This window comes from Thamnophis elegans, chromosome 9 (genome assembly GCF_009769535.1).
Source record: "Thamnophis elegans isolate rThaEle1 chromosome 9, rThaEle1.pri, whole genome shotgun sequence".
NCBI classification, from domain to species: Eukaryota; Metazoa; Chordata; class Lepidosauria; order Squamata; family Colubridae; genus Thamnophis; species Thamnophis elegans.
Window position 1 is genome coordinate 23702794 of NC_045549.1, and position 72089 is coordinate 23774882.

The 72089-nt window shown below is 38.0% G+C and overlaps 1 protein-coding gene and 1 pseudogene across 1 annotated transcript; one reads left to right on the forward strand and one right to left on the reverse strand.

The window, feature by feature from the left end:
• Positions 1-12461: 12461 nt before the first annotated feature.
• DKK2 (dickkopf WNT signaling pathway inhibitor 2) lies at positions 12462-19055 on the reverse strand. The gene is made up of 4 exons (XM_032224362.1): positions 18969-19055; positions 18725-18875; positions 14723-14872; positions 12462-13019 (listed from the first exon to the last, which is right to left on the reverse strand). Exons 1-4 carry the CDS (start codon positions 19053-19055, stop codon positions 12769-12771), a joined length of 639 nt encoding a protein of 212 aa, XP_032080253.1. The 3' UTR covers positions 12462-12768.
• Positions 19056-45737: 26682 nt separating this feature from the next.
• LOC116513340 lies at positions 45738-46143 on the forward strand (annotated as a pseudogene).
• Positions 46144-72089: the final 25946 nt, after the last annotated feature.

Here is a 72089-nt window from a genome sequence, read left to right on the forward strand (position 1 = left end):
TTGGCTTGAAAAATGAAAACCCACCAGATCTGAAGCTGTTGTAGGTACTAACAAAGTAAATATATCCCTCTGGGAGGAGGAGATACAGTTCAAGAATAAATAAAGAAGTCCGAATGTAGGACCCAATGGCTGTATAGATGCAATTTCTGTAAGACATTTCTGGTATTTTACACATCCATACAATAAGGTTCTGGACCAGAAAAAAATGTACTAAAAGTCCGAGTATGCCTTCCTGATTCTTTGCTTTGTGTTAATCCTTTTTTATAATACATATTTGTGTGTGTGTGTGTGTGTGTGTGTGTGTGTGTATGCTGGTCTTGTTGTATTTGGGTCTTTTCCTGTGTAAAAGACCCGAATACAACAAGACCAGCATACCTACACTCGTGAAAATCTACGAAAATGTATCTATGTATGTATAAAACAACAACTGACTAGCTCAAAGTCACCCAGCTGCCTTTCATGCTAAAGGCAGGGTGGACCAATAGTTTTCTGGTTTTCTAGACTGGTACCTTAATTGTTAAACTGGTATCTAGGCACATTAATATATTATAATATTACAGACACATATAAAGAGATATAGATATGTATAGTTTATATAGGCGTAGACACATAAAGATAAAACACATTTATGCACATAAAAACAGACAAATAATAAGCTAAAAATGAAACAATCATACCTACACATGTGAAAATCTACAAAAATGTATGTATGTATGTATGTATGATGTATGTATGTATGTATGTATGTATGTATGTATGTATGACAGCTGGTAATCTACAATAGCTGCTACTCTACCTCATATACAGTATTAAACATTGTGGTAATGGGTGAATTTTGAAGAAGGAAGGGGGAAGGGCAGGACAAAGGAAGGGAGGACGGCAGGACGAAGGGAGGGAAGGAGGAGGGAGGGAGGGAAGGAAGGAAGGAAGGAAGGAATGAAGGAATGAAGGAAGGAAGGAAGATTTCCAATGTTCACAAGGAAACTCAAAGGGGAAGCCAGCAGGAAGTGACTCCTGCTCCTGCTGCTTTTTGCCCATTCACGGTCATTCCGTTTCTCTGTTTAGATAAGGAAATATCTCTGAAATGATCTCTCGATGGAGCACAAGTGCTGTATATTTTAGAATGTATTTATTTTAACTATTAAAATTCCTGTGAAATCTGTATGAAGGATGTAAGCACTCTATTTCTGTTTTGGGGCACTGTGGGTGCACTCATGAAACTGCTGTCAGGGACACATCATTCATTTGCCAGAAAAGCTCCCTTTCAATTCTCTCTCACTGAGACTCCAGGGCTGGTAATCCCATTTTATCTTTGACTTTCCTTTTAGACAGGCAAGTGCTTTTCCAAACCTGGTCTTGGTGGTTATGGTCAGTCATAAGAGGAAAATTGATAAAGTTGCTTCCCACAATCCTCTTCAGTCCTTCAAGACACTCCAGGATGTTTGATCATCTCAGCTTGCTTTTGTGGGTAAGGCTTCTGGTCATATGGACACCAGAGGTGGGTTCCTACCGGTTCAGCCCGGTTTGGCTGGACTGGTAGTGGTTTGGTGGCCTGGGCTGTTGGAACCGGCAGTGACTCAGGCATGCTATGCCCCTGAACCGGTTCTTTTTTTGCTTCTGCACTTGCCCAGAGCAATTTTTATTGCATTGCGCATGCGTGCACAATGTGCATCAAGTGCCCGCGCGCGGCCATGACCAAACCGGCAGTAGTGACTGCTGGAACCCACCCCTGATGGACACATTTTCAAATATAGCATTGGATTGCAGCCCAAATGCATCCATGGTTAAGTACACGGAATATCTATGGAATATATGTGAAATTTACAGCAAGTAGTTACTAAATATGGCACATACTTTGCATCTTGCTACATTAATTAACTAATGACTTTTTAACTTTTCAATTAGACTAATATTTTAATTCAGATGTGTCTGCGGAATGATTTAACAACACTGACTCATGTTTTTCTTATGAAAAACTGTATATTTTCCCTTGGAAATCTAATCCAGACTACTGAAAGTAATATGGGCAGATATTTTTTTGCCATCACGTCCTCAGAAATATCTCTATTTCCCTTGGTTGGCTTCAAACCAGAATCGTTTGAGGTAAAAGCCACCACCTTTTTTTCATAAACCACTCCATTACTTTCATTTTGTTAATGGATGATAATAATAATGTGATTTGCAAGGACATCTTTTCTTCCTTTTGCATCTGGCAACTCAAGATTACACCTGTCTTCACCCTTTCACAACTGACAGTCATTTAATTCACAACTGCTTGGTCTTCATTCAGTTTTCAGTCATCTTGCTTATATTTTCCAGGCCCTGGCTTTAAAAGTGATATTCCAAACCAGCGTTAGCACATAACTGTCATGCATAATTTCTTGTAAAATATGTGAGCTGAAAGTTCCATCTACAGTATCTCAACCTCATCATGTACATCAGCAAAATATAATTTAAACCATGGCAGCACTTTAGGAAGGTTTTGGAATCCCAACGACATTAAATTCATGTGATGTCATATGGAGGGAATGGCAGTTGTTCCTGGATTCAGTATCAGTTTTGTTCCCAAAGTTCTCCAGTGAGTGAAGCCAGTTGATGGCACATGATTAGAAAAGATACTTTGGGGGAATCTACTGGGTGGCTAACCACACATTTTGATTTTTGCCAAAGGCTCAGTAGGCTGATTGCCAGACCACTGAAAGTCACAATAGAAAACTCATGAGATTAAGTGTTCTGGCTATACACTCAAATATGATATGGGATATATAATATTTGCACATTTTTAGTACTGTTTTCCACTATATCCTATGGCTAGAGGTGGGAGGGAGAGAATGACACCTGCCAACATTTTATATTATTATTAGAATGATAGAAAGCACATCAGGGTGTGGTAGAGTAAGATGGGATGGGATGGGATGGGATGGGATGGGAAGACAGCTAGTGAAATAGCCAGGAATACCAGCTAAATTAATGTGTATTTTATGGTTGGCATTTATGGTATCTTTTGGAAACAACCATGGCATATATTCAAAAGGCCAGATGTGTCCACTGGCCTAGAAAGGTGCTTTAGATATTTCTATTTTTCTTGGCAAAGAATGGGCAAGACTTTCACTTTATATAACTATCTGCATCCCTTCTTGAAAAGAATAGAAACATGGATTGAAAATAAGGAAAATAAATAAACCAACCATATGGAAAAGTGCAAAACCGGTAGATTAATTATTCCCATCTTTGTTCTTTCTTTCATACCTCCTCAGACAGTAACTATGGAGCAAAAGGATGAGTTGAAAATTAATATCAACATCCTTGTTCTGAAACCACAATCCACTTATGCTTTGCCCCTGAAGAGAGACAAAAGAAAATTGTCAAAAAGAAAATAATTCTAAAGATGAAGAAAAAGTACAGTGGAAATAAACTTTCAAGCAGGTTGATTAGTGGTGTACCAACACCATGTATTAGAATGATGAAATATTTAAAAAGATGGAGAAAAAAATGATTTTGTTCAGATGAGCCATTTAAATGCTCCCAAGTACTTTCAAAATGATGTATATAATCAAGATGAAAAGATTCATATTTTTTCCCAAAATGAATTGCAATCAAATATTCCGATAGGTTCTCTACATAGAAGCTGGTTTTCAGGCACTGATCTCTTCTCCCTAGATTGTGGCCAATGTAAAAACAATATTAAAAATGTAGGCGAAATAGTATATAGTTAATAAGCTAAAAGAGCATCTGGCCCTTTAATGTTTTGGTACAGCACTATTAGGATTTTGATCAGGCAATATGTTGTTCCTTGCCATTGAGGCAGAGGTGGATTCCTACTGGTTTGGACCAGTGCGGCTGAGTAGATAGTAACTCGGCCCACCACACCCCCAAACCAGTTCCTTCAGCTGTGCAGTAGGCGCTGCCATCTTGTTTTTTGTTTCTATACATGTACAGAAGCAATTTTTTAAATAATTATTTTTACTAATCAAGCACACACGCCTGAAGTGCTTCCCTGAGCAAATTGGCAGTAGAAGAGGATGGAACCCACCCCTGCATTGAGGGGAATGTCTTACAAAGCAAATAACTAGAAATGAATCTGATTTAGGACTTGGAAATGTAATCGATTATATTGAAAACCCATTTTTGAGTTGTTTCTCTGAATAAAATTGTGATAATGGTATTTGAATTGTCCAGTTCAACTCACTTTGAACAAAAATGAAGGAGAATTAAAAGCAGAGGGTGAATGAAAACAGGAAGATAAAACCATATTATTCACTCTTTAATTTGATGCAAAGTGAAATGGATTATGATGATTCAAAGGCAGTTTGAAATTTTATGGAGAAAACAGAGAACATCGTATCATTTCCAGTTTTCTTTTCTGCATATAGAACTTTTGCAGTGAGTTTTCCTTACCACCCTGGCTTTCTCATGGTTTAAGCTCAATGCAAATTCTTGGCTCGTATTCATTTGAAAAATGACAGAAAATGTTATATGTAACAATAGCTTTATGTGAGAACAAAGCCACTTTTGAATTGACTTTGATTCTAGATGTCTACGTAGCAACACTTTGTAAAGAGGTGGTGTTAGCTCTTTGATACAGTCCAGACAAAAAGCATGGCAATGAATACTAAGTCTATTTTTTTTGTAAAATTACATCAATAAAATTTTGTAAGTCTGAAATATCTTTCCCATCCCTCACTTTTACATTTCAAAAACTAGGGAAAATCCCTTCTGAGTTGGTTTTTCCACTCTTTCTTCTTTGGACTTAAATTTTCTTTAGCATGCCATTGTCTAAACCAGGGGTGTCAAACTCACGTCATCATGGCGGCATCACATGACGTATTGGGACTTCCCCCCCCTTTGCTAAACCAGGTGGGGACTGAGCCAACATGTGACGCATCTGGCCTCTAGGCCACGAGTCTGAGACCCCTGGTCTAAACTGTGGGTATTCCTTCTGTCTCCCAAGGTCATTCCCACATACCATTACTCATTCTATTTTCTTTTTCTGAGGCTTAAAAACTATTTCAAAGTCTGGCCTAAGCTATTAGCTATTCTCCATGGTGGTTCTCTGCTTCAGGAACATCACTCCTCCAGAAATTAGACTGGCCCCCACTCTAACACTCTTTCGGAATGCCCTGAAGATGTGGTTCTGCCAGCAGGCTTGGGGAACCCAGAGCAGGATAGAGCCCATTAAATGACTGTTATGAATGTATGTTGTCGCCAGGGTGACAACATGGTTATTATTTTATTATTTATTATTATTTCTTTTATATTGCACTTTTATGTCCTGTAAGCTCCCTTGAGTCGCCATGCGTGATAAGATGAATAAATAAATAAATACTCCATGTGGTCATTCTTCCAAATACTAACCAGACAAGGCTACCATCTTCTGAGACCGAGTGATGATAGGAACTGATAAATTAATGTTGAAATGGGGTTCAAGACCAAAGTTTTATAAGTTGACGTACAGTTACCATTATCCCTTCAGCCTACATAATCTAAAGAAAGTTAGTTGCAAAGCCTCTGTATTTATTTCTGTGGTACTGGAACTTGCTGGCTCTGAAAAAGTTAATCCCATTCTGTTAAACATTAAAAAGAAAACAGGAATGTATCTATAATTTTCCCATACTTGTCGACCAGAGGTATGATTCTCACGTTAGGACCCAAGTTGGTTTTGGTCCAAGTTAAGTTCGTTTATTTTCTGAAAATCCAAATCTGACCCAAGCTAAATCTTTCAGTCAGCTCAGTTTCCATATGCAAAATCATCTTTTAAAAAATACCAATTGATTGATCATGTTGTATGAGAGTTTTCATGCTTTTTTTTTTTTAAAAAAAAACATTGATTAATGTGAAATCTGAATGGAATAGATTTATGAACAAACACAAACTGGAGAAAGATTGATATCTCTGTCTATCCCAGATCGTAGCAACCCTTGGTGATTTTTCCTACGATTCACCTTTACACTGAAAATGGTCTTTCTGTCCAAATGGAAATGCTATGAAGAGACAAGCTTTCCCAGAGCTCTTCTGGCAGTTCTACAGTTCTGGCTTGAATGAAAAACTCCAAAGTGCAGTGAAATAAAAGAACCGTGGATAAAAATAATTCATGGCTCTGGATGTTATGCACACAAAGGCCTCTCATCATTATTTTTTTCTGTGTGTGAAAATAGAAGAATAGAAAACACCATCACCTCTACTGTACTCTGAAAAACAAGCTTGTTTGGAAGAGAAGCGATTCCTTTTCCCTTATGAATGCAAGGTGGTATGAAAAACAAACAAACAAACAATATATCCATGTAAACAGATTTCAGAAAACAGTGTGTTTGAATTCAATCTTTTGGATCCCAACGGCATTCCAAATTCTATTACTGTCAGCTTCTGTTTCTTACAGAATTAATATTACATCTTTATGCAAAATTGAACAGTGAGGAAGGAAAATGCCTAAGTTGCTGTATTGTTCAAATTAATTTCTTTTACCTGGTGGACAGAAAAAGAATTGTATGTGGATGTCAGTCTCTGCTTTGCAGTTTGAGGAAGATAATCATTTCTAGTTCGCGAGTAAACCCTTCACAAGCATTCCTACATTCCATTCTTCAGCTTATTAGTATGGCAGAGGGAAGGGATTTACTGTGGTACAGAGCAGTCATTCTGAGGAACACTTTCCTAATGTTTTGGTCTGTGATACATTTCCAATAAAAAACACTCCCTTTCCACAAAATCCTGCCCAGTTTCTCTAACTCAGGTCACCAGACCAATTTGCACTGTATTTGACTTGCACTTCATAACATGGGACTGAATTACATGATTACGCTGGATCATAGGCTCAAAGTCCATGTGGTTAATCAAATTAGAGTGCAGTCACAGGAACTCTTCCAAAGATTTCTGCCAAATGATCCTTTCAGAGAAGAGAAACTAACTAAATGTAATGCCACATTAATTTCTGTTAATATTATTCAAATTTAATATTTTAAAAAGCATGTCCCTTACAAAAGTCATTGAAATGCTAACTGTGGCCTTTGTGGCACAAAGTGTTGCACCACCAAATGCTAGATCCTATAATGTCTCTTGGCAAAATGTTTCTTTTCTAGAAAAAATCAGGAGGGGGGGGACTAATGTGCTACATTCATATTTCCTGGATAAAGTCCGTATGGTGAAACTGCTGAACTCAGCGTAAGAGAGACCTAGATACGTGTCTACCTTCCGCCACAGAAACTTACTATTTTACAGAAGTCGTCTTCTCTTTCTCTCCAACTTGCCACCTAGGACTGTTGTGCAAAAATTGCAAGACAGAGTAATATGTGTGTCTTTTTGAGTACCTGGTGGAGTATAAATCGTACAAATAAACAGAGGAGAAAGGAATTATCCATATGTAAGATGTAAGTACAGAACTGGGAAGCAGCATTATGATAGGCTATGTTGATGGAAGCTGTAGTTATTACATTGGAAGAGAACTTGAGGGATGAAAGCGGCAAGAGTCAATGAAACTAAAATTGGTTCCTGCTGAAGCAAATCCAGATTTTAGCAGAATATGAGTTTGCTCAAAAGGCTCGTGTTCTTTCCATGAGTGAAAACTACAAAGAGATTATGATGTTTATCTATGTATGCTTTTGTGTTTTATGTTTGGTTTTTTGGTTTTTTAATCCATGCTCCTTTGTTTATGCTTTTTTGCATGTATGCGGATGTCAAAGTAAATTCATTTATATATTTGTTTATTAACAAAACAATTCAGAGTGCTTCTCCTGCATTAGCAAACTTCAAGCAGTTTAGGAAGAAATGAAATCTAGATGAGTACATATAATTCTTTCTAACATTGGGCCTTGTCTTTAACCAAAAGCTTGCACATCCTATCTGTATAACCTGGCTTCATTGTTATTTCCTAGGTTCAATTTTCCAGTTAGACTAGAATATTAAATTCACCAATTTAGAAGTTGAGAAGTGATCATGGTGTCTCCCCTGACAGGTAAGCTTTGCACAGTGGCAATATCATAGCCAATGAGATTTCAAATCATTGTGAAATTATTATAGGAATGCAACATTCAGTTTTCTCTACAATTAGGCTAGAAGTTCAGATGTTTATCTTAACATGAGCTTATTTTAAAAGCAAAACAACTTAACTTATATAGGTCTGTATGCAAATTCTAAAATGCACAGCAAGGCCATAGGAATAAAGAATGTGAACAAGCTTCTGATCTCATCAATCTCAGATAAGATTATATGAAATCAGAGAGCTGAAGGTTTGAAATGGGTAAGGAATCTGGTTGTTTAGAGAAGTGAAGAGAAATTCCGACAATGATCTGTAGGGATAAATAAAGAACTCACAATAACTGAGTTCTCTATTTCTGTATGTGTGTGTGAGAGAGAGAGGGGGGGAGAGAGGGAGGGAGGGAGGGAGGAAGAGATATATGTTCCAGCATAATTCTGGAATGCAATTTCAACCAAACTTGGTACACAGATAACTTACTCTCTGGGAAAAAAATACTTTGGAGGTAAGACACCCCTAACACCCCTCTGGGTGTGTATTCTGTTTGGTTTGGTTTGGTTTATTGGATTTATATGCTGGCCTTCTCCCAAGGACTCAGGGCGGCGTACAACATTAAAAAAAACAACACATATTCTGTTAAGATACAGCCTGTTGTGCCTTAAAATGGATTCTACTGTGCTGCCGTAAAATGGCTTCTACTGTTCTCAGTGGCATTGCCATGGTAACAGCTTCACAGTACTCCACAAAGGGGCTCCCTCTGTTAAGAGTGGAAAATCCACCATTAGAAATTACGTTTGGTAATTTCCCCCTATAAATAAACATTTTCCCCCTATAAATAAATACCGGGGGCAACGCTGCATTATCACCTGGTAGTCCTATAAAAATATGAACTATTTTAGCAATATCAATAGCAGTTAGACTTATATACCGCTTCATAGGGCTTTCAGCCCTCTCTAAGCGGTTTACAGAGTCAGCATATTGCCCCCAACAATCCGGGTCCTCATTTTACCCACCTCAGAAGGATGGAAGGCTGAGTCAACCCTGAGCTGGTGAGATTTGAACAGCCGAACTGCTGAACTGCAGTCAGCTGAAGTAGCCTGTAGTGCTGCATTTAACCACTGCGCCACCTCGGCTCATTTTCCAGCATCTATAAAAGTGGGCCCTTCCCATAAATTCTGTAAAAAAAAAAAAAAAACCTGTTTCATTAAAAAAACTGAAGAATTAGTCATCTTTCAGAGGTTCCAATCATAAACTGCTGAGGGAGTGTAATACTAAGCAAAACGTAATGGTTTTGGGCAGCATACCAAATGCCAAACAAGGGATCCAGGAAGACTTTAAGGCCAGTTAATTGTTGAAAGAAAAGAGAAACTCTTAATCTCTTAATTTCTTAATGTTTTCTCTAACGCTAAGTAGATGATAACTTAGGGTCAGGTATATTTAGTATCATCGTCTCCTTTTAACGACCCCATAATCCCTTGCAGGGTAGAGACTGGGTAACTGAATGGAGCTAGCAGAGTGTTTACTGGCTGATTGCTCTTCCTGTTGCCAGTGTGGAGTTTTGTTTAGCAGATATATTCTAATTATGCCCAGAGACAGAAATATCTGCCTCTACCTAAGATTGAACTCACAGGCTTCTGATTGTGAGGCGAGAGCTCCACCTCTAGGCCACCACAGCACTCAGTCAGGTATATTTAGTCTGAAGAACATAAATCAAAGATAGGCACGATAACTATCTCAATATGTGAAATGGTGCCATGGAAACAGAAAGAGAAACCCAGGTGACTTTGACCAACCCTAGAATATTGCTTACTAATTCTAATGAATTCTGAATGTGATGTGTTACCTTTCTTACAGTGCTTTCTTTTCTGCACTCCCCTTTCGGAGATGGAGAAAGAATACAATGGCAAAGTGTGAAAAAAAACCACTTTAATATATTTAATCTTATTATACATTTCTTTCTAAATTACAAAGTCAACAAATTCCAAGTATAGTTTTGCTACAAGGCTTTCTTTAGGAAATCTCTTCTATAAGAAAATACATCTCATTAAACATTTCCTGTAAATAAATTATTTCAAACACTAGATAAAGTGGGAAAGGGCATGCAGATAACATTTCAACAAATCAGGGATGTAACTTTGATACTGTTAGCTGTGCTGAGAGGGTAAGGATGCTTTCCAGTGGTGGGATTCAAATAATTTAACAACCGGTTCTCTGCCCTCATGATTTCTTCCAACAATCAGTTCACAAAACTGCTCAGAAAGTTAATAACCGGTTCTCCTGAAGTAATATGAACTGGCTGAATCCCACCACTGACTCTTTCCTGTAATTTTGCTAATGCAAAAGGATATCAGTTACCTGCTTCCATTATTTAAGCAAAGGAAGCGATACACTTTGTCCATCTCCATACGTTTTCCATTGTATTGAAGTAAACTGAATAGAGTTTCCTGTATTAAACTCCCAAATAATTTGAACTTCCTAAACTTTAAATAAGCTTCTATATAAGTATCTTATTAATGACAAAAAATTTAAATATTCAATCTGGTGCTTCAGCGCTAATAATCTGTTGGTAGCAGGAACAAATTGGCATAAAAAACATTTTTTAAAAAATTTCTTCCTCAAACTACTTTCCTTAAATGAAGTGAGAAATTTGCCAAAGGAAATACATATCTGAAACATAAATGGATGGGGCAATGTCTTGGGATATTTTAAGCAGAACCATTAAGCCAAAGAAAGCGAAATCTGCATTGTCTCTCTACTATCTGCCAAAGCTATTTTTTATTTTAAGCAATACTGTCTAAAATTCATAAAACAAATTTGCATGTAATATCCATTTTTCCTCCTAGATCATGTACATTAAAATAAACTACATGAATAGTATGGGAGGGAATTAGAACATATAATAGCCTATTAATACTGGATTAAGGCATCTACCAACTGCCCTGCTAGCAGAGTCTCATGGCTTACTCTGAATTCCCATCAAAGGTTTATAGAATTCTGATTCTAAAGCAAAAACTTAGAGAATTATAAACACCTCTGCCAAAATCCACTTTCTTGCTTTTTTGTGTATAAACAATGAAGGGCAGGCTGCAAATTAGTTTACCACTACCATATGCGTTTAGATAATTTAGGTATTTTCTGAAGTTGCAGTTTGGCACTGAAATGGAAAATGGTTTGCAAGTATTTTTTAATAGACATAAAAAACATGTAGCATTTGGCTGATATTTATTCATGGGTTTTGAAATATAAATTAATTACAGATAAACTTTAATTTTTGCAAAACAGTCGTTTCATGGCTTCAGAAAGTCAGGAAAAAAGCTTGCTAGCTACAAAAAACATTGTTGCTATTGTTGTTGGTTACCTTTGATTGCTCCATTTTTAAAGGATATTACAAATGGCATATTGCCTCAGCATATTAAACTCACATGAAGGAGCCCCCCAAATAAAACAAAATGAACAGAATTAGAAACACACACACACACACACACACACACACACACACACACACACACACTTCTTTCCTCCTTTTAAGCAAAGAGAAATCAGTCTCCTAAACTTAACCCAGTTCATACCATGGGGATATCAGCATTCTGAAAGAACATATAAGGTTGCTGAATGGGGAAGCAAAGAACAGAAATTGGTTCCATTTTACTAGGCCATTAATACTGCTGAATGAACTCCACTGGCATCCATTGATATACATATAACAATCCAGTAGTGCCAATGCCAAACACATTCTTAAGGTGCATTCAGAACATATCCACCATATTCTTATGACACATATTAATCTCAGCACTTTCGATGTTATCATCTTTTTTTGTTTTGTCACTGACATATTATGGTTTACGTTCAGATCGAAAACCTTTATGACACATTATTTAGCAAAACAGATTTAATGATCCGTAATGCCCATTTTAAGGGCAAAAATGAAGAATAATTCATAATGCAAACCTCCATTCCCTAGTATTTACAACCAGCATCTTAGTGTATCATTGCATTTTGGACGTAGTAATGAATAGTCTGTTTTCAATGTAAGTCAGGTGGCTATCAATAAACCAGTAAGCCAAGTTAATGGGAGTCATTAGCTACAATAAATGAAGACGTATCAGTTTGAGTTATGAAGTCTAACTGTTTATGTCATTCATTTGAAGCTAGATCAGTGTTTTTTACTGTTGGCAATTTAAGATATCTGGACTTCAAAACCCAGAATTCCCCAGCCAGTATTGCTAAATTGCTAAGCTTAAGAAATATGAATCTAGATTGTTACCCTAGCGTAACTGCCTCTATTCATATATCTTGACAGAGATTACAAATCCCTATGCAAGTGAGGGCCTTGGATTGCAACACAATAAAATCCATAATTACATATGCAGTAACTTCCTCCTTTATTTCTAACACTTTTAGTTTGCTGGGAAATTTTTGTAGTCATGATTCAGTACATAAGTATGTGTTGATAGAAATATATTTTGGCAAAGTCCTGCTCTGTATTGTAAATATATCCTATTTTATCACCAGAGTGGGATAAACTACCTACAACTAATATGGAGAAGTCACAAGGCTATCAGTAGAGCTTTGATGCAAATCTTTGGCTCCACTGTAGTATGGTATCACACTTAAAAAGAACATCCATCTGCTGTCAACTGTACTTCCAAGCAGAATTATAACACATGTGGAGATGATGCTTTTCCTTGCCCCAAAGGATACTTGGGCCAGTCATTTCTTATTTACAATTAATTTTTTTCCACCATAGTCTATGCAGTAGACACTTGTCAAGGCCTGCTGGTGACAATTTTTCAAATCCCGCATCAGATCTTCTGGCACATATGAAGTCTTGCTTTTGAAGAATAAGTAGCATCTTTCCAGATTTTACATGATAAGCCTTTGGCACAGTCACATCGCTGGAAAATCTCCAAGCCATGGGAACCTTTCTTCCGCTGTTTGGTGCATACCTCTCCTTGGTGTAGCACAGGCTTGCAAATTTTGGTCCAAAAATGACGAGCACAACAAAACCCTTCTGTGCAATCAGAGGACCTTAAGCAAGGGTCTCCTTCATGACCTAAAAAAGAAACTTCATTGGTTAGTAATCCAAGGATGGGCAACTAAAGCAATTGGGCTATTTTCCAAATATATTCTGATAAACATACATTTATTTAAATGTATCTGCATGATCTTTCAAACCATTTAAGATAGTGGTGGGATTCAAATAATTTAACAACTGTTTCTCTGCCCTAATGATTTCTTTCAACAACCAGTTGGCTAAACTGCTCAGAAAGTTAACAACCGGTTCTCCCGAAGTGGTGCGAACTGGCTGAATCCCACCACTGATTTAAGGGGAACATTTTATTCATGGTTCGAGAAGTTGGATTGAATGGCAACAATCCTTTTCCTTTAACAGAATATATTCTATTCCCATATAAGATTTTATAAACTAATCATGTCCTTTTCCAACATACAATAATCTGTAAAGTAAGAGCAGAGGACACATGACCTTCCAGATGTTGCTAAACTCAGCAGCCCAAACCAGAGTGGCTGATGGGAAAGATTTCCTGTTAATGAGATCTATTACTACACAAGATTCCAGCTTTTACAAACTATCTCTATGAATTATGCAGGAAGGTCATCACAGATTTCACTGCCACCTAGACCTAAAATCTACTAAACATGTAGAAAAGTCTTTCTTTTTTTTTCATTTTTGGGTTTTATCCAAGTCAGCTATTAGATGGGAAATAGTAAGACAATGTTGACTAACTTCTTTGGACTCATTGATGTAACTATTAGCCCCTAGTTACATATTAAGAGAAGTATCCAATGATGCCATTCTTAATACATCTCTCATACTTTGTATACCCCCTCAGATCTGTTTCAGGGCCTTGGAACTTCCAGAACACATTTTTATAAGCAGGAATTAGTTTATCCTATATATAATGAACTCCTGTATATTCTGTAACAGGAAGAAATGTGAAATCTCTTGTATAGCCCACAAATCTACATTATGGTGAGTAAAAACTATCAAATAAATGAACCAGCAAAGAATTTATTCCATATGTAACTCAATTATAAACATGTATATAAGAACTATTAAATAAGTGTGTTTAAGACTATGAAGCTCCAATCTGAAATAATCATCAGTATAGAACTTTTATCACACAAAGCTCAAATTAATTATTCCTGAGGAATATGGTACTTAAGTTCCTCAATATTTAAAGATATTAAAGATGGAAGGATGCCTTCAAAGATGATCTTATATATATTGGGGCACAGGATCACCTTAGATATAGAAATAGGCATCATCAGCATTCAAAGAGATGCCATTTTTCTAAGGGTCTCCTGCTCCTCACCCCCAAAGAAGCCTGCCATTGAAAAGAATCAAAATGTTAATACATGAATTTACTGCTTTTTCAAAAATAGCAATAGTGAAAGCATTTAGACTTATATAACCACTTCATAGTGTTTTTTACAGCCCTCTCTAAGTGGTTTACAGAGTCAGCATATTGGCCCCAACCATCTGGGTCCTCATTTTATCCACCTCAGAAGGATGGAAAGCTGAGTCAACCTTGAGCCTGCTGAGATTTGAACTGCTGAACTGCAGCTAGCAATCAGCTGAAGTAGCCTGCAGTACTGCACTCTAACCACTACACCACCTCAGCTCTAAATCAATTTATGTACCTTGGTAGAATGCACTCCCCATAAATTGGTGTTAAGGAGTTCTTCCCTTCTCAGGAAACCATTACAGACCATTTATAAATCAAGCCATCCTACCTTTGGCATGTGTCAGCTTAGACTGTCCTTTCCCAAGATTTTGCCAGCCCAAATCCTTGGTGGGATAGTGATTATTTTTTTTATTGCGAGGCACTTCTAGAGCTGGAATATGGGGTGTGAGAATGCTCTCAGTCACTGGTATACAAATACCTAAATCAAGGAATAAAACAAGTCAGAACTGGTAATGTAACACCACAGTTGATAACATAACTGGAATGCCACAAACAAAGAAACTATGTTCATATAGAAAGTGAATACTCAAATTTATGCATGTTGGATGTCTTCCATAGCTGCCTCATACAACATTGGTTAATTTTATTATCAGCAAACTACAGTTGGGGTACTGAGGCTGAGAGGCTGGTCTTTAGCAGGACTTCACTTCCCAAACAATGTAGTGTCTGGATTTAATACGTCCATCAGTCATTAAGTTGAGAAAGTACAATTTGAAAGTAAGATCTGACAACCTGCAGGCAGTGGAGCTCATGTATGCATCCAGTCTCATTCTGAGATCCCCAGAGCACTCATGCAACTGGTATAATTGCAACGTTGAGCCCATTTTTGGTTTGGAACGCAAAAGGACAAAATGAAAGTCCTACCCATAAGGTTTAAGGTTTAAGGTTTATTAACATTTATAGGCCGCCCTTTTCCCTGAGGGGACTCAGGGCGGCTTACATAGGATCAGGGGAGGGAAATACAAACAGTGACGTAGACAAACATAGAGTAAAATAATGAGCAACATTCATTCATCATTCGGGAGGGGCGATTATCTTTGTCCCCAGGCCTGACGGGCTAGCCAGGTCTTAAGGGCTATGCGGAAGGCCTGGATGGTGGTGAGAGTACGAATCTCCACGGGGAGCTCGTTCCAAAGGGTCGGAGCTACTACAGAAAAGGCTCTCCTCCTTGTAGTTGCCAGCCGGCACTGGCTGGCAGATGGAATTCGGAGGAGGCCCAATCTGTGAGATCTAATTGGTCGCAGGGAGGTAATTGGCAGAAGGCGGTCTCTCAAGTACGCAGATCCACTACCATGAAGGGCTTTATGGGTGACTAGTAGCACCTTGAAGCGCACCCAGAGATTGACAGGTAGCCAGCGCAGCTCGCGGAGGATAGGTGTTATGTGGGTGAACCGAGGTGCACCCACGATCACTTGCGCGGCCGCGTTCTGGACTAGCTGAAGTCGCCGGATGCTCTTCAAGGGCAGCCCCATGTAGAGCACATTGCAGTATTCCAGCCTAGAGGTCACAAGGGCCCGAGTGACTGTTGTGAGAGCCTCCCGATTCAGGTAGGGTCGCAACTGGCGCACCAGGCGAACCTGGGCAAATGTCCCCCTGGTCACAGCCGTCAGGTGGTGATCAAAGGATAGCTGTGGGTCCAGGAGGACTCCCAAGTTGCGAACCCTCTCTGAGGGGTGTAGAATTTGACCCCCCAGCCTGAGTGATGGAATACTGGTCGAATTGTTGGGAGGGAAGCACAACAGCCACTCGGTCTTTTCCGGGTTGAGTACAAGCTTGTTAGCCCTCATCCAGTCCATAACGGCTTCAAGGCCTCGGTTCATCACGTCCGCCGCTTCATTGAGTTGGCACGGGGCGGACAGATACAACTGGGTATCGTCCGCATATTGATGGTATCTTATCCCGTGCCTGCGAATGATCTCTCCCAGCGGTTTCATGTAGATGTTGAATAGTAGGGGGGATAAGACCGAACCCTGAGGCACCCCATATGTTAGGGGCCTAGGGGTCGATCTCTGCCCCCCCACTAACACCGACTGCGACCTGTCCGAGAGGTAGGAGGAGAACCACCGCAGCACGGTGCCTCCCACTCCCACCTCCCGCAGTCGTCGCAGAAGGATACCATGGTCGATGGTATCGAAAGCCGCTGAGAGGTCAAGGAGAACCAGGATGGAGGAATGTCCTCCATCTCTGGTTCTCCAAAGATCATCGGTCAATGCGACCAAAGCGGTTTCTGTGCTGTAACCGGGTCTGAAGCCTGACTGGAAGGGGTCGAGATAGTTTGCTTCCTCCAAGGACCGCTGGAGCTGGAAGGCCACCACCTTCTCAACAACCTTCCCAAGAAAGGGAAGGTTGGAGACTGGACGATAGTTATTAAGAATAGCTGGATCCAAGGATGGCTTCTTCAGGAGGGGTCTCACCACCGCCGCTTTTAGCGCGGCGGGGAAGTTCCCCTCCCGAAGAGAGGCGGTAACAACCGCCTGGATCCAGCCTCGTGTCACCTCACTGCTGTTAGTAACCAGCCATGAGGGACACGGGTCCAGTACACAGGTGGAGGCACTTACAGCCCTCATGGCCTTGTCCACATCCCCAGGGGCAACATCCTGAAACTCAACCCAGAGGTGGTCTACTTCATCCTCTTGTGCCTCGGCTGGAACTGCAGAGATGGAGTCCAAGTCCGACCGAAACCGAGCAATTTTGTCCGCTAAAAATTGGGCATAATCCTCAGCTCTGCCCTGCAGGGGTTCCCCCGTTTCCCTCCTATTCAGTAGGGAGCGGGTTATCCTAAACAGGGCGGCTGGGCGGGACTCAGCAGACGCAACCAAGGTGGCTATATAAGATCTTTTCGCTGCCCTAAGAGCCCTGGTGTATTCCTTGGTGCAGGTGGTTACCATTGCTCGGTTCGATTCGGACTTATCGGACCTCCATAGGTGCTCTAGGCGTCTCCTCCGGCGCTTCATCTCCCGGAGTTCCTCGGTAAACCAAGGAGGTCTCTGGGATCCGCCACCTCGGAGGGGCCGTAGTGGCGCAATCCGGTCGAGGGTCTCCGATGCTGCCGAGTGCCAAGCAGCAACCAGAGTCTCTACCGGACTGTGGGCGAAAGTATCAGGAATGACCCCAAGCTCCGTCTGGAACCTTAACGGCTCCATAAGTCACCCCATATCTCAAGACACCAGTTTAAGACCTGCCAGTAGTACTTTTAAAAGCAATTCTGGCTTATCACAATATATGTAATTACATTAAATCCAAATTTCAGTAGAAACCATTCCATAGCAAATTAAATATTGCTAAATATGAATACTGACAATAGTTAATATATTAACTATATATACTTTGCTATTCTTCTCATCTGATTTTATATGTATGCATGTATGTGTGTGTATATGTATGTATGTATGCATATGTGTACATATACATAGTATGTATATGTATACTGTACATACTGTGTATATGCTAATATCAAGATGTTTCAAACTATGAAGCCCAATTCACAAATATGTTTGAGAAGGTAATATGCTATTACAAATTGGATCCCGTCCCTTTCTCCTTTCTCTTTCTAGATAGAGCTGCAAACAGACTCCAACAGCGAGGGGCCTATGAGTCAGCTCTGGAAGATGTGGAGGACCCTGGACAGGGTTCACACTCTGAGCAGGGACCAGAGTGGCTGGTTGGCCATCAGGAGGTGCCTGAGGCATGGAGCAGAGGTGAAAGCCAAAGGGAGTGTGCCCATGACATCAGGCCCTGGAGCAGTGGTGAAGATGTCAGGCCTTTGAGCAGTGATGAGGTTCAGAGGGAATTGGTCCCAGACACCCGGCAGAGATGGGTGGATAAATGCTGGCAGCAATTAAGGAGACAAAGGAGATAATTGGATCCAAGTGGTTGTGATTAGGCCCCTCCCAAGAGAGTATATAAGGAGACACTTTGGGAGGAGGCTGTTTGCAGGATTCAACTAATATACTAACACTGGAGAAGCTCTTGTGTGTACTTCTTATTTTGGAAGTCTGGGTTGCTGCCAAAGTCTTATTGGTATGTTAATTTACTGTGAATAAATTGTGTAGCAGTAATCTTGTGTTGGCGTATGGAGTGGGGGGTCAGAACACCTAAGGCATCTCCTCTCAAAATTTGCAAATGTGGAATTCTCATGCCACTTTTAAATTACTGAATGTTAGTGATAATGATAACATTTTAGGCAAATCTTGAAGAATAAATATGAGAATCAAGCACTAAAATACTTTATTCATGTTTTTTTTTTTAAAAAAAAGAGTTATGCAAATACCATTGTTACAGCGGTTTCCAGGACAGCACATGCCATCTCTGTGGCAACGTTTCTTCTTCCTTCTACAAACCATGCAGGCAGATGTAGTTTGATGGGGACTATGGCAGTACTTCCCAACTTCACATTCTTTATCATTAGTGCAAGGATATGCCTGTGGGTAGGTATAAATTTTAAAAAGTCATAATGAGTCAACAACACTGTAAAAGTCAAAACAAGTCATAATGGAAACATATTTTTCAGATACCAATTTATCATAAATGTTTTTCATACTTTCATTATTCAGTGATACTAAAACACCCAAAATTATGGTTTTCCAAACATTATTTGCCATAACTGATAGCACATAAATTAGATTGTCTTGTGTATTAAGGACTACCACACAGGTAAAATCAAGAAATAAGTTTAGATGGATAGATCATTTTCTATATGAGGCTAATAATAGGCATCATGTGAAAATTTCCTTTTAAGATTTAGATAAGCAGATTATTGAAATTTACAGGAATAATATTGAGATATTGGTAATAGTTTCTGCAACTGAAACTATCAATCAAACAAATAAATCAAAAGTCATTTTTTTCCCATAGCAAAATAGTAGAAATTGACATGATACTATATTCATGTGCACAGTGGTGAAATTCAGCAGGTTCTGACAGGTTCTGGAGAACTGGTAGGGGAAATTTTGAGTAGTTCGGAGAACTGGCAAATACCACCTCTGGCTGGCACCAGAGTGGGGTGGAAATTGAGATTTTGCAATATCTTTCCCCTGCCATGCCCACCAAGCCATGCTCACAGAACCGATAGTAAAAAAAAATATTGAATTTCACCACTGCACGAGAGGTTCCTTTGGTTAAAAGTGAATCTGTATATTCATAATCAATTAAACTAAAGGATTTATCTTCTTTGGTATCTGAAGAGAAAAATGCATATCAATACTCCTCCATAAACTTTTCCTTTTCTAAGAAGGCATAATTTGGCAAAAAAAATCTCTACAGTTAAAAGGAAAATTATTGCACTTCCTTTGATCTTTGATCAAAATTTGGCACAAGAGCCATTGTACTTTCAGAATCCCACTAGGGCCCTTCTTAATGTAAGACAACAGAAAAATTACTAGGGAGTGTAAAAGATAGAAATATTGCAGATAAATAGGCATATTTGTCTGTAGATTAGTTTATTTTTTAGAAAATCTGTTATGAGACAAAAATAAAGCATCTTTTAACTCTAAAAAATTTATGTGCCTTATCTTAGACGGGGTGGATTTTGTCTGTGTTCCAAAAATCTGTTCATTGATGCTGAATTTAATTGAATCAACTGTTATTTGGGGCTGTTTTAAACTTCTTTGAATAAATTAATTTCTGAGACCTTTTTTGTATCTTTAAGTGCAGACCATAAATTATTTGATAAGGAAGCACCTCTCTCCAATGTCCCCTTTCTTAGGAAAATTGTTGAGAGGATGCCCTAATGGCGTCAAGAGTTATATTTTCTGTTATACTTCATTTTCTCAGTATGGTGCCACTCTCATGGTAAATCCACTGCATTTTCATGAAATGTCAAATCACCCAAAAGTATCATGTTAACTCTCTAAATCCTTTACAGTGAACTGAAAGCACCTGAGGGTAGGACAAGAAGCAATGGATGATGTGGCATACAGTTTTCTGCCTAACCGGGGGTTGGACTAGAAGACCTCCAAGATACCTTCCAACTGTATCATTCTATTCTATTCTATTCTGTTCTGTTCTGTTCTATTCTGTTCTATGGGAACAGTGGGGACTCCTTTTCACTATGGGGAAGTGCAAACTACATTTTAAAATGCCAAGAGCCCATTGATCAACCAGGGTCGATGTCAAAAAACAAAGAAAGAAATCTAGTTTGTAAAAAACAAAATCCTGGACATTTTAACTTGATTCTTTTATAAGATACTCTTGGGCTTGAAGGGCCTTTCTGGAGTGACGTAGGATTGGACCCAAGAAAGTCTGCCATGGAAGGTGAATAGAGAAATGTGATAATTTTGCCTTCTGTGAATAATATTTTCACAAAAGCATTTTAAGATTCAAGAATTGTGTTTATACAAACCTAAGAGCTAGTAAAGTCTCATAATTCATAACTCCATGAATGAACCTATCCTAAATATGTGATATGGGGACTGGAGGCTAAAACATATAAAGAATAGTTGCTGGAATTGGGTATGTCTAGTTTAATGAAAAGAAGGACTAGGGGAGACATAATAGCAGTCTTCCAATATCTAAGGGGCTGCCACAAAGAAGAGGGAATCAACCTATTCTCCAAACCAACTGAGGGTAGGACAAGAAGCAATGGATGGAAACTAATCAAGGAGAAAAGCAACCCAGAACTAAGAAGAAATTTCTCAACAGCTAGAATAATTAACCAATGGAACAACTTGCCCCAGAAGTTGTGAATGATCCAACACTGGATATTTTTAAGAAAAGACTGGATAACAATTTGTCTTATATGGTATAAGGTTTCCTGCCTGAGCAGGGGGTTGGACTAGAAGATCTCAAAGGTCCCTTCCAACTCTCTTATTCTATTCTATTCTATTCTATTCTATTCTATTCTATTCTATTCTATTCTATTCTATTCTATTCTATATGTTGAATTAAACAATTGAAAAAATATTGAACAAGGATAACTTCATTTAAAGCAATTCCATTTCTCAGGTCAAACTAGCTTTGAAATTGACAGTATTAGTAAAGGTTTTTTTTCCATTTCATATCTGCCCGACTGATGTTTTCTTCTCCCTCGCCTGTGTATCTTTGACATATTAAAATCAACATTGCAATTTTCAAGCACATCACTGTTGGACATGTTACATCAAAGAAACCTATTAAGTCTAAGAATACAGAATCTATTATATTATTAGAATCTTCTGGAGTGGGCAATTGTCATATATTATGGTTGATCACATAGTCAGCCAGATGTTTAGACTAGATTTGGTATTTTTATCCACCTATTGAGTCGTTCCCAAAGACCTGTTATAGGCAGGTTCATATTGTTATTTGATAGTGCTAAAGATATCATCACAATATATAAGCTATTATAAGTTGCAAAAGCTGCCTTTTGCAATTGACCAATGGTGATTTTATTATTATTGATATACTTTTTGGCAGGAAATTTACCATGCATATATATTACGTGATTCCATAATTCTAAAAAAAAAAAAATGCTTAATATATGGAAGTTAAAAGTAGGTTGACTTGGCAACAGTATTATATAATCAAACAGGAAGCATGCTTGTTAGATTTTTCTCCCGCCCCCCGCCACCTTCTATTTGACAGTACAATTTTGAAAATAATTATAGAAAGACAGAGTTCTAATGGTAAAAATATTTTTCTATACAAGGAGGGCTCGTGAGCCAATTCTTTAACATGTTCTCTTGGTGGGAACACATAAGCTTTTGAGCCCCAGAAAACTCTTTTTCAATGAAGTACATTTTGTTATTACTAGCATTTCAAAGTGATAAACTAAACTAAACAAGCTGTTGTTTGCATCCCAGATTTCTGTTTCTTTCGTTCAACTCTGTCACATTTATTAAACAGTGAACTCATACTAATACCTCCTCTACTACTGCAAGGTAAAAAGACAGAAACATAAACTTCTAACAGAGCTGTGCAAAACATTCAAAAGAGATGCTTTACCAATAAGTAGAAATGAAGCAACTGTTTTTTTTCAAACATGAAAGCAGCCATGCTCTTTTGTTAGCTTCATATGACTGTCCTGGCACTTTCTCAGCATGTTTGTACATTTATTTATTTATTGGAATTTGTCAAACAAAAAGGAGAACAAGAATAAGAGAATAAAAATACAATGACAGGGATGATAGGCACGTTAGTGCACTTACGCATGCCTCCTCTACTGACCACTTAAGTATGAAGTGAGAATACATGTATATACATTTCCACCGGGACTCTCAGGAAATGAAATAGCTTGTAGAGACACTTGGACCTTACTCCCATATCTCCCAGAAAAAATAATCATGGAGGTATAAAAGTGATGTGTGTATTTCTGTGCCTCCTCTGAGCTTAAAATTTTAAAACCATGAACAGGATTTAAAAGTTATACTGAAGAAAGTAAAGTAGGTATGTGAATCCATATTTGATGTTAAGCCTTAAAATGGTACCGGTACCAGTTCCAGCATTAATGTACTACACTCATTATTATATTATTCTGATTAATTTACCAGTTATCCTCGCTAAGAATGCTGCTATTAATTAAATTTGTGGCTTTTTAAAATACTATCTTCAGACCCTCTTCACATAATTGGCATAATGTTTGCAACTTATTGGGTCCATAAGTTGCAACCTACAACATATTTGTATATAACATATATTTCACAACCAAAAAGGAATGTTAATAAATATGTATTAAATAAATAATATGGTAATAAAAATATGCATTATTACTTACAATTATAATATGTAGAAAATAAGGCTATTTTGAGGTGCTACTAAATTAGATAAATATTTGTAAAATATCTATGCAGAGAATGTAAGAATGCAAACAGGGACACTGTTACTTTCCCCATTTAAATGGCAAGTATTAAAATGCAACATATAATGGCATTGTGAAAATGATAGTATACTATTAGGATGCTTTTAAGTATCTCTATTATATGTAGAAGGAATTTGTAGTTCATAGAAGACTGGTTTTCATGGTACTTAATTCTTCTCCACAATGAATGAAAGCAAAATGACATAAGAGTAAACAAATATGTATGTTAGTTCAGTTGGTGTAATTGATTCCAAATTGCTAAATTCTGCTTTAAAGCCTCATAGAAATATTTTAATCTTTATTATAATCCATGAGAAAGAGCTTTGGGAGGTTCTGCTATTTATCTTCAGTAGATAATACTTCAGCCCAGTTCAAAGTAGTCCTTCTGCATATCTTTATTCAAATCTTTACACTATTGTGTTATATACAAGTGAACAGTTAATTCATTTTATAAGATAGGAAATAATCACAAAGAACTAGTACATTGTAAAATGTGAAGGCCGCTAGGGACATAAGTTAATATATTAATTCATTGAAAATGATCCTGATGATCTCAGTTTTGCCCCTAGTGGATATCTATTCCAGTCATAAGATTTCATTGCTCCTCCTGATGATCTGCAGTTATTTCCTGCTTTTATTATATGGAAATAACATTTTTTTTGTGAAACAGTACTGAATGGAAACTATTATGGTTCACTTAACTCTGTTAGCAGTATGTGAAAATTATTTTGCCCTTATGTGTTTTCAAAATGTAATTCCAAAGGACAAACAAAACAAAAACAAGAGAAAAAGCAAATGAGAGATTACTATATTCAACAGGATATCAAAAATTAGCAAACTAAAACTCATATTCTTTGTATTCAGCTCCTGTCCAGCTCTTGTAGCTTCAGATAATTTACAGATTGTCAAAATCTATTGCACCTCTTTTTATAGACTGAAGGCATGGCTGTCTTAAGATTAGTAGTATTTCCTGTAGCATCTTTTCTTCTAAAATATAAATTTGCCATAGATAGTTTTTAAGACAGGGGTGGAGCCAGTGGCAAGTCAATCCCTGTTGGCCTTTTTCAACCCTTAAGAGGATTTTAGTTCTTCAATGAGACAACTTTGTATTGTTTAAGCTAGCACAACCCATTGGGATCTATCCAAGGTCCTGATCATTGCTCAATGCAACCAGATTTAACTAGATCTTTTCACTTGGCCAATGTTTTTGAGAATTACTATTCTCTCAAATATCTTCATTATATTGCCTTCAGTATACAGATATCTACAGACAGTGAGTAAAGCCCACCCCCACAACCATAGGGGTGTTAAAGAGTTACATCTGATTCTTGGGGGGGGTGGTTGCTCATCTCCATTTCTTAGCTGAGGGAAACAGGATCATCCAAAGATCTTTCCATGGTTCTAAGCCAGCATGATTATGTGCCATAGCACACAGAGTTCTGATACCTTTTCACTGAAGTGTTGCGTATTTATCTACTCACATTTGCATGCTTTCAAACTGCTAGGTGGGCAGGAGCTGTAGCAAGTAACAGGAGTTCATCCCATTGCTCAGTGCTTAGGTCTGGAGTGATAGTTACAAAGTATAGAAAATCTTAAAGGAAGTCACTGACTTGAAACAGAGCAGAACAGGGTTAGTCATGGGGGCAGCAAACTTTATGTTGATATAGATTTCTGATGATTCAAATGGAGAGCATTTTAACTCAGCAGTAAGGAAAGATCATATTGAAAGGCTATGAAGTCCTTTTTTCTTAAATGAGCTTCTAGCCCTCCCCCACTCAAAAAAAACTTAATTGGTCAAAGGGTCAACCAATACTTCTTTGTTTCTTTTCATATAGAAGTCACAGACCATCTATGGTTAATTCTGGGAATGAGTCACAATTAAATGGGAACAATCAACTTCTTGTGGGCACAAGTTATTTTCAATCAGGGGCTTGTGCAGAAAATGTGTAGCTTCATAGTATAAGGTCTGGTGGAAGAAAACAATGGTGTTTTCTTTATATGGTAATAGCATTTTAGAAACTGAAAACGTTATTCAGAATGGATATAGCTTGCACTCTACCTCCTTAAGAAGCTGCCTTTCCCCTGCAGGATTCCAGAAAAATCCCCTTTGAAGGAGGCACTGATAGTGTCTCATGCTCACTATCCAAAGCACTCCGTTGCACTTTACTGGTGCCTTCTTAATGCAAGCATGTATTTTTCTTTGCTCACAAAATCTCTTCCCACTCCAGAACATTTGGTATCCATCTAATGGCTTCCTATTATTTCTTAGTGGAAAGAATATCCCTACTTCCCTATTGGGGAAAGAATTGCATTATCTCTATGTAATTAAGACTATCACTCTGAATTTTTGCACCTGCTCATAAGTTACTGATCTTATCTGACTTGGAAGATTGCACAATGTTTGTACTTATTCCCTGTGCAGGAAAAAAAATAACTGTGTGCATTTTCAAACACTTAAACACATTTTTATATAGAAAAAAAGATAAGAAGTAATAAGCCAAAAATTAGAGGCAAGAGAAAGATAAAAGAAAAGAAAGCCCAACTACTGTATATGCAGTTTACATCAATATTACTCGCTATACTGTCGGAGTTCCAACTACAGCATAAAATTACTGCTGAGATGCAGAAAATGTAAATATGCAACTGACTTCTGTGAATGGGTTGAGTGAACATGCAAACAGGAAGCCCAATCTATCTGTACAGAGAAAAAGGCATGCAGAAAAAGTCCCAGTGATGTAAAAATAAATTGAATACAAATTTGACACCATCTTTCTTACTCACTCCGAGCCTATCATTTTATTGTAACGACTTTCTCTCCTTCATTACATTAAAAGCTTAGTTGCAATCCATGTTCTTTCCTACCTAGCTTTGGTTTATCCCAAGAAGGACCTTTATTCAAGCATCACTTTCTCAGTCTTCCCACTATCCTTGACCATTCAATCACTCATTCTTGCAGTTTACTCTGCATTCAGTCATTCTGTATAACCAATTCACTGCAACATAATTCTTTTTGTACTGGTCATTTATGTTTGCATTCTAATGGTGCAGTGGCCTAGAAGTAAAGATGCTCACTTCCCAATCAGAAGGTTGAGATCTTAGGCAATGACAAATGTTTCTCTACCAGAATACAAAGAGAAAATATATGCTGTGAACTCAACAAAGGCATTAGGAAGGGCATCCAGCCGGTAAATGCTCAGCTCATTCAGTTGCCCCAATACTACCTTGATAAAAAGGATTGCAGGGTCATTAAAAGGGGGAAAATCATGTTTATATTCATTCTACATTTACTTAACCTTTTTTTTTTCTTTTCTTGGTTTACCAATTCTTAGATATTCCATTTCCACTGTATTCAGTTCTAATTCTATGTTTCTACAGAGCAGTGTTTGTCAATCTTGACAACTTTAAGATACATGGACCAAGAATTCCTCAGCCAGCATGTTGAAATCCACATATCTTAAAGTTCCCAAGATCAAGAAACAATGCTCTGAACATACCAACCTCTTTTCTATATAATAGTGCGTAGAAGCACAAACTTGCACACAGCAATTTTCTTTGTAGCAGACTATATTCTACATACACTGTTTCTACCTAGCATTTGTACAACATTCTTTCTAATTTTTTATCACACCAAGGTACATAAATTCATCTACTTTCTCAGGAGTTACGTACAATGTGGAAAATTTTGTTCCATTACTCAAATATAACTATAATCAATATATGAACATTTAGATCCATCTATCTTTTGATCAACCTGGACCAAACAGATTGACTGATTCCTAGAAAGAAAAAAAATCACATACTTTGGACCTATGATGATAGCATATGAGAAAAAACAATAGCCCAGTGCAAATTGAAGGGAAAGGGAGTGGATAAGATGAATAGAGGGGATCAAAAGGCTATTTAAAAATCCCCAGAAGATCTACAAGTTACAGTACCCTATATTCATATATTTATCAGAAATAAAACCAAATTTGATGGCATTTAACTGACCCTAATGACTGAATATTGCAAACCAGATCTAAGTTCAGACTCCTGGGCTTTAGGCTTAACAATTTCTTGTTTATAATGTCAATTTCTTGTTCCATTTAATTGTGCCCCAGAGTTACAAGCAGTAGCCTTCTACTGTCCAAACATCTACCGTGTTTCCCAGAAAATAAGACAGGGTCTTATTTTCTTTTGACCCCCCCCCCAAAAATAAGCACTCGGTCTTATTTTGGGGGAGCTCTTGTTATTTCTGAGGTGCGGGAGGCAACGAGTGTGGTCATCTCATGGCTGCTGCTGTGTTGCAATATTTTCGGGAAGGGCTTATTTTCAGGGGAGGTCTTATTTTTGGGGAAACAGGGTAAAGATGTTTGGAATTAAAGTACAATCTTCCATAGCTTTCCATAAATGGTTGCCTCAGGGATATCATGAGCTTTCTTACCATTATGAAATATAATTGCATTAATTAAAAGAAGGCATAATTATTATGAAATTATTACAGTAAAGAATTTCATTCAAATAAGCAGATTTTATTATGCTATTGTTTTAGGGTTTTTATTGCTACTTCTTAAGATGTTTTAGGGTAGACAGTTCAAATCCATTCAATAAAATTAGAAGCAAAAAATGCTTGCTCATAATAGATGAGATATTATGACCTCCACTGCAATGGCCTTTTCAATACACTTTAGCATCTGCCTTGTCTTATTTAAAATAGTCCCTTGATCTTATTCAATAGCCTGACTTTCTTGATTTAAAAAAAAATCATTTAGGAACCCCATCTTTCTACTTGGATGTCTTAAAATAATAGTCAATAGTTAAATTTTCCCTTTTTTGTTCCTTTTGTTTTAAAACACTAAATCCTCTGGGTTTGGCATAACATCAGACTAAAAGCTGCTTCTTTGAAGAATAAATATTCCTTAAAGTTTTTTTTTTTCACGCTGGTCATCCTTTCCTTCTTGTCAAGCGGGTGGCCCTATTGTCCATACAGCTCATTGTGTGTTCGACCCTCAAAGATGCCTCCAGAATTTGGCAGCACGTTTCTTTGCTGTTGTCTTTAAAACTTTGGGGGGAAAGGGGTTCATTGTGCTGTAATTCCATTCACATGTGGGGCTTGCAAGGAAATTTTAATGGAATACAAACTATATCAGACAATACCATCAACAGTGCTAACATTAGGCATCTTCTTTGAAGCTTTCGTCACACTACAATACGTCTATTTTTAAGTTGTTTTATATGTCAGAGTTTTCTGAGCTACTGGTCAAGAATAAAAAGCACACTTTGAAATGGACCCCTAGGGACACATTGTCCCTATGGAACAATGAACATTTTTTCTGCTTGAGGAGTCCATGACACTGAGTATCCTGTTTGTATAAAAGAAATCTGCAAGTTCCTACTGGATTGCAAATATGGAGGGCAGAAGTAGAAAGCGCTTGGAGGGCAGATTGCCAGTTTTCCACTTCAGATGCCCTGTGGTACAGGATAGACATGGAAGAAGACCTTAAACAGTGAGGTGAAAAGGCAATCTTTTGTTATTTATTTTTGAGGACAACATCCTCACAGGAAAGCATCACAATACTATATACATATATATATCAATGATGCCTAGAACTAAACCAAACATTGGGGAGGTCAGCAGAACAAAAATTGGCTGCTTATTCTTTCTTTTTCTAATTATCATCCTTTTCCTTCTCTTCTTTGGTACTAGAAGAAGATAGAGTACTAAACTCTTTTCATTCAAGACAGCTTTGTAATTAGACTTGAGGCTCCATTTGGCTGCTTACCTGACTTGTTAAAGAATGCAGTCTTGTTTTATTATGACCATTCTGCAAATACTATCCGTGTTATCTCTGATACTCGGTGCAACCCATCTGAAGCTAAAATAAGATACTATTACTTCCTCTTTTGTGTACAAGGGCTATCTAGCAGCTGGCAAATGACTCTTTCTTTGCATTGGCAATGGGACAGCATTCTGTATAGCAGTAAATTAGATCAAGGACTGCAGGGCAAGTACAGTGGTCCATGAAACTTTTCTGCCCCCTTTGAGCATCTAGACCTTGAAACAATGGCATTCTGTCTAATAATAAAGCCCATCCCATATTCAACCTTTACTTAAACCCTTGAAGCTTCCTGATTTTAATCTCTTCTATATATTTGCTTTTTAATTTGAATCATACTGTAGATTTGAAAGCACCAGTGAGCTCAAAATTCTGAACACAGGAATCTACCTTAAAGCACAGATGCCTCTGCTTGTACATATCCAAGAAAAAGATCTTTTTAAATAATTGATTTTATTGTTAAAATGCCCCCAGTCAAGCTGTAAATTGGCCCTTTTACAGCAAATTTTCCACATTCCAAAATGGAGTAAAATCATGTCATGGCCTGGTGGTTTTCTTGATTTTATGTTATTCTTTTCTTAACATATTAGCTATCCATTTTTTTTAATTAAAGTGGGATTGCATCAAATTTGAAAAATGGATGGATGGATGGATGGATGGATGGAGCCACTAAAGTTTAGCATCTGGTCTTGAATGTTTCAACTGCTACAAAATAAGTATTTAGTGGTTATATTTAGTGCAGCATTACAATAGCTAATTTATTTTTATTTTGGTTGTAACACTTAGGCTGTAGTCTTGTTATCCAATAAGGATTTAACTTTCCTAGGACAGGTTCGTAGGAAACAAGGAAATATCCATTCCATTCTTCATTGCAGCATACTTTTTTCAAGTTTTCAAGCAAAGAAGAGGTCATGGTGGTTCTTGCATTAGAAAGAGTTCATGTAAAAGAGAATTGGGGAACATGCAATTATTTACGGCTTTAAAAGCCACATGACCTCTGGATAAATCCTTTTTCCATTCTTGCTCTCTCTATATTAAATAGAGATTAGGCTTGATTTCATCATCATCCAAAACATATGTATTTGCAAGAGATTCCCATTGACTTCAATGGGTATTGTTCTTGCTTATAAGTGGGGTGAGAATCACAGCTGTGGGGTGGGGGGAATTCACTTCATTTCCTTCTCTCTGTTCGAAGCCATTTTCTGAAAAAAAAAATTGCCTTTTATGAGCTACCAAATTACATATGACCAAATGTACCTATTTAGTGAAAATGGGTTCCATTAGTTTGTAACTTTAGCCAAACATTGTTTTCGTTTGAAGGGAGATAATGGAGAACAGGTGGAGATGTTTAGCATCAGGCTGCTGTTTCTAAAATTACATATCTTTTGGGACTTGCCAGCAATTTCTAAAAGCTGTCAGAAGAGCTCAGGACCAAGTATGTTCCAGAACGCATTCCATACACAAAACCCTTCATAAAAAAATCAGGTGAAAGAGCAAAAAGCTAGTTGACTGGTAAAAAGGAGTTTAAAGCCATTCTGTTAAAGGTCAGGGCTTCCTTCTATACCCCAAATTAACTTGGCTTTAGGTATGCAGAAGAATCAGGCTACTCTTGGAGTGGAATTACTCAAACATGTATTTTAGCTTCTTCCAGTGCTGAACTTTCATATTCTCAGAAAAATCCCCACTGCTTATAGGAAAGCGAATTAAATAGATGGCCTCTAAGAAAGTTGAGCTATGTGATTCAAAAAAAAATAGTAAAAAATTGCAAACAAATCAAATCTCTCCAAATCCTAACCTTCTCCCAGAGACGTTAATACCTTTGAAATTCCAAGTTTGCTTCATGATTGTTTTCACAAAATGATTAAGAACTCCATCCCCAAAATTATTATTACAAGGACAATGATGGGACCCCAAACTGCCTCTTTACCAATAGGAAAATTAGTGTGTTTAAAATAAAAGACATTTACACCCGATAATCAGCATTTAAGGTAGACGTTGGGTCGACCTTCCAAATGATGGAATATTGATTTTTGAAACATTATTTTTGGCCTAATTCCTGGAAGGTGAAATAATGAGTTGAATACAGAAGCCTGATACTTTGCAGAATGCTAACCTGCCAATTCTGCCAGTTTTTAACTATTCAGGGAGATGTAGAATCTGACATTTATCAAGAGAAGAACTTTGGGACAGGAGTTTGGGGATAGGGAAGTTCAAATATTATCATTAATCAATCTAGCATTAAAAAGGGGGACATGGTGGCTCAGTGGCTAAGACGTTGAGCTTGCTGATCAGAAAGGTCGGCAGTTCAGTGGTTCAAATCCCTAGTGCCGCATGAGTGTTACTTGTCCCACCTTCTGCCACCTAGCAGTTTGAAAGCACATAAAAATGCAGGTAGAAAAATAGGGACCACCTTTGGTGGGAAGGTAACAACTTTCCGTGCACCTTTGGAGTTTAGTCATGCTGGCCACATGACCATGGAGACATCTTCGCACAGCGTTGGCTCTTTGGCCTTGAAATGGATATGAGCACCATGCCCTAGAGTCAGGAATGACTAGCACATATTTGTGAAGGGAACCTTTTCCTTTAGCATGCTCTGTTGCCCATGAGAAGAAGACAGCTTTTAAAAAAATACTATTTCATGCACAAGACTAGTAATGTGAATATGTGCTGTGGAATCGCCATAATGGGTGGCCGGGTATTTGAGTATTTGACTGTTTTTTTTAAAAAAACTTTCTCCAAAGCCTTTGGCAAAGCATCTAAAGTTCTGTGGGAAATGGAAGGTAAGATGATAGCTTGAATTCATCCGCTACTACAGCTGCAGGCAAGTCAATGGCCAGAGACCAACTAATACAGGAACCAGCCTATTACGAAAGGGGATTTTTTTGCCGAGAATCCCCTAAAACTATGATATACACTATAATAGAACTAGTGTTTGATCTTAAATTAAGGACAAGATGTTGATTGTGATTAAAACTATGTCATGGGTGTAAAACGTGCTGCGTCACTTTACCATCACATGATGTCTTGTGACATTTTTCCCCCTCCATGGAGCTGAGATGGGCATGGGCTGCACAGCAAGGCATCTGGCCCACAAGCCACCAGTTTGACTCCCTGATCTATGTCATCCACCTCCCAATCACTTTGATCTTAGCTCAATGTTCTCATGTAAAATCAGGTGAGAGTTTCGCATTCCCCATTTGAGACTATGATTTTGTAAAGTTTCAATCATTTTTCATTTAAGGTTTTGGTGTCTGCAACTTCAGAAATGACATTCAGAATCTGAAAAATTATTGATTCCCAATCTAGTTACAAGTAAGGATTTAGGGCATGATCCAAGCAAACAAACCTTCTCTCTCCTAGTTTTCCTGCTCTCTCAGCAACAAACTTCTTTACATTATGATCTTTTCCAGTATAGGGTTAAACATTTCTGTTTACATTATATTTAAATATATTATTTATTTGAAGAATTGTCCGATCCAAATCAACTTCAAGGCAAAGACACCTAAGGGAAAATATTGACAAATAACTATTTTCTTCAACAAGTTTAACAGACAGGTACCAGTCCACAGGCTTCATCACTATATTGAAGTATTACTTTTGTATTGAAATTACACTAAAGATTTAGATTTAGTTTATTTGTATGCCGCCCTTCTCCGGGAGGGACTCAGGGCGGCGAACAACTCGGAGGGGGAAAGGGAACATAAAACACACTACACATGGTTAAAATAAACAAGAATCATACAGCCATACAGGTCGAGAGGGGAGGGGAACTCATCAACCCCAGGCCTGCCGGCACAGCCAGGTTTTGACAGCTTTCCGGAAGGCCTGGAGAGAGGTGAGGGTCCGAATCTCCGCGGGGAATTCATTCCAAAGGGCCGGAGCTGCCACAGAGAAGGCCCTCCCACGGGTGGTAGCCAGGTGGCATTGGCTGGTGGACGGAACCCGTAGGAGGCCGACCCTGTGTGATCTAACGGGTCTTTGGGAGGTAATTGGCAGCAGGCGGTCTCTCAAGTACCCAGGTCTAATACCATGAAGGGCTTTATAAGTTACGACTAGCACTAACCCTTTCTAATTTTGCAATTATCCCTAGCATATACTTTTTTCTCTTGATTGGAGTTTGTAAGTGACCATTCCATTCTCCTCTCTCAATATTCCAGTCTGATGTCCTTCCCTCTTACATTTTTCTACATATTTGCCTCTTCTTACAAGTAGAGAAATCCAGTAACAAAAGCTAGCAATATTTCTACTCCTTTTATTCCTCTTAGATTTTATGGCACATCAGTCCCTCATTTAGGCTTCTTCATCAACATTTAGGCTTCTTCGGCAATAGTATTATCACTATCATTTCAAGATTCTTTCGTGCAATCTTTCTAAAAATTGGCCACAATATTTTGGAAGAACCACGGTGGTGCAGTGGTTAGAGTGCAGTACTGCAGGCTACTTCTGCTGATCACTGGCTGCCAGCAGTTTGGCAGTTCAAATCTCACCAGGCTCAAGGTTGACTCAGCCTTCCATTCTTCCAAGATGGGTAAAATGAGGGCCCAGATTGTTGGGGGCAACATGCTGACTCTGTAAACTGCTTAGAGAGGGCTGTAAAGTGGTATATATAAGCCTAAGTGCTATTGCTATTACAACATCTGGAATTATTCATTTGAAATACTCTACACTGAAGAAAGCAGTTGTAGTATTAGTTTTTTTTCCTCAAGATGCATAGGCTATTTTAAAACAAATATCTTCAAAATAGGATTAAAAAAAACTAAACTAAAATAATTCCTTACCTCAGCAAATAAAATATACATTAAGTGAACTACTTGAAACAATGTAAGCATACAGCAGCCTAGCACTTTTGCTAATTTTGTGAGGTTGATTTTAATTTAAGAACCATATTAATAGATCATTCCCAGTTTTATTTCCCTCTCGAACTATATCATGGACTCCCATATAATATTTAGCACTGTACCACATAGTGTAACAAGGATATTGCTATTGCTATTATGCTAGAGCCGTGATGGCAAACCTATGGCATGCGTGCCTGAAGTGGCATGCAAGGCCATGTCGGCTGGCACATAGGGTATTGCCCGTTCCTCTTGCGGGTTTCTGGCATGTATGTGCATGCAATGAACAGCTGATTTTTGCATGTGCGGCAGTGTTGAAAACCGGAAGAACTCGTCTTCTGGTTTCTTTTGTGCACACTGGCCAGCTGATCATCAAACATGCATGTGTGCCACTAATCGGAAGACAAGCTGTCCGGTGCGTATGTGTGCACCAGAAACCAGAAGTTTATTTCCCAGCATGTGCATGCAGCTTCTCTTCCAGGGAGTGTCCTTGACAAGCGTGTTCATGCGCTTCCTTTTCGGCACTTGGTGCCAAAAAGATTTACCATCACTGTGCTAGAGCTATGTGGCCATGATGTTCCAAAATCCCCGTGATGAGTCAGAACAATTCTATGCTGAAGATGCATTCATATTCTGGTTCTCTGTCCCATATCATTTAACGTTAACATAGAAAGCTAAATGAAGAACATAGACATGCTATTTTCATATCTAGATCCATGTGATCTATTTAAGCATTACCTAATTAAATAACTTTCTCCATCATGCACAGCTTGTAAGATCTGGTATGATCTGAGTCACAGGCTGGAGAAATTTTGTCTCCCCTGAACTGAATAGTCCTGGGGAGTTTTCACAAAGGTTGCTCCCTTTTACTGTCTATCTGTTTATTTTAACAGGATAAATGCCATGTTCAGGGCAGACATTTTGTCACTAAGGTAAACCTTTCTCTGAAGCACCGAACTCCAAAAACCCTTTTGTCCATCCAATGTTAATTGGAATGTCTGTGGGTTATGTTTTGTGGAGCGAAACAAAATCCAGACTGTCAAAATAGTTTGTGTCCCTTGTTTTTCAGTTTATAGTACAATATCAAATGGATATTTTTCTAAGTCAAGTGTTATAAACTTCAAGCCCACAATTTCAACAAATATTTGAAGGTTAGTAAAGAAAAGATTAGGTTAAATTATAGTCCTGATGTCAATCTACAAATTATTGTCGTTAAAAGTGGATAGCGAATATCCATGTACATATAGACATTGGAATGAATATAATTTGCTGGCCTAAATTTTTCATAAACAATTCTGTTAGCTTAGTTCAATATGTCATATTATTTTTAAAAAAAGGCATCAGCATTTAGGATTTTTACAAAAGGCTATAAAATTCTTTATTTTACATATTGCAATTATTATTTATTTATTTGATTGTATCCCAGATTTCTGAAGATCAAATCTTCATATTATATTCCACAGCAGTCTTTCTTTTTGCAATTTCCCTAGACTTTGGCCCTGAAAAGTAGATTCTGACATCTGGTTTCATCTCCTACTTTCTATTGGCCTCTAAGGAGGAAGAAGAGAAATCAGCAGCAGCCGCAAAACTCACTAGTAGTGCTACAAATTGATTTAATTTTTTTAAGAAATAGGGTGAAATGGTAATTTCCTACCTGTACTCTGCTATAAATTTGTTTTGCCAATGGACATATAGTAATCAAATATTCAGGAGTTTATGAAAGAAAACATTAGAGAAGTGCAAAAGATTGCAACTGACAAAGGTGATTTTCAATACATGGGTATTGTTCAGAAAGCGCTAATTAGCAATAACACTTAAACTTATATATCACTTCACAGTGCTTTAGAGCCCTCTCTAAGTGTTTACAGAGTCAGCATATTACACCCAACAATCTGGGTTCTCATTTTGCTCACCTCGGAAGAATGGAAGGCTGAGTCATATCATGGACAAGAACAGGGGTGTCAAATTCAAGGCCCAGGGCCCGGATTCAGCCTGCAGGGTGCTTAGATTTGGCCCACAGAGTCGCCTTGGAAACAGCAAAGGATCGCCCTGTACAGCCCTCCCAAGCTCCATTTTCACTTGGTAGAGGTTGTAGGAGGCCATCACATCCAAAAACAAAGCTTGGGAGTCCGTTTTCTTTGGCAGAACACTCATGCCACCAACCCCCCCCCCCCCCGATACAAGCGATGTCATGCTGGCCACACCCACCATGGCTACACCCACCCAACCCTCCAAGGTGAAACACAGCCCTGATGTGGCCCTGAATGAAATCGAGTTTGACACCCCTAGATTAGAAGATATCCTTCTCTCCTTGATCCCCATTTGATACCAACAAAATCAGGAAGAGATATTAAATGAGTTGTCCTATATTGCAAAGAAAACACTCACTTACTGTTCTAAGAAAAGGAACACTTGGCAAATTTTACTATCAATAAAAGCAGAACTTTGCTTTAGGTCTGGTCATTTATTTATTTAATTTTGTGCTGCCCATCTCTCCTACAAGGTGACCAATTCTAAGCACTTAAGGATTTCACAGTAGCTTTCCTCAGGCTCCAATGCAATTTCTTATTTTCTTTTGACCCCCGAAATAAGCGCTTGGCCTTATTTTCAGGAAGGTCTTATTATTTTTGGGTGCAGGAGGCGGCAAGCATGGTCACCTCATGGCTGCTGCTGTGTTGCAGTATTTTTGGGGAGGACTTATTTTCGGGACAGTGTTTATTTTAGCACATGCGCTCAAAAGTCTGATTGGGCTTATTTTCTGGGAAGGTCTTATTTTCGGGAAAACAGGATAATATGTCTTCCAATTTGAACCTTTTACCATTTTTTCTGATTTTCATTATTCCAGCTTGCTTGCATATTCATGGAAGTTTATATAATATATAACAGGTCCAATTGCTTCTTCTCCTCATATAAGCTATGGTGTACAGAGAAATCAAGGCCTGATTTTGAACTAACAATATGTCTGCAAATAATGTCCTTTATATATTTATGTTCCATATTTATTATCACTGAAATATCCACCCTGTCCTCTAGGACATACTTATTTGTTCTGGTTAATATCCAGCCTTTAGAATTCCATAGTCATTACAAAATCAGTGTTAGCCAAGTTAGCAGATTGAAAAGAAGGAAAGATGGATGTTGAAAAACTCATTATAAAATATAATTATCTAATATAGATCTATCTAGCCTGAGGAAAGGATGACTATCTTAATTATACATTCTGATTGGCCCCATTTCTGTATCATTTTACAAATATGGTCAAAAACAAATTGCATGAAAATCCACACATTTTATGCATATTATATGTCTGTGTGTGTGTGTGTGTGTGTGTGTGCTCACGCGCGCACACGTGCGTGTGTCTGTGGTTTAACACTCCAACCACATTGGACACAAGTTGATTCCCCCCAAAATGAAATGAAATGAAACAATTTGAATGGAAATATCTATTGAGACTTAAGCAAATTTGTGAAGAGAAAAAAGAATGACTTATTTTGTAAATTGCTCTGATATTTTCAAGCATGCCTTTATATGATCAGTAGCATAATATAGGTATTGGAGCTCTTGGAGCAATACCTAAAGGGCTACCTTGTTATTTGGAAATTCTAAATTTATCGGACTTGAACATTCTGATTCTACAAAAAATCACCCTACTTGGAACAGCTTATATGCTCCGACGTTACCTTAACAGTTCCTAGGTCCTTGGTTACAACTCAAGCTATTGAGTTACCAACCAGCCCCAAAGGCTGTGAATCTCACCAAATGATGATGATGATGATGATGTTGATGATGATGATGATGATGATGATGATGATGATGATGATGATGATGATTATTATACAATTGTATCACAGCAGCCAGTTGTTTCGCCGGATTTGGCATTGGTTACTAGTTGGGTCCCATCCAGGGGCCTAGGACGTCATAACGTATTATCGTAATATGCGTGCAGATCCAAGCAGTGCAGCTTTTTGCATTTAACTGATGGTGATTTTGTCAATTTTTAACTGTTTTAAATGTAATTCCAGTGCTTTTGGAATAGCACCCAGTGTGCCAATTACCACTGGAATTACCACTGCTGGTTTGTGCCATAGTCATTGAATTTCAATTTTTAAGTCCTGGTATTTTGCGATTTTTTTCATGTTCATTATTATTATTATTATTATTATTATTATTATTATTATTATGCATGGGGTATTTTTTTATTTCTGGGGGAAACTCTGCTTGTTATGAAATGAACTTGAAGCATAAATGGAAACAAAGAAAATAGGATGAAGACACAAGGAAAGAAACAGTACAAATTGATTTTTTCTGGGAATGTTATGTTTGATTTTACTTTTATCTTTTAGTTATGTTTCCTTTTACAAATGTAATATCTTTTAAATTAGAAGCTTGTGATTAATAGCATTTGTTTCCAATGTGATTCCTTCTAAGTGGTTTTTTTTTCCTTTACAATTCAATCTTCTGAAAGCAGAAAAAAATTCTTGGGGTAACAGAAAAACAGACATTTGATGACAATGACTGTAATCAACTGAAGCCCTCCAAGTTGAAGCCCTACTCAACTGATGTCATTGGGCAGTCAAGCTTGGGCCCTGCAAACACTTTCAAGAAATGGTTGATAAGAAATTACGGTGAGGTTAGAAGCAATCATAACTGATTTATTTTTAATTACTTTGGTCGGCTCCCAACCTATGAAATATGCTCCTCCAAGAAAAGCTTTTTACTGCCATTCTATAGGAATAGAAATAGCAGTTAGACTTGTATACTGCTTCATTGGGCTTTCAGCTCTCTCTAAGCGGTTTACAGAGTCAGCATATTGCCCCCAACAACAATCCGGGTCCTCATTTTACCCACCTCGGAAGGATGGAAGGCTGAGTCAACCCTGAGCCGGTGAGATTTGAACAGCCGAACTGCAGAACTGCAGTCAGCTGAAGTAGCCTGCAGTGCTGCATTTAACCACTGCGCCACCTCGGCTCACTCTCTCTGCCTTTATGAAAGACGACACCGAGTATTGCTTGCATGTTTTATGGATTAAATTTATTTTAATGTATTTAATTATTTTAATTATTGTGCCATTTTTGTTTTTCTTTTTAATCTTTTTCTGTTCTGTTGTTAGCTGAAACTAATTGTTTTCTTAAGATGGAAAGCAAAGGTATAATGCCTCTAAATCTATAAGGTTTTCTTTGCATATCCCTTCCTGGATTCTTATCCTTCTTTGTCATTAATGCATTGTTGATAGCATGTAATAATTCCTGCAAATTCTTTGATGTCATACAAAAAAACTAATATTAAGTTTAAGTACAAATTATAGTGACTTTTAATAAGGGAAATGTTGCTACCTAGTAGAAACCTTTAAAAAAAAACCTGTTGAATTTTTCTGTCCTCTTTTAACAAAACCCTTATTCCCTTTAGTAACATGATTACTGTTTCTTTGCAGATTGCATTCCTTCTACTGCAGTTCACATTAATCTCAACATGTACACCATCTAGCGGACACTAAGAAAATTTGCAAAAGCCAAAAAGGAATTCTGAATTATTGGTTGCCGTAGAATTAAACAAGTTGACTGCAGTTATCTAAAAAAAGGGTGGGGGACTAGTAATTTTCCACGTCCATCAAAGAGAACTTCTAAGAGTCATGGAAGATCTTTCAAAATTTGGAAAATTTGGAAAATATTTTGTTGACATTTAAGAGGACATTTACAAGAATTCACAAAAGTGATGCCAAAAATATTGAAGCCCTGAAGGTTTGGCTCCTAAAGACCTTTGATGCTGCTTTCTGAGGCAGAACCAATCTATCTAATCTCCTAAATTCAAGCGGAACTTTTATGCAGACCATGTGAGGGAGGTAAAATGAGTGATGAGAGGTGAAATGAGGTCAGTGGGTGCTCCAAGATGGTGACTTTGGGTGATGACCAGCACCCTATGGAATGGTTCCTACCCCATGTCACATGCCACCCCATGAAGTCTAAACGTGTGTTTGTTTTAACTTAAGAAAGACATTGTTAGTTTTATTAAACTTCATTATTATCATTATTATTATACCTATTATACTTTACCATAAGAAACACGGAATGCCAAAAAATTGAAGCCTTCGAACTATGATGCTGGAGAAGACTCCTGCAAGTCCTTTGGACTCCAAGGTGATCAAACCAGTCAATCCTAGAGGAAATCAATCCTGCCTGCTCTTTAGAAGGCCAGATCCTGAAGAAAAAACTCAAATACTTTGGCCACCTAATGAGAAGGAAGGAATCACTGGAGAAGAGCCTAATGCTGGGAAAGATTGAGGGCAAAAGAATAAGGGGACGTCAGAGAATGAGGTGGCTGGATGGAGTCACTGAAGCAGTAGCCATGAGCTTAAATGGATTCCAGAGGATGGTAGAGGACAGGAAGACCTGAAGCAGGGATGGGTTCCTGTCAGTTATCTACAGTGCCAATTAGAACCAGTTCACACCTCATCAAGATAAAGAGTAAGAGGAGGAATTCTGGGAGTTGAAGTCCACAAGTCTTAAAGCTGTCAAGTTTAAACACCCCTGTTTAAAGTTTAAACTTTTTCTAAAGGGTTAGGGGTGCAAGGGTCTTGTAACTTGACAGCTTTAAGACTTGCAGACTTCAGTGCCAGAGTTCCCGAGCCAACATGACTGGAGGAGGAATTCTGGGAGTTGAAGAGCCTTAAAGCTTGTGGACTTCATGAAAAATGGGCCCATTTTTTACCTAAAAAGGAGCATGAATAACCTTTAGGAAGCTTGTAGAGTGCTCCTGGGTGTGGGGTAGGGCCAAAAACAAGCAAAAACTGGCCCATTTTTCATGAAGGGGCAAAATTGAGCAAAAATGGGCCGTTTTCCGTTCATTTCTGCCCTCCCCAGCCCCCAGGAGCACTCTGAAAGCCTCCTAAAGGCTATGCACCACCATTTTGGTATAGGGGGTGGGGTTTTGAGAGGAAAAAAATGTTGTATTCAGTGTATAAGACGCACCCAGATTATCAGCCTCTTTTTTTGAGGGAAAAAGGTGCATCTTATATTCCGACAAATATAGTAGTTCATCTTAAAACATGACACAACCTCATTTTAAATGTATCTTCATTTATGAGTAGACAAGATGAAAGGGCTTTTTGCATGAAAAATGTTCTATTATTTAAAAAATGCAGCTGTCACTTTCAAAAACACAGTATAATCACAAATCCTAATTCGTCCTTTTTTTTTAAACTTAGAGGCACAAAATAGGATGATATAAGTTAAAGCATAAACGGTCGGAACTGTAATTTGGATACAGAATTTTATTTTATTTTTATTTTTTTCAAAAGAGGACTTTGAATTTACAGATAATATTGAAAGTTGATAGAGCTTCTTTAGAACAAGAGCTCCCAGACTTTTCAGCTCATCAATCCCTCCAAAAGTTTCAGACTGTTCATTCACCTCTAAACATTTATTATGTATTTTTTATTACATGAAAATTATTTAATAAATACTAATTTAACTAATAATATTATGACAGCAGCAATTATAACTCAAGGCTACTCCTTCTGGCAGTTGGCCATCCAACTAATCTCTCCATTAGCCACCTTAACTTTAGAGTTGTGACTGGCAACTAATCAATGATTAACTGATTCCAATCAAACCTTTATTATTTATTGACCACCTATTGATATCCAGATATTTACCCTGTTTCCCTGAAAATAAGACCTCCCTGGATAATAAGCCCAATTGGGCTTTTGAGTACATGCGCTAAAATAAGCCCTCTCCACAGCAGCCATGAGGTGACCACACTCACCACCTCCTGCACCTCAAAAATAATACAAATTCCCAATGCTTATTTGGGGGGGGGGTGTCAAAAGAAAATAAGACCCTGTCTTATTTTCAGGGAAACATGGTATCAACACCTTGAACAGGACTATCTATTCTTAGGAATTGATATTTACCTTTGGGGAAAGGAACCAGTTGGTTTTTACAATTTTCTTCTTTGCAAGCAGAAAATCACTCCCTAAATCACCTACCTTATTCACAAAGATTTCTGGTATGAGCATAACTTGGTACAATAGAATCCAGGAAGCTATTTATTTAAATCTCACATAATTTTTGTATAATCACTTAAGATTTTGTGAGATTTGGCTATTTTTTTTTTGTATTTTATTTTTAGGCATTTTTTTAAATTTCTGGATGCTCATTATATCAGATACAACCACTGAGTAAAAAAAATGATTTCTTACACATGCTTTATTGAAAACATTCTAGAACTGTGAACAGAAAGCATTCAATATGAAGATACAGAATAATCAAGATATAAAAATTTCTTTCAATAAATTGATTTTGCACTGACACCAATATTGACACTTGCTAGAAAGAACAAAGGGAAATAACTTTCCAGAGAATTATTACTATTGCAGAAACAGCCTTTTTAACAAGAAAAGAAAAAGGTTGTCATATCTGTGATAGGACTACCATTTTTAATCGCTGAATAGTTAAAACAGAGAATTTCAAATGGAGGCTGATGGACCACTATTTTCATACAATAGTACAATCTCTTAAAATATACATTTGCAAAAAATAAGATTGCTCAACATGTAAAAAGGCAAAAAATATAGTTATTATAAGCATATTATGTTCATGCTGTATTAAGCAACAACAGGAAAAGTTGATGAAGTGGTCTACCCAAGCTCTTTCTGCAGTTGTCAAGTGGCTCATGACAAAAGAAAGTGGCCTTTGGAACTTCTGGCTTCAATTAAAGAGCTGAACGTTACGATTGGCTGAAAAGAAAGAGAGGGATCTTAAGTTCAAATTATTCAAAGCAATGCAGGAGGGAGGTGTTTATGTGAGCAATCCAGACCGTAAATTAGCATAATCAAAGGCAGTTAAAGATGTGGGTTTTGCCACATTTGTTACTATTTGCAACAGTATTGTTGTCTTTTTCACCAGGGGACCATTTCTCAGTCTCCTGCCGACTTTAAAATGCGTCCCTTAAGGACTCGTTCTGGGGTGTTCCTCTTATTGCTTGCTCAACATCCAGACCTTTTGGGAAGCTCTTAGTAGCAGCACCCCGGGGAATCTCTGCTTGGGAAGCGATCCTTGTAGCGTTTGGGGTTTTGCAATGAAGTTTCCTGGTAAATAAAAGCTGGAAAGAAATGTGCCATTGGGTTCAAGTCTGCAGCTGGGTGGTTGAGGGGGTGTAGAGGGATTCTAGAGGGAACAGCGATTATTATTTTCTTTTTTTTTAAGGGGGAAAAATAATTTACATTAGCACACGCATGTATCATGGCCCCAGCTGGAAGGAGAAGGGCATACAAGCAAATTATTTTTTTTTATTATTTAATATATTTATTAAACCACAGCTTGTAACAGGAAACTGCAGCTGTGGGAGGGAATGAAAAGAATGTTTTATTTTTTCAGACCATGTGCAAGCATTTGCTTTCAATCGGCATAAGAAGCCAGACCTTCCTGATTCAACATCAAAGTAGACAAGGCTCCCCTTTAGATCCATAGTAACCATCCATCAGGCCATGGCTTGTCAGCTGCTGCTGGTGAATGGCAGGTCAGTTTGTAATAAGGACCACACTTATCCATGACTTCATTGCTGAAGTAACTGTTGTGGGCTGCCAGCTGCCAGTGGAGCTGGTGGTGGATGAGGAGAAGGTTGGGGAGGAACTTGGGCCAGTCCTGGAGTCTGGGGAAGGCTCTAATGAGTGCTCTGCATCGGAAGCAGACATGGGGCCAGGGCCATCTGACAGTTATCAGCTACCATCAGAGTAGGAGATAAGTGGGGCAGAAGAACAGCTGGTGCCTGTTCCCGATGCACACATGCACAGAATTGTCAGGAGAAGGGAACAATTAAGGAATAGGGGTCGACTCGGGAGTAAGGGCACAAGTGGACGCTGAATGGCCCTGCCCATAGGGAATAAATAGGCTCAAAAGGGGAATAGTGTTTGCAGGAGACAATTAGTTCACTTATTATTGTGAAGATTTGATTATCTGAGTTTGTGCGTTACAGTGATTCTTTGCCAAGTATTTCATTGTACAGAGTTGCAACTAGATGCTCTTGGCCTGGCAACTATCCAAGGACTGATAAGGTCGGTCGTTGTGATTAAACCTTGAAAGACTTATTGCAGGAACTTTTCTGGATGTGGATGCTAGGTTTTTGTGGGACAAGGAGTCTGTTTCATAATTCTGTGAAGCCTAGATCAGAGCAGTGATGGCTGACTGGGCATGCATTGCTGAGACCTGTCTGGGGTGGGAGGTTGGATTCCTCTCTCTGAGACATGTGCAGCTGGGTTCCCAATGCATCAATCTGGGAACTCTGGCCCAGAATCTGGCCAGAGGAAGTCAGAAAATGGGCCATTTCCAGCCTCTGGAGGGCCTTTGGGGGACAGGGGAGGCCGTTTTCGCCCTCCCCTGGCTCCAAGAAAGCCATGCATGCATGCGCAGGGCAGTGGTGGTGGGTGTCATGCATGCACGCACAGGGGGCACAGGGGGCATTAAATTAGGGGGGTGGGCATGCCAGCGTGTACAATAGCATGCATCCACGTCCTTTGGGAACCCAAGGCTAAAAAGGTTCGCCATCACTGATATATGCCATCCAGGGACACTGATTAAGATGTTTGATTATAGAAAATAAATAAATAAATAAATAAATAAATAAATAAATAAATACATACATACATACATACATACATACATACATACATACATACATACATACATACTCAGCATTATTAAACTTCCTGCATGCTTGCTTTAAGTAAAATTGTTTATAACAACTGTATTAAGAACAATTAAACAAGATGCAATCATAATCTTGGAAGAGGATTCCAGCCATCCAGTGAAGGTATTGGTTCATAGCAAAATTACTATGCAACTTCCTCCAGGTATCTTCCATTCAATGTGGGTCATCCAGAGCAGTGTTTCTCAACCTTGGCAATTTTTAAGTTGTGTGGACTTCAATATGCTGACTGGAGAATTCTGGGAATTGAAATCCACACATCTTAAAGTTGCCAAGGTTGAGAAACACCACTCTAGAGAATAAACGAGAAGGAAAAACTGTAATGTTTTGCATCAAAAAGTAATGCTGAACTAAGCTAAAGATCCATCTAATCCAGCAGCCACTTCCCAGAGTTGCAAACCAAACACCTCCAAGAAATTTACAAGTAAGTACATTTTTCCTGCTAGGTCCTCCCTTGGGGCTGGACCTCCTTAACAGCTGGTATTAATTAGTATAATGTGTCCTACAATGGGAATTAATTAGTATAATGTGTCCTAAAAGTCATTATCTATAATCTTTTCAAAGTGGCATTGTTACATCTTGACATATCTAACTCTAATCTAATGTGAGATGCAATGCATGAAAAACCATCCAAAGAGTTTCTCTGAGTAATCAAACTGAATTCTGAAATCAGAACTTGGGAAACTGCTTAGTTTAGAAGAAAAAAAATGAACTGATGACATCTAAAGATGCAGAAATGGTAGGGTTTGCAAGTAGAAAAATTATGTCTAGCCCCCTTTTTGCGAAAACATTCAGTTCAAAAATGAACATTGTACACTGCATGTACTGAACTGTACATAAAGCAGATGATTAGACCAGTTCATTCATTATACTACTGCTGTGTATCTTTTAAGACTTTCTGAACAAGCAGAAAGTGTCTTTTCGTCCCTTTGCGGTTCCAACAAGCCAATCAATGTTATTGAATCATCCCATTTCCTTATGGAAATTAGCCAGACTATATGCCATTGAGAGCAAACTCAACCCAAACAGTAATTATTTAGGATAGCACTGAGCTGACCTGTGAAAATAACTTTCTGTTTCCAGATATGGATCTCACTCCATATCCTACAATACATGCTATCTTCTGGTGTGGCCTTTTGCAACAGAACTCTTGAAGTCATGCCAATCCAATATCCAAGGGCCCTGTCCTAAGCAAAGACCATAAAGTGACTAAGAATGTGTAAAAACCATAAGACTGTGTTGACACTATGGGTGGCTGAACCAAAACACCAAATTTGTATGAGACATGATCTGAGAAATGTGCAGTTGTGTGCCATATAAGAGATGAGCAATGGAGTTGCTTAAAGTCTTCAAAGGAAAGAGAGCTGTGAAGTTCACCAAGAAAAGGGTAGGGACTTATATTCATGCCAAGAGATAGGGTGAAGAACTCAGCAATGCTCTGGCAACAATGAGGAAAACAGCAGTCAAGAATTCTGCATCCTTATTCCCAATAAAGCTTATTTCAGAAGCCCCATCTTGCAAGATAATGATGAGCATTTATGAATTTCTGAATGACACAGCATAGGTTATTTGTAGGACTGCCCATATCCAATTGTTTCTTCCCACCCTTTCTCTAAATTTGTGTCATCTGGTAGGACCCAGGAAGCACATATTCTCTGATGCACTAGTCTTTGGCATAGCATACCACTTTCCCACTCCAACATACAAATAAGATCTGTGTTTCCCCAGGCACTGGTCCACAGCACTGAATGGGCCTGTTTGGAATGCTGAATGGTTGCGGGATGGCATTAGGTTACACTATATTTTCTTTTCCATTGTTGGTTTTGTTTTTAATCCTATGTCAGCCACCTAGACTTGTAATCCATAAATTGGGTGCCCATATATATCAGCTAAGTAAAGGATAAATACTTATAATCATAATTCATCAATAAAAGTTGCGGCAAAAATGTTGATCCATTAAGCTAACAATAGTGGCTTTCTATGGAAGTGATGCAGGGAACTCTGCGTTTTCTTGCTAACCCAGTGCTCCTCTGTTCACAAGCCAAAACACTGCTAAAAGGTGAGCCATAAAGACGGTTTGCAATGAAATACAAAAAGGGAAACCAGGAATATGGGCTGCATAAACCTTCAGCCAACAGATTTAAAATATTCTGTATGAGGGGAGTCCCACTTCACATGCTGCTTCCATTAACCAGCATCATATCCCTGGTCAATGGGAAACCACTTAGATGCTTCTCTGGAGAACAACACGGTGCCGGAGCTTCTGGAAAGCTAAAGTCAAAACAGACCCAGAGAGTTGCCTGCCTGAATTGGCACCAGTCTCCCAGCTGCAGAACACATGAGGCACCAGTTCGTCTTCTTAACATTAGCAAGGCCAGGAAGGGATTCATTAAAGAACTGAAAGCCACAACTTGGCTTCTAACATCCTTACATCCCTGTCCAGTTTTATATAGCAAACATTAGATCAGTAGAGAATAAGGTTTATGCATAGAAGGGATGCTTCAAGCTGATGAAATGCATCCTATGCAGCTATTATCCTTCAGCTTACCCATGTTCTGTTCAATAAATAAATCACATACTAGCATTTGGAAAACATATTCAGATGCTGTGATTTCGCTATAACTACAAAGATCAGAATACTGCTAGCCAGAAGAGTACTGACACCAGCGGTGGGTTTCACATTTTGTACGCTTGCTTTGCACACATGCACTTCTGTGCATTTGTCCAGCCTTTCATGCATGTGCTTTGCTCGCATGTGCGTCTTCCGAGCATATGCCCGGCCTCAAAAATGTGCCTAAATGGGACAGCATAGAGCTTGAGCGGGTGGCTCCCTCATGATTTCCGCTATCGGTTCGGGCGAACTGGTCTGAACCAGCTGAATGCCACCTTTGGCTGACACTTTTGAACTTTGTTGTTGGAGAAGATTGCTGGGAATATAACGGACAGCCAAGAAAACAAACTAATGGATCACCAAACAAATCAATCCATAGTTGTCACTCAAGGTACAAATGGCCTGTCAGGATTCAAAATAGCATCCTCTATGAAATAATAGCTCAAGGCAAGAAGTTCCTCAAAACACCAATTTATTAGAAGAGCCATGTTGGCATATCTGGGAAAACCCAAATCTGAAAGCTTCCAGGTTTTCCCCACCCAGTTGAAAGTTCAAGATCCTGCCCCAACACCCACAAATCCATCAAATGGTCCAATCAGTTACTGCCATGGATGAAGATTCCTCCCATCCACATCCGTCCAGGTGCAGGGATAAGGCGACCTTGACTTTCTGAGAAGGAATGTTATTATGGCTACACATCTCCCAAGCTCCATCCCATCCCTCCTCCCAGTTTCCCATAGTAGCTATCTTGAATATGTGGCAGGCTTCAGGCCCTATCCCCCGATGGCTTCCAAGCCTGACATTGCGAGGTTTTAGGGATAGGTTATGGATAAGTCATCATGGACCAAATCTATCTATGTAGTGGCTAAGAGTCAATTCTGACTTCATGGCACATAATCAATCAATCCAAGATTGCTGTAAATTGGGTAGCTACTGAAAATTGACTTGAGTATAGAAAAAAAATGTACATTTCTTTGTAAAACAAAATGCAGAACTTATGCTATACCTATGAGTTTTCTTTGTTTGTTTTAATTATAGAATTTCATTAGAAGATTTATGATTACTGGTGGCAAAAGTCTTGTCAGAATGTTCTCAACCATGGGAAGTCTCTAGTAATGGATACACTTTACCCCTTCTCTAAAACAAATATTTTCCTCCTCTACAGAAGAATTAAAGGTAACGGTAAAGGTTCTCCTACACATAAGTGCTTGTCATTCCTGACTCTAGGGGGTGGTGCTCATCTTCATTTCAAAGCCAAAGAGCCAACACTGTCCAAAGACGTCTCCGTGATCATGTGTCTGGCATGACTAAATGCCGAAGGTGCATAGAGCGCTGTTACCTTCCACCAAAGTGGTCCCTACTTTTCTACTTGCATTTTTTATGTGCTTTCGAACTGCTAGGTTGGCAGAAGCTGGGACAAATAATGGGAGCTTAGTCCATTACGCAGCCCTAAGGATTCGAACCACCAAACTGCCAACCTTTCTGATCAACAAGCTCAGGGTCTTAGCCACTGAGCCACTGCGTCCCTCACAGAAGGACTATGGAATGACTGTAAATATTTCTGCTCTTCTAGCAGGAATTTATCTTGGTGCCATGCTTCCTTGGCTTCCTTGCTGCCATTCTGTATCAACTTCCAAAAGATAGGTGCTGTGTAGCAGTTTAATCATGATGAAACTAAGGCAATTAAAAAATGGCTCTAATTGATGTAATTGTAGAAATTTGATATTTGCTATTGTTAAAAGTTCAGACACAAATAAGAACCAGGCAGAATTCCACAGAGTGGATCTGTTCTTTAGGGCAAAATACAATCTTATCCAAAAGAGTCTAAAATTAATATCAAAATTTGGTTGCCTATTTCCATTTTTCTTGACTTTAACTTCCGCATGTTCACCTTCATCCGGCACTTGTTACTTTGACATGCCTTTTTCAGGAAACTCAAGCCACAAACAAATAGTAGAACTTAACTCTTCCAAAATGTCATCTACATAAAGATAATCCCCGCTTCAATGACCACAATTGAGAACAACCACTCTTTCGCCAAGCAAAGTGGTTGCTAAGAGGGAACTGCAACTGTGCTTTCCTTTCATCCACTCTCCTCACCCATTGGTATGCTCACCAAATAATTAGCAAGAAGAGAATTAACGTTTTTATTTACATTAACTGGAGAAGAAGAGATTACAAGAGAATGAGTAGGCAAAATCTTGCAATGCCTTCCTTTCCAATTTCTCTACTGTGCAAAGGGTAAAGTAAAATATATATTAAAAAAACCAAACAGACCAGGCATAGCACAATGAGTACATTGCAATTTCAAACAGATACTGAACGAGGCAGTTGGTAAATGAGGACTAACTGTACTCAAAATCCAAAGTAATAAAGACAAGGGTTTGCTAAGTTTTCATCTGTATGCTCTGGCCCAACAATACACTCCAAGATCTGGTGATCTTGTTCTATGAGGAAGTTGTGAATTCTCCAACACTGGAAGTTTATAAGAAGAGATTGTACAACCACTTGTCTGAAATGGTGTTGGGTTCCCTGCCTGAGCAGGGGTTGGACTAGAAGACCTCCAAGGTCCCTTCCAATTATTCTATTCTATTCTATTCTAATTGCTTATACTGAATTACTAACTTTCTAATTGCTTCTACATAAGTTCCTATAAACCTGATCTGATTTGAAGCCAGAGCTTCAGCAAAATCACTGGAAGACAAAGTCAGAATACTTTCAGGAAAATGATTGAAATGATCAGCTTCCATTTTAAATGGTCATATCATCTACCAGTCTAAAGCAGCCCCTGAAGTGCTATATTCCGGGGCGGCTTTAGTGCTATATCTCCCTGTCCGACTGGACTAGGCTGGGCTGAGCTGAATTCCAAAGCAGGTTTATTCAATACCACTTATCCAGGGACATTGGGAGAATTCTGCACAACCTAAGTGTCCTTGGGAGCAATACTGAATTTGGGGGAGTCTTGGGGAGTCATTGCTTCAGCAGCACCAACACAATCCACACTATCCTATATTGCCTTAGCACTCAACCATAGCAAAACGCACATATCTGTTTACTGTGTACTATGGTATGAAATAACCGGTATCAAGATGGATTATAACACACTTCTTTCTTCCCATAATCCTATCTACCTTGTTTAACAATGATGTAACCTAGTGGACATAATTGCGAGAGGTTTGATTGTTCATTTGTTTACTTAATGTGTAGCTTTTTATGACCAACATGTATCAACCTCAGAGTGAAGGAATGGAACAAATTACAATTGATCTACATGACTACATATCAAATTATTACATCTCTGCTCTCTTGCACATCTTTTATCCTAAAAGGTACTGTAGCATTTAAGGAAAAATGCAAGAATTATAGAAATTCCAACATTCATTTCTCACAGAAGGACAAGTTCAAATGTGATCCATATTTAAATGTGTTGGGATAGTTTTATAACTTTCTTTGAAATATGAGAGATAATGAACAGTTTTACAAAATAATCCCACCTGTTCTGTTTTGTTCATAAAACCTTAAGGTCCAGTTGCCTAAGAAGTTACCACAAGGTTACAACAACGTTATTTACTTGGCAATCCATATCTAAAGCTCTAATTGAGGCTAAAGTTCAGTTTCAATTTATTGCAGCTGCTGTGTTAAGGACTCCTTGGAAAAAAAAATTATTTTAAGAGGATTCTGCTCTTTAAAAGCCATTTCCTTACATGGGAAGTTGTGAAGACAGCAAAAGTGAAGGAGAAAAAATGGCTCTAGAATTTTACAAGCAATACTAAAAAGCATTTTGGAAATGCTGTACTAACTAACAATTTGCAAAAAAACTCTTTTTACTGTCTCAAAGAGTAGTCCATTCCATGAAACGTTTAATATAGAGTGAATTTTTATCCCAATTCTTGACAGACAGCTGCTGTACTTCAGGGAACACGTTATCCTTAACAAGATACACATGCAATGAAAAGCATCACTAGATTTCACCCTGGGAACCATAAAAAAGGAGAAATCTGGCCAGTTCCTTTGTTGCTCCTTTCAGGGGTTAGTAGATCAGTATCTACATACTTACTAATTATTAGATCTGTGAAGGCAAGTTGTGCTTCAGCTTAAGAAAATGATGGAACTTCTACACATCTAAAGCAGATGTGACATGTCTTCTCTGTGGGGCCTCACATTATTTGATGCATCCAGCAATTTCAGGAATTCTTTACCTATTGATCTGCATTCATTGAAGTCTTTTCAATTGTTCCCAGGTAGTTGTTTGTGTGTTTGGTAGCTTTTCCAGTTGTTCTCCTAGGAACTACCAGATGAAGGGCTCAAAAATAATTTGTAGAGCAAAGCAATATGGCAATTTCATTTTGCATTCAGAAGGAGGGGAAGACACAGGTTGTAAATTCAAAGGGGTTCTTTGTGTGAACTTTCATTTAAATGAAATGGCTTTCTGAAGCTTTGCACAATCTGACTACCTATGGATATTTAGGTATGGTGAATTTATCCTCTAGAAATTAAATTTGCTGCAGTTGGACTGATTTGGTTCTTCATGATAAAATTGTGAATTCATTTTTATATCATACGGGGGTGTGGGGAATCAGCATATAAATGAATAACAAACATTTCTATAACACGTGTTTATGGCTTAAAACCTAGGATTTCATATGGGTTAATGAAACTATCTCCTTGCTGGTTGACAAACTTCTAATACACTAAATAGTTGTGGTGGGGGGGAAATGTTTCTCAGTTCTTTTATGTTATCATTGCAAACATCTGCAGTTTCAATATATTGGAAGGACTTTTTCTATGTTTTTATTTTTATGCATTTATTAAATTTGTACGCTGCCCATCTCACTAACCCCTTAAAGTAAATTGGGGGAAAGCCTCCTACCAGGTTTATGACACCGATTTGCCCTTTTCAATTGTGACACCTCTGCTTTGCTTATTGAAGAGAACATTTACAAAAATTATTTTATATATTTTTTTAAAAAATTACAAAAGTCCTAGAATTGCCTTTGTAAAAAGCATACATTTACCACTAAGTTTATATTCAAGACTGATTTAAATATTTAAAATATCACTCCTACTTGGAGGTTAAAGATGTTCCAGAAAAACCACTTTGTGCAATCAAGCTCAGAACCATGGTATGTTTTCTTACTATGGCATTTTTTTTCTAAAAATGCAGTGCCAATCAAAGAGGGAAAATATTATCATACTAAACTTTTGATTGTTTTGCAGCAATTCTGGTTTGAATTACCGTGCAACAATATCCAATCAAGGATCATCTTAAGCTAACGCATTTTGTACATGGCTCAGCCTTGAAGCTGGTCCTTATTACAGTGGAGATAATAAAATATGGTACGTATGGTATTTCTCTACCCCCTTTTTATGTTAGCATATTAAAATGTAGAAAATCAAAGGGGACTCGATATGACCAGGGCTAATGGAGAAGAGGAGGGAACAAGGAAACAAAAGGGATACCAATTAAACAATGATTTGGCAACCTCTTCTTTTAGCGCATTTGTGAAGACTTGTTCTGTCTGTCTTCTAAGAACAATTACCAGTGTTACAGCAATTTTAATTGCTCATTGGTGATTAAGCACTTTACCCCAGTTAGATGGTAGCAGTTAGCCATCCCTAGTTGATTTTAGAAACTAACTAGGTTTGAACAGCAGCAGGAAATTCCAAGTCTGTATGCTAGACTAGAAGACAATGCCAACTTGACACTGTCCAAGAGTTGTCAAGAAAGTGACATGAATATGTCCATGAAGACATTAGCTATCAAACTTGAGTCATAGGAATTTTCTTAGAAAGCTATTTTCAGAAAATAGCTAACATCTCCATTTTAATGGCAACCTCTAATGTATGCAATATGCAAATAGTCCAAAAAATCCTTTAACAGCAAAAGCATTTTAATTGGATTTACATTCTCTCCCTCGCAACTTTCTTAGAACATTTCCAGTTGAGTGACTTTTAAAAAAAAAAAAATAAAGAGAATAAATTAGGAAAACTTCAAGCTATATAACAAACAAAGAACTGAATCATTTGGCAGAAGATTTTTATACTATTATTCCATACTGTATTTTCACGTTATCTACCCCTCTGGAATTGACTTTTCCGTTCTCAGCAATTTTGTATTTTGATTAATCCTTTTGGGAAAAAAATCATGATTTTAAATAACAATGTTAAATAACAATTAAAAAATAAATAATTCCACAGCAACAGGTTTGGTGCACAGCAATTCCTAGAGACCGTAATATGTGCTCACCAAAAATACCAAAAAAGAAATGGTTGATTTTTTTTAATATCAATATGATTTATGGATTGATATATCTTAAGAGTAGGCAGAACCTTTTTACAATGCTGTCAACTCGCAAAGCTTTCCTCACCTGTCCCCAAGTTGCCATAGCCCCATGGATGGGAAATCATGCCTCGCAGCTGCACAGAATTCACACCTCACTCAAAACAAAACACATCCTAGCCAGCCGAAATCAAGGCCATCTCCACGGAGACCTGCAACAGCCAAAGGGAGTGTCTTCTACGACCCACAAAATTGCTTCGTTGGGGAATGTGACTGGTGACCCAACAGGGGTGGGTTCTGGCTGGCATTTCTGCCAGTATGCTTGTGTGCACACTTTGTGTGCATGCACACGCTTCATGCATGCTGTGCCTGCATGCACAGTGCAAACGAAATTGTTCTGCGCATGTGCAGGACTGAAAAACAAGATGGCGACGACCAGGGAACCAATTCGGGGGCGTGACAGGCCTGGGACACTGCCAGTTCCAGTTACCCAGGCCGCTAAACCACTACCGTGCCAAACCGGTAGAAACCCACCACTGTGACACACCTTGGGGTGTGGGGGGAGGCAACAGGGTCAGAGGCAAGGCACAAACTGAAAATGAAAAGTTTTTCATTTCTAGCTTTATAAGAGCTGGCTTCGCCTCAGTCGTGCCGACATGGCTCTCCTAATAAACAACTGGATCTTTCTTGCACAATGGCTTCAAGCTTCTGATTTTATTGGGACATTGGTCAGAACCCTGACAGCTGTTTTGTCACAAGACAAATATATTTATACTTGGAAATCCTGATTACTACAATACTTAGAACACTGTTCCACTCAATTATAAAGCTATAAATGAAAAAACTTTTTTTTATAAGTTTAAAACAGAATTCCTAAATGTGTACATGACAGTTTTATACAAATTTTATTAAAGGATTACTATGTTTCAGTACAATCATCCATAAAAAGTTATGCTTGTAGGCAAGAAGTTCATTAGTTGCAAATAGCATCAGGACTCGATAATTTGAGCCATAAGTCTATCTTCCAAGGGTTGAAAAGCAAATATATTGGCAAAAGAATGGCAAAATGAATCCATTAACATTTTGCAGCTATCAATTTCCTCATAGGATAAATGGAATTCAAAAGAATAGGCACACTAACAAATATTAAAGCTCTTGTTCAAGTTAAATTAATATGTAGAAAAACTTCTTAGCAGAATATAACACAATTTTGGGATGTTGCAAAAATGTGTGTTTGAGAAGCATTCTTGTCACTTTGTCGCCTAGAACATGATTTACTTATTCCTTTTTAAAAAAAAACAACACAATGGAATTCAATAAATTGAAATATTATTGTGTCAAATTGATTTAGCAACAAACCCATTTAAAAACCAATTGCATGATTTTTAGTTTTATAAGTTTTGTTAATTATAATAGGAGTCTCTGACTAATTTTATTAATTAGTCTCTGAAGCTGAAAATGCCAATAGCCCAAATTAAGATATCAGTAGATGTTAGCAATTATAGTTATAACCACTGGGCATGAGAAAACAAGTGATATTTTATCCTTTATCATAAATGAATATAATGAAATGTATTGTTATCATTCTATAATTGATCTAAAATAAATATCCTAGTATCCACCAAGAAGTTTTTTTTAAGAAAAGTTTTTGCCAGGACATTATCATCAAACTGCAATTTTCAACAAAATGTATCAGAATTTTCAAATCTATTAAGACATATCTAATGTCATATATTTTTAACCCAAAGCCGTCCAGCTAAATAAAGATGCTATATGTGAATATCTCAAAAGTGCCTTGAAAGGAGAATTTATACCACATAGTATCATCTATTATTTAGAAATAATCAAGAGTGTAATTCAAATTTGGAAATCCATCCCTTTTTTTTAATTGACAACTGCAGTTTTTCAAGAATAGCTATGAAAATGAATAATTGCGCAGAAATTAATGGGACAATGTACTGACTTTATAAAACTGTTTTTGCAGGGATTCAATACAAAAATCTTCTGAGAGATCTTTTCCTATCCAAGCCAAGGATCCCATCTATGAATATCCACAGAAACTTATTTCTATATTTCATTCATACATTATGTAATCACTTAAGAAATATCATGTGGAATAAACATATATAATTAATAAATGAATTGAATTCTCATTGGAAGTAGCAACAATATGGAAAGGTTTCATGAATGAAGGCAATGGAAATCATTGTCTATCTTGGTATCATTGCAACATTAGACCAATTAACTAAGTATTTCACAACTCACTCAAATACATTAATAAATTATAACAAGAGTCAAAAAGGGTAAAGTACAGAAATAAAAAAAATATAATAACCCTATAATACTAATTTATATTTCTGTGAATTGTGAGGAAAAATGCAGGTATGGTCTAGTTTAAAAGCACACAGTAATAGTTCCAAATACTTATTAAAAGTTGCAGCAGAAGGTGGATATTCTTGTTTAACCTATTCCTTAAACACATGTTTTTTTTAAAGCTTTTTAAATAAAAAAAATAGCCATTATTCCTCACTATAGATTTGGGCACAAATACAAATCTCCCTCAATTTAATAAAATCTTTTGGGAAGCCTATATATATATATATATATATATATATATATATATATATATATATATATATATATATATATATATATATATATATATGTATATATATATGTATGTATGTATGTTATATTTATGCTGATAAATGGGAGACTAGTATAGATCTATTTCAAGCTATTTAGCTCTCATCAGCTAGCCATACCCAAGTTTGGGAATCGAACCTGTGCTCTATTGCCTCCCAGGCAGGGAGTTAACCATTTGAGCTACAGAGAACAACTCCTTATCAGCCAGCCAGGGTGGGAGGTATATACTTAAAGTCACAACCCCTGGTATGCCCAAGTATGTAGTATTAGTATTAGTTAGTATTTAGTGATGCCAGCCACATGACCACGGAGATATCTTCAGACAGCACTGGCTGTTTGGCTTAGAAATGAGTACCACCCCTAGAGCCTGAATTTCCTTGTTTGAGGACTCTATGCTGTTTATCTTGTTAATGGGACTAGCATGCATGTGCGGGGGAACCTTTACCTTTACAAATGAGTATTGATAATCAACCTATACAATCTAGATCATCATTAAAAGAAAAGTCTCTTCTGAGTCAAACTCAGTTTTCTTGGCAGACTCATAGAAATTGAATGAATCTCAACTTCACTTTCACCTATAGCCTGGTAATATCCCATCCAAAATACTAACCAGCTGTGCCCAGTTTCTGAACACAGACAATATTATCCTGGTACACATCCTAAGTGACTAGCAACAGCCCACTTATATTTTTTGGAAGGTCTATTGAAAAGCAGATCAGTGAAAAATAGAGATTTTGCTAGTAGGATGGATCCTTCTTTAGACATCTGCCACTAGCAACCCTAAGGTGGGATAAGCTAAATTCTTATTTCCTGGCCGAGGATGCTGAAGGTATTCTTTTCCTTACTTGATTGCCAGTTTGCATCCAGAGAACTGTTAGCACAAAGATTAAGTCTGCAGCTGTGGAAACTTCTGCCTGGTCTTTTACATGCCTGTTCTGTTTGTTATCCAAATCCCTCGCTGCCGGCCTCAAGCTGTTATTGCGGCGGCTGCGGCGGCTGCTACAATACAGAGTAGCATCTACTCCTTGACAGGATGGAGAAAGAAACCGGAGGAGAGATGTGTAGCCAAAGATATCTAAAGCCCAATGTTAACACATCTTCCTATTCATTTCTTAGGGAAGGTCTATAGAAAGATGAGAAAAAGAAACATATAGGATGTTTCCCTTTCACACACACACATATTACAACAGATTTAGCCTTCACCATTCTCACAATTGTTGTCACTGCTGGGAGCTGTAATCCAGGAGTATCCAAAAGGCAAATGGTTTGTCATGGCTGTTATTGTCAGAAAAGAGAACTAGACAGCCTTTAGGCTGTGAAGCTTGATGTATGATATACTGATATGTACTCATCTGTTTTTAATTAAATTATTTTTGTTGTTATTATTCCAATAATACAAATACCAAATATCATTGCTTGAGTTCAAATCCACTCATGGAGGATACCAATTGCATATTTAAATACATTATTTAGAAGAATGTATGGAAGGCTCTCCATTAAATGAGTCACTTTGCATTCATATAACACTAAACTAGGGGGGCATGATGGCTCAGCTGGTTAAAGACACCAAGCTTCTCAGCTGGAAAGCTGACAGGCCAGGTTCGAGACCCACGTGCCGTACGATGGGATGAGCTCTCATTCCTGTCTCAGCTCTTGCCTACCTAGCAGTTCAAAAGTATGCAAATGTGAGTAGATAAATAGGTACCACGTTGGTGGGAAGGTAACAGCGTTCTGTGTAGTCATATAGTCATGCTGGCCACATGAACAAAGAAATGTCTTCAAACAATGCTGGCTCCCTTGGCTAAGAAGCAGAGATGATCACTGCCCCCTTGAGTTGGACATGGCTAAATATGATAAATGTTCACATAAGCCGGAGGATTCCGTATGTTTCCTATGTCATTGTACAGTGCAGTAGAGAACAGAGAGAATGAATTCAAGCTCAGATAGACAAATCATCTATAGCAGGGGTCCCCCAACCCCTGGTCCATGGTCCGGCATTAGTCTGCGGCATGCCAGAAATTGGGCCATGCAAACAAGTGAAGCCCCATCTGTGGGATGCAAATAGCACACTCTTTCCTTGAACCTGGTCTCTGATGTCCAAAAGCTATGGGGTCGCTGATGTGTAATTAGTCAGACTCAGAAAACTAAGTTATTTGAGGCATAGGTAATCTCACTGCTTACACTGGTGAGAGTCCTCTAAATAAACATGATAAAAGAAAAATAGGTTCTTGTTTTGATGATCAGAATTTATTCTGTACCATTTAAGTTTTTTAATGCATGTTTTCACTTCCAAATATTTTAAAGGAGTGAAAGGAATTGGCTTAAATGACTTGAACAACAGTCTGAGCTAAAATACTTGATATTCCCTCTTACTCTGAGTAGAAAGGTCTTTTATTACAACTGTAAAGGTAAAGGTTCCTCTCGCACATATGTGCTAGTCATTCCTGACTCTTGGGGTCGGTGCTCATCTCCCTTTCAAAGCCAAAGAGCCAGCGCTGTCCAAAGACATCTCCATGGTCATGTTGCCCGCATGACTAAATGCTGAAGGCTCACGGAACACTGTTACCTTCCCATCAAAGGTGTTCCCTATTTTTCTACTTGCATTTTTTATGTGCTTTCGAACTGCTAGGTTGGCAGATGCTAGAACAAGTAACAGGAGCTCACTCCATTATGCGGTGCTGGGGATTCGAACTGCTGAACTGCTGACCTTTCTGATCAAACAAGCTCAGCATTTTAGCCACTGCGTCCTGTTGTTATAATCCTATTTAAACACAAATTTTCTAAACATGGTTCAGACATGGTCAGAGAAAATTCACTAATTTTGGTACATGTTCTCTTTTGACCTTTCCCAGGTCTAATGATTTTTGTTTCATGTTATGGGTAGCATTAGGAATACTGTTATATAGTTCTTTGCATGCCTCTTTTCACTTAGATGTATCTAAAAATATCTAATGTGACATGCATGTAAAGAATGCGTAAAGTTGGTTTCTATGGAAGAAATGGCAAATGGCAAAGAGGGTTCCACAAAAAGCGGAGCAAAATGAAGAGCTGGTGAGACTGGCTCTTTGAAATCACTCTGGACAAGGAGAGGACTTGAGATTACCTATGAATAGTCCAAGCAGTTGCTATTGGTGAGGAGATTACAAATTAGCAGACTCCAGCAGGTTTATAGCTTTAGGAGATGGAATAACCCTCTTATTCAAAGTGTGCTTAGCATCTTTGAAAGGCATACTTATTTTTCTAATCACTTTTAGAAATTGCTTGTTAACTGCTTTCCAGTTATTAAAAACTTTGGATTGACAAGTTTGACAGTGCCAAATAAATTTTCTTCAATCCTTCGTGAAATAGTTTTAATTACAAGTTAGAGCATTTAAACAATTTGGTGGGAGAAGAATAATAAGCAGAAAAATTGTGATTATAACTCTGGTTTTTAAAAGTTACCTATGGGCTAAGGATCCAGATAAATTTGAAATATGGTTTTGAAATGAATTATAAAATCCTTCCCATTGGAAAATATGTTATTTTGAATTCTTTAAAAAAATATATAGGATGGAATCTGAAGGAAGGAACTAGAAAACACTAAAGATTACAATTACATGAAAATAACACTTATATTTGACTAACTAACCCAGAATGGTGCAAAGTATTTTAACATTTCATAAGGAAGGATGTTCTTGAACAATGAACCCAGAAGTTAATTGTAACTTTGTACCTATTGATAAACTGTTATACTATGGAAACGGAACAAGTTTTACTGGACAAGACTGAGACTGTTCTGAAAATGGAATTAAAATTGACAAGCCACAAAAATGATATGGGGAAAAATGTTATACTGGACATACAAAATAAATTGGCTAATATATTAATTGTTGAAAATGATATTTAAATAAGAAGCAAGAGAGCTACCTAGCTGATCTCCCTATATGGATTTTCAAAAGTGGATTGTTCAATCTTTGAAGAATTTTGTGAGAATAATGTAATCAAGTTTTAGGACATTATTTGAAGGGAATAAAGACCAAGATTGTTAAAAGTAAAGGGAAGGAATATAAAGTTGGTTTATTTGATTAGTTTTAAAATACGGAGATATGTTGTTATCTTGAATAATGAACTTAATGAACTACTCCTGTTCATAATGAAATAATGAGGTTTTTAACAATTTATTTATAGATAAGAGATGGATATAGAAAATCCAAGAACAGATCATTTCTTGGATTTTAACAGAATTTTAGTAAAATTGTTTATACTTTTGATGAAGGTGGAAGTCATTCATTTATTTTTTCTTGTTATGTTCATATTTTTTGTCTTTTATTATTTCTATTTTTTTGTTCTGTTCAATTTTTCCAGTTTGTATTAGCAGTTTTTTAATCACTGTACTGGTATTTTTTGATAAAATTACTATTAAAAAAGAATGCATAAAGTTAGAGAAGAGCCAAGTGTAACAGCTGCTAAAAGAAATGGGGGTCAAATTGTGAAAAAATAAGCAAGTTCATTGCATATTCTTTCCAATATGAAAAAAGACCTATTCATGACGATGATGAGCAGAATTCTAGCTTCAAAATGGAAATGCAAAAGAAATCTGCACATATTCTAGGCTTTTTTAAAAATTCTACAAGAGTAAATAATATTATCTTTTAGCTCTGTATTTAAAAAGATACTTAACTGTTTACTTAAAAGTTAAAAATAATACAGTTACTAGCATGTCAAGATTAGCTGGAGAAACATATTTGGTAGAAAATCTCTGTATGTCACTAGCTGGGATGCAAAATGAATCCACATATTCAAAATATGACTACAAAGTATAAGAGATAACAGAATGCTCTATAGATACCGTCCACTCCTTGTGGCTTTATAATGGCATTTTTAAACCAAGTATGAAATGTTTTGTAGACAAATCAATTCATCCCAGTAAATGCTGACTTTTCTTCTGTGCACGTATTCATTTTTAACATGTAGACCAGAATTATGCCAACTGCATTTTTATTAACATAAAAGGAAATCAAGTCTGGAACTTGGTAATGCCAATTAAAACGATACTATTTATAGTTTCTTTTGTTTCAAAGCATCATTTAATGGCCCACACTTTTTTCCCCAACTTCTGTTCTCTCATTTTAAAAAAAGAGATTTTATCTATACAGATAAAATCTTTTATTTTGGTCTTTGATGGTAAGAAACATTACATAGTTATTTATATATTTCAACTATAAAACTATAATCTGGTGTGGTGGGCTGAGTTGAAGATAGCACGATTACCCCAAATTCATGCAATGTATTTTGAGCCTCATTCTCTGGCTTCCAATGCTGAAAGCAATGGTCCCAAACTTTCCTTCACTGTGTGCAAAACCATTTATCAGAATGTCCCTGCGAAGATTGGGAAATGTGTTGCTATCCAAAAATTAAAAAGAACACTTTGATTTAATTTTGGGTAATTAGACTGCGTAATTTTGCCCAGGTTTGGGAATCATTGTCTTAGTCACTATAAATCACTGCCACCCACAAACATTCATGTCATTGCCATAAAGATTGAGGATTAAAAAAATGGATAGAATGGAAGCGAGAGAAAAGAAAGCTTTGATATTTTTCAAACAATTTCTTGTATCCCTCAAAACAAATTCCAATAGTCTAAACAACTTAAGAACTACTAATCTAATAATGGTTTCTTTTAAACAAAATGGTTATATACTAATTAACTGGAATTCATGTAACCATTATTTTTAAATGCAGCAGATTTCATGCTCTGACACTAGAAATTTCATTTCAGCAGCTCTTTTTTTAAATAAATAACTAAATAAAAAGATTCCGTAACAGCCATCACTGATATTGCTGGCCCTGCAGTCTTAAATGTATGAGCCATGGCTGAAAAACCAAAAACTAATGTTTTCCTTTTAGTACTGAATCTAAAAAGTTATAGGGTCATCTCTCTACTTTTCAATCACAATATCCAGAAGTCAATAACGGCACAAAAGAAATCAGTTCTGATTCACTAGTGCACATTTCTTTTGTTTCCCCACATGCTTTATGTGGTGATAAAATCTGTTCTGCAATTCTTCAAAAATTCTCTTCTATTGAGGCTTCTGTTTTTCTACTTCATTCACGGGGCACTTGAAAATTTCTCTCAAATTTCCCTAGGCATTTTTCAGTTGACTTTACTACTTGGAGAGGAGTGCTACTCCCTATATTCTTATTTTTTGCTATACATCCTTCCATTGCTAGGTATAGTAAGCAAGCTGCAGCAGCAGCAAGTAACGGAAAAATTATGATCATTTCTTTGTTTAGTTGCATTCCATTTACCTATAGATGAGATATTTTTATGAACAATAACTGTTCATAGATAACTATTCATAAACTGTTAATAACTATTTATGAACAATAACTCAGCTACATAATTTAAACAATCAAATTCTCTCAAAAATCACATTTCTCTACAACCCTCCTGATGGACTAGATGGTTTTGTTCTGTCTTACCTTTATCTAAAGAAATATAATTTCTAAAAGTTAAATCCAGCTACAGAAATACTTGAAATATCTCTTGATAATGGTAGGTCAAATGTTTCATTTCCCCATCTTTTTAATGCCTATTTGTTTGTCTTCACTCCAACATAAAATTCCATTTTTTTAAAATAATTATTATTCAGATGAAGAACTCTTGTCATCTCTCTGGAGGACCAAGTTTTCAAGTACTATTACAGAATTTGGTCAAGTTTTGCAAAGCATAACTTCATGCTGAATATTTTTCATGGAACCTTTGACACTTGGGATGTGCACACACAGAAAAACACAAGCACATACACACCAATATGGGCAGTGGGAATAAACAGGCATAAAAAGAACTCATTTGCTATGTTGTTTTCTCTCTGCACTGCAAACTCTAAAACAGAATTTGGAAAGTTTTGGTTGAGAGGCATCCTGTGAGTGCTCCCCAACTGGCCCATAGCATTTTGGCAGAAGTCATTCCTCTCCATACTACAGTCTCTCAACTAGAAATCACTCCAAATAAGAGGAATTAATGAGCAATAATTCCTTGTCACATCCCACATGGACCATTCTATTCCCTTCAGAAGGAAGTAGGATGAAGCATTCTCCTGTACAGAAAAATATGCTTCGTGGAAGAAGAGAAAGGGGAATAATCATTTGCCTTTTTCTGGGCAGGAGAAAGTACAGAGCAATTATTATTCCTTTTCTCTTAGTGCACAGAGAAAGTCCACTGTATCTGAGTGGAAACAGGGGACAGTTTTCTAATAATGACAAGATAATTAGCAGGAGTACATTGTGTACAGAACATACCGTACAAAAGTTGATGTTCAACATGCCCAGAAGGTTTATAATCTTTACCACATAGACATCAGAAGTTAGAAAAAGTCCACTGTTTATTAGGAAGCAAAGACTAAACTATTAGAGAAGATTGCAGGGAGATGTAGGGTTCTCGTTAACTTTCTAAGAACGTCTAAGTGTTGCTTGATATAAGCAACACTTAGAAGACAAAACAGAAGTGACAGATTTACTAATGAATAAAATTTCCACTTAGAACATGGTTGTGCACTGGATCTTACTAGATGCTATTAGTCTAGATGGACCATGGTCTAAGATTTGCTGACTAAGTCAACTTATTTTGATGACTATAGCAGTGCTTGCTTCAACATCGTTGGGCAGCCTGGCATAAAGCATGGATTTGTGAGAGAGAGAAAATAAATAAAGCCATCATCATGTCTATGGAGATTCTCAGTCATTCCGGTCATGGTTGTCCCAAAGGTGCTTTTTCAAAAGAGCACTGGACTTTCTTTCTTTTGCTTGAAGGTGTTTTACTTGCCATCCAAGAAGCTTCTTCGATCCAGTTGAGTTCAACTTATGTTCAGCCGAAGAAGTTTCTTGGGTGAGAAACAAAACATCTTCAACCAAAATAAGAAATTCCAGTTGCCTTTTTGAAAAAGAACCTCTGGGAAAGCTAGCCTCATTTAGCTAGCAAACAAATAAGTTCCTTTTTCATTGCAGAGAAATTAAACCTAGGTTTTCATTAAAAAAAACACACCTGTACAATATAAATGGGTTATAGTATTTCATAATAAAACAAGTTGCGAGGAAACTAGATTAATATTTTCTGTTATCTTTTTTAACAGCCTATCAATTTAAGATTATGGAACGAATAAATGACAGCAAATCTCAGACCCGACAGTCATTCCACTGATTGCTATTTTCAATTGTAAATTATTCTACTCCAATTTCTAGTAATCCTTTAGTCGCACAATGAGAAAAAACCCACTGACTCTTGATATTTTATCACCACTATACAGTAAATCTTCAGGTTAATGCTACCTATATTCAAACTGAATATTCAAAATGAAGAATTCTGCATTTCCTTGTTTGAGGACTCTATGCTGTTTACCTTGTTAATGGGAACCGTATTTTGAATGTGTATATATATATTGGATAGCTTCCTATTAAAACAGACATCAGTTACTCTATCTTTGCAGGAAGTCAAGGAATGTCTTTTCATTTAGTGAATGGATTTGAGATCAACTGACTGGGAAACAGTCCAAAAATGAAGCGGTTGATGGATGCAATACCTCTTCCAGAAAAATACACTGGGAAATGTTTACTTCACAACAGTCTTTAAAATACATCTAAGAATCTATTATTTAGACTTTTTTTTTTTTTTTTTTTTAAATGAGGATCTTATCAGTCACATTTCCCATATCAACTTCTGAAAGATGTCTGTTAAGAACAGAATTGATACCTTTGGAGCACTGACTGATTCTAGGCTATTTGGTTGTCACTGTGTTTTTGGTTGTTTGTTCTGAGAACTTGTGACTGAATACTGTAAGGCTATTGGCATACACGTCAATCATGCGGGCTTTCCACTCTGTTTCAAAATAAAGAAAAAGAGGCATGAGAACTTTTTACAGCCTATGAAATCAGTATCCTTCAATCATTCAAGTCAAGATCATGAAGGATACGATGGTTCTAACCAACTTCTGAGAAATCCAAATGAAGAAGAAAAGAAGGGAGGGGGAGAAGGTGAAAGACCCTATGACAATTTGTGATACCTATTTTGTGACCTTGAAGCAACCTTCTACAGTTACTCACCTATATAAAATATGGAATTATTCTTAAAGCAGTCTTTGCCCCTATCAGTTTTCTGACCACCATACTTAATAAGTTATCAAGTTACCACTTTCTATTTTCTGCTTTCTTATCTCAGAGGCACTAAATTATAAATAAAGAAAAGAACAATGTAAAATAATGCAAGATTTCTAAAAAAAAATTAAAAGTAGATGTAGGGGAATGAGGGATTTTGAACTCAGACTGCACCAAGCTGAAGGTGATGTAATTTAACCTGCTTGGGAAAAAAAACCTTTAAAAATCCATTAAAGCTATTTAGCACAGTGTTGGGCCATCAGGAAAAGAACTTCTATGGCTCTCCAGATGTTTCAGGTTGCAAGACCTATTAGCAGTTATCACCAAAGTTCAGGACATCTTCTGCATTAAAGAAACAGCAGAAATTATTGAGACATGTTGAGGATTAATAACTTCCTTATTCCATAAAGTCACAGCTGATATTTTAATGCTATTTTAAAGGTCTTGCCTTTTAAAGTGCCACAAGTCTCTTTGTTGGAGGAGATAAATTTGGCTATCCTATGAAAATGACATTGGTCGTATTTTTATTTCTATAATCAGGCTAGCAACAGGGGAAAAAAATAGAAAACGCTTTTTTCCTCTTTCTCATTTTTACAGCTGCTTCTAAGTTTTTGTGGGGAGATCTGGCCACAGGGTCTCTGGAGTTACATCTGTTCTATTGCTAAAATTCTGGTTAGGAACTAGCATTACTAGAAGAGATTGAAAAAGTTCCATCTCACTCCGTTTAATAATTCCTCATGGGAACGGAGGAATGTCCTACTCCTTGGGGAACAAGGCTTACTGGTCTCTTAATTTTAAATTTACTACTTCCACACTCATCCATAATGGGAATAGCATCAGGAATTCTAACACCAACCTCATCCCCCCCCCTTTAAAAACTATATTGAAAAGTCCTGGCTGTGATTTTCTCAGAACTAACCTGCTGTTTCCAGGTTATGGTTTCATTTGAAAATATTGCAATTTTTGCACTTTCTTTTAAATCTTGGTGCATTTACGATACAAATAAACAAACAAACACCAAAAACAACCTTTTGGTTGTCATCACAGCAATACAATCATCATTGTCAATTACTGCTGAAACTATGCACCTAAAGGGTACTAAAAACTTGAGAAATTGGGTCTTCACTCTGCCATTCGTGCTGCCTTTATTATTAGTGTCCAAGAAGTATTTCAGAACTAAACCCACTTTAGCCTATCTCCAAATGGTAGGGAGAGACAAATCTTAAATCACCAAACGGTTACTTTCTTGGGGAATTTATACATATCCGAGGTTATTGATAGTTCAACTACAAGAAGAAGAGGAAGGGGGGGGGGAGGGCATAATTACTTTGAGGGGACCCTGGGTGAGGTACCCCTATCTTCCCTTCTTGCTTGCACCCTCTCCATAGTTAACCATCCAGATGCGATTCCTGCCCCTCCCCAAAGCGTGGAGCCCTGGATCCGCGCCCCTGCGATCCGGTCCTCGCGGGAAAGAAGACCGTCTGGAAAGAAGCGAGAGGAGCGTGGCGGGGGGGGGGGGGAGCCAAAGGGGCGACGCGGATGCACCTTACCTCGCCTTGCCGGTGATAATGCTTGAGTGCCTTCCCTCCCTGGCCGAAGAGTTTGCCTTTCTTGCCGCTCCCCAGAGAGAGTCCCGGGTGGAAGGGGGCCGACCTGTTGGCCGCCTGGGTCGGCGTCTCGCCCATCAGGGTGGCCTTGATCGCGTTGGCCTTGGTGCCGTCGAGCTGGGAACCCTCCACCACCAAGAGCGCGGCTAGGAAGAGGAGAGGGCGGGAGGAGAACTTAGTCCAGCTCTGCATGATCGTCTCTACCCTCTTCCTAGACGTCTTCCTTCCCGGGGTTGGGCTGGGGGAGCGCAGTTGCTGCAAAAACAACAACAACCCCGGCCGTCGGAACAGCGCGAGCAAAGGTGGGGGGGGGAGCTCCCGATCAAGGTCTCCGGGGCGGCATGGTGGGGCGCCCCCCTCCTTCTCAGCAGGAGAGCCAGTCGCGGAGGAAGAGAAGGAGACGGAGACCTGGTCCCGGGCGGGAGGCGGTGGCTGAACCCGAGGAGGGAGCAGCCTCCCACCAGCGAAGCTCGGCTGGGACGTCTAAGGGCTCAGGAAAGAGCTCTGGATCCGTTCCCGCGTCCACGCCGCCTTTTACCGTAGGATTAAACCAAACCCAGATCTGCTCTGAGCGAGGACTGGCTTGGAGAGCGACGGCTGACAGCTCGCTGGCTCGCTGGCTAAGAATCCAGGCAGCCTTCCACCTTCCGCTGGCTGGTCCGGGGCATCCCGACACCAGGCTTGGATGTAAGATCGGGCGCTCAACTTGTTCAGGCGTTGAGTCCGCCCTCTCGTCCCGCTTTCGTCCGTCCGCCCGTCCCCAGCAGCCGCCTCCTCTGTTCGCCTTCTGCCCCCTTCGCTTTTATAGCTTCACCGGCGGAGTTCTCGTTTCCTCCGCCCCCCGGAGCCGCAGAGTGACAGGGAGGGGAGCTGACTCATTCCTGGAGCCCACTCCTCACCATCCTCCCGTCCCACTCGGCACCTTCCTTCCCTCCTTCCTCCTCCTCGCTAATCAAAGAGACAAGCAACTTAGAACTGAGGAGAAATTTCCTGACAGTTAGAACAATTAATCAATGGAACAGCTTGCTTCCAGAAGTTGTGAATGCCCCAACACTGGAAGTCTTTAAGAAGATGTTGGATAGCCATCTGTCTGAAGTAGTGTATGGTTTCCAGCCTGAGTAGGGGGGTTGGACTAGAAGATCTCCAAGGTGCCTTCCAACTCTGTTATTCTATTCTATTCCTTCCCAAGGCTGAGAAAGAGTATCTTGCCCAAGATCACTCAGCTGGCTTCATCCCTAAGATGGACTGCAATTGTTTCCCAGTTTTTAACCGGACACCTTAACCACTGCACCAAACTGGCTCTTTTAAACATATATAAAAAAGGACAAAGGGAGAAGATCATTTGCAGCAGTGCGTCCAGTGGTGATCGTAAAGTATGTTGGCTACCATCACAGCTAATTATATAAGGCAGCTAGTGCAATTCAGTTGTTTGCTCATTATGATTAAGAAGACCTATTTGCTATTAGCCAAGTGTACTATTGGTTAGAAAACTTTTCAGTTGCCACTTACCTCTTGTTCTGTATTGGAATATATTGTGAAGCTGGAGGAGACAAAAAAAGGACTGGCTGACTATATGATGATTTGCAATAGATCAACTGTAAACTCTCAAAACTGAACAAGAATAGAACTAGGAGGGGAAAAAAGAACTGTATTGCTGGAAATATCTTTGAATGCAGTTTTTTTTAAAAGAAAGAATTGTGACTTCCTTGAATTCAGTTTGCAGCTCAGAATAGATTTCTGGGTTCCTAACACATTTGTAATGATATTTGATTTGGTTCACATTAGGTTTTGGTATTTGCAACCTGAATATTCAGGAACTGAATAAGTGAAAACAAAGTAAGAAATTACGTATATCTAAACTCTGTCCATTCCAAGGATTCTGTCAAATGTAACTACAAATACTTGAACAAAGGCCATGCTTTCCTTTAAAATCTTCTATTAGAGGATCACAATTCTCCTCTAAATGATTTTTATTAGTTCTCAAGAAGAAGCGGGAGCTTAATACTACTTCTATACCTAGCTTTCAAGTTTAGTTATATTGCTAAAAAAGTAATGCTACTTCTTTTCAAAATGTTCTTTTTGACAGTATGCTTGTACTTAAAATGTTCCTTTACTTTGGATTGCTTAAACCAGGTTAGGATGCTAACTTAACTTCATTGAGCAAATAATGAAAGCCTGTTATTAAATATTTTTCCTTCATTGTGTTCTCCATTTTTTTCCTGTGTTTTGAAGGGTTTGGGGTGGTTTTTTTTTTAAATAAAAGAAGAGTGGGGGAAAAAAACCCTGAATATTCAGTGATAACTAAGCTGGCCATAAGTCATGTCTTTACAACAATTTTATATTTATGGAATTTAAGAAAATGAAGGAAAGCTTTGGATATATGTATGTAGCGTAGCACATGCATACACCTTAGATCAGTGTTTCTCAACCTTGGCAACTTGAAGATGTCTGGACTTCAACTCCCAGAATTCCCCAGCCAGCGAATGCTGGCTGGGGAATTCTGGGAGTTGAAGTCCAGACATCTTCAAGTTGCCAAGGTTGAGAAACACTGCCTTAGATGAAGTAAATAATTAATAAATACAAGTTCTTGCCATCTTATACTGGGCTAATCAAAATGAGCACAGCAAGCACTGGTGCCTCTAGACAGATGTTTCTTTTTCACACTTAGATATAAGGGCCCACAACTCTGATCCTCTCTATCTAGCAAAGTCATGGGTATGATGGTAGCCAAACATGCTACAAGCTTTTAAGGCATAGATTTCATAATAGGAGGCTAGAATATTAATCCAGAATTGTGTCTGGCCACATGCACTTGGATGGTATATACATGAAATAATGTTATGTTTGGAATGTTTCATAGAGTCCTAGGGCTGAAAGGTACTTTGGGAGTCTTCTAGCCCATCCTCCTGCCAGGGCAGGAGAACTTATTGCATCCCAGACAAATAAGTGTTCAATCTTTTCTGGAATACCTCCTGCGGTAGTGCACCTATAATGCTGGGAGTTAAGTTATTCCATTGATTCATTGTTGTTACTGTTCTCCTTAGTTCCTGACTCGATCTGTCTTTAGTGAACCATTGCTTCATGTCCTGTCCTCATGTGCTTTGGAGAATAAGTCAACCCTCTTTTGTTTGTGACTGTCCTCAAAGACAGCGATCATATCATCCCTAATCCTTTTCTTTATTAGACTACACATACCAGTGGTGGGATATGACCCGTATGTACAGGTATGGGCGTACCGGTGCCTGCTGGGAGTGCCAGGTACCGTTCTGATATGGTGCTCTGGAGGGCCCACCTGCCCGCTCGCTCTCCTTACCACTATTTGAGCCGAACTGGGCTTTCACATACGCACATGGAGTATACAGCACCTGCATGATGCTCTGCCAAACAGCTGGAGTGTCGTGACTGGTAAGTATGCATGCATGCACTGCGCACATTCATATGGTGGACGCTGGGCCCCGTTGCAGCGTACCAGTTGCAACGGGATCCAGATCCCACCACTGACAAATACCGCGTTTCTCATATGTCCTTCATATTTCATCCTTCAATTTTGATTCCTCCACTCAAAGGAGTTGGAGTCATCTCTTAGAATCTAGCAATATAACTTTAACTTGAAAGCTAGGTATAGTAATTCATTGGGAAAATAACTTTAAATTGAGATAAAACACTAGTCCTTTTCATCACTTATTGTGAATATTAATTTTAGCAGCAATTCAGAGCATCTGGAAAAAGCTTTTCAATCCTACCAATTGATGTGAAGAATTGATCTTTTACTGTATCTCATTACATAAAAGTACTGATCACACACAATTAACAAAGAATATAATCTACTGTTTTTTCAAGTTTAGGATTCTCCACAAGAATCTACCATTTTTTACAGAAGAAAATTAATGTGCATGTCTACTAATCATAAAACATTATATAGTTCAAACAAATGTTCAAAAATATGTCTAGTAAATATTAGAAATGTAACCAAAAATCTGGCACATATTATCATCTGTGGTAGAATTTTGTTAAAGCGAAAAGGTTTTAGGGGGGAAATGCATGTGGTTAAAAAAGTTGTTAGGAAAATATATAGATTTTTAAACCTGAACTATTTTTATTAGATATAGTATCAGAAAAAAATGATAAACAAAATGTATATTAAATATTGCATGTATTAACATCAGTTAAGATTGTATTTGCTCAGCATTGGAAAAATGAAGAAATACTACTAGATGAAGAGATAATTAAGAAGATATTGGACTGTGCAGAAATGGACAGACTTACACCGAAGATCAAACAGAAAGAAGATACAGAATATTATCAGGCATGGAATTTATTTTATTAATGTCTGGAAAAAAGAGGTAAAGATTAGGAATATAATTTGTATTGTTAAGCAAACAAAATAACACAGACAAGATGAGGTTTATTAAGCACTAAATAAATGTAATAGTAGAAAATTAATAAAACTTTATTTAAAAAAAGATTATATCCCTAACTTGATAATTATGGATAAGCCCTAATTTGAAAATTATGTAAGTGTTTTTCCTTTTCTTCCCTTTTAATTATTTACCAACTTCTCTGATATAAAATTGGCCTGCTGCCAATCACCTCCGCTAGACCGATTAGATCCCACAGATTAGGCCTCCTCCGAATTCCATCCGCCGGCCAGTGTCGACTGGCGACTACCCGGAGGAGAGCCTTCTCTGTGGCTGCTCCGACCCTTTGGAACGAACTCCCCGTGGAGATTCGAACCCTCACCACCCTCCAGGCCTTCCGCAAAGCCGTTAAAACCTGGCTGTTCCCACAGGCCTGGGGCTAAAGAGCTGTTGCCCCCGTCTGGAATGGTATGACTGTTGTGTGTTTTTAAATTATGTATTGTTATGTATCGTTTATTTTTTTATTTTTTGTCTGTACCCCCCCCCCCCTTCCCTGATTTGATTTGTTAGCCGCCCTGAGTCCCCTTCAGGGGAAAAGGGCGGCATATAAATATAATAAATGAAATGAAATGAAATGAAATGTAGGGTAAAAAGCTTGCACACTTTTTGGTGAACTTGAGTTGAAGTAATAGAAGTATTAGCTAACACAGATGTAGGATTCTAATATTTTTTTAAAAATATGGTTGAAGTCCAGAAGTTAAATGAATCATGAGTCACGTTTCTTGTCCACTTTACATGGGCGGCTCCTGTGTTATAAAATGCATATCTGGGATGTTCACAAGTCACTCAATAAAATCTTCCCTTTCCTTAAATTGAGGA

Excerpts from the sequence above, each read along its gene's own strand:
- DKK2 (XM_032224362.1), bottom strand. The coding sequence starts at position 19,055 with ATGGCAAATAATGTTTGGAAAACCATAATTTTGGGTGTTTTAGTATCA. Across the intron at positions 18,876-18,968 it reads AAAACATTTATGATAAATTG|GCATATCCTTGCACTAATGA; the intron begins GTATCTGAAAAA and ends ACCTACCCACAG. Across the intron at positions 13,020-14,722 it reads TAAGCTGACACATGCCAAAG|GTCATGAAGGAGACCCTTGC; the intron begins GTAGGATGGCTT and ends TTTCTTTTTTAG.